Source organism: Hydra vulgaris, chromosome 04 (assembly GCF_038396675.1).
Source record: "Hydra vulgaris chromosome 04, alternate assembly HydraT2T_AEP".
NCBI lineage: Eukaryota > Metazoa > Cnidaria > Hydrozoa > Anthoathecata > Hydridae > Hydra > Hydra vulgaris.
The window spans coordinates 30,032,891-30,104,979 of NC_088923.1; the positions used below are offsets into that span (position 1 = coordinate 30,032,891).

At 27.6% G+C, this 72,089-nt stretch overlaps 5 protein-coding genes across 6 annotated transcripts in view; 2 read left to right on the forward strand and 3 right to left on the reverse strand.

Moving 5' to 3' along the window:
• Positions 1 to 17,147: 17,147 nt before the first annotated feature.
• Positions 17,148 to 51,234, reverse strand: LOC100200891 (translocating chain-associated membrane protein 1-like 1). The gene is made up of 10 exons (XM_065796024.1): positions 50,947 to 51,234; positions 36,819 to 36,882; positions 36,595 to 36,704; positions 33,622 to 33,738; positions 33,107 to 33,165; positions 32,866 to 33,021; positions 31,087 to 31,197; positions 18,734 to 18,805; positions 18,462 to 18,533; positions 17,148 to 17,346 (listed from the first exon to the last, which is right to left on the reverse strand). The coding sequence occupies exons 1-10, from the start codon at positions 51,067 to 51,069 to the stop codon at positions 17,154 to 17,156; spliced, it is 1,077 nt and encodes a 358-aa protein (XP_065652096.1). The 5' UTR covers positions 51,070 to 51,234; the 3' UTR covers positions 17,148 to 17,153.
• Positions 18,823 to 22,514, reverse strand: LOC136079741 (uncharacterized). The gene is made up of 3 exons (XM_065796025.1): positions 21,353 to 22,514; positions 20,906 to 21,261; positions 18,823 to 20,811 (listed from the first exon to the last, which is right to left on the reverse strand). The coding sequence occupies exons 1-3, from the start codon at positions 21,691 to 21,693 to the stop codon at positions 20,804 to 20,806; spliced, it is 705 nt and encodes a 234-aa protein (XP_065652097.1). The 5' UTR covers positions 21,694 to 22,514; the 3' UTR covers positions 18,823 to 20,803.
• On the reverse strand, positions 25,683 to 27,771 carry LOC136079740 (piggyBac transposable element-derived protein 4-like). Its single transcript, XM_065796023.1, has 2 exons — positions 26,053 to 27,771; positions 25,683 to 25,802 (listed from the first exon to the last, which is right to left on the reverse strand). Exons 1-2 carry the CDS (start codon positions 27,527 to 27,529, stop codon positions 25,717 to 25,719), a joined length of 1,563 nt encoding a protein of 520 aa, XP_065652095.1. The 5' UTR covers positions 27,530 to 27,771; the 3' UTR covers positions 25,683 to 25,716.
• A 7,201-nt stretch (positions 51,235 to 58,435) lies between the features above and the next one.
• On the forward strand, positions 58,436 to 59,441 carry LOC136079742 (uncharacterized). Its single transcript, XM_065796026.1, has 3 exons — positions 58,436 to 58,722; positions 58,976 to 59,111; positions 59,260 to 59,441. Exons 1-3 carry the CDS (start codon positions 58,576 to 58,578, stop codon positions 59,391 to 59,393), a joined length of 417 nt encoding a protein of 138 aa, XP_065652098.1. The 5' UTR covers positions 58,436 to 58,575; the 3' UTR covers positions 59,394 to 59,441.
• Positions 59,442 to 69,359: 9,918 nt separating this feature from the next.
• LOC136079743 (sterile alpha motif domain-containing protein 3-like) overlaps positions 69,360 to 72,089 on the forward strand; it is a 7,084-nt gene continuing 4,354 nt past the window's right edge. For both annotated transcript variants that reach the window (XM_065796027.1, XM_065796028.1), the window contains exons 1-2: positions 69,360 to 69,876; positions 69,960 to 72,089. The exon at positions 69,960 to 72,089 is cut by the window's right edge and continues 1,105 nt beyond it. In XM_065796027.1, coding sequence (XP_065652099.1) covers positions 69,979 to 70,581 — 603 coding nt within the window. In that variant the 5' untranslated portion in view covers positions 69,360 to 69,876; positions 69,960 to 69,978 and the 3' untranslated portion in view covers positions 70,582 to 72,089. The remainder of the gene's footprint in view (positions 69,877 to 69,959) is intronic.

Genomic DNA, 72,089 nt, shown 5'->3' on the forward strand with positions numbered 1-72,089 from the left:
AAATAGAAACTGTAAAATTTAACTTAACCTAAATTTCAATTTCATATCATGTTATAAAATTCTAAAAATCTTACAAAATATCTTACAGAAAAAAAAAAAATCTTCTCTTTTGTCTTAAATTTTTAGCCGTTTCCTTTTTTTTTTTTTTTTTTTTTTTGCCGTTTGATAATTTACGTGTTTGAAAGTTTGCTGTTGGATAAATTTACAATAAATTCATACTAAATATAAAAATTTGGGCCGGAGTAAGAAGAAGACATAAACTGTCTTATCACCTAGCCGGTAACATATTGTCTGTGTTTATATAAAAGCAAATATATGCATAATCCGTTTTAAAATACATATAAATTTTGCAAAATGTTAAAAATGTCTTTAAAAGAACGTAAAACTATAGTATATTTCTACTGATTTAAAATAAAGTAATATAAACATACATATATACTAATGCACACATTTTCTATATTAATGTTTAATAAAATATATTCATTTAATGATAATAACAACCTTATTTTAGTTGGTTTTTTTTTCCTATTTTGAATTAAATTTAGAATAATAAATATTTGAAGTCTGTTGTAATAAATTCTAATTGTAATAAAAGTCTTTTAGATTCTGTTTTAAATTTCTCCAAGGAATAGTGCTCTTTATGGTTTGCATTTGCCCCCTTTGTCCGTGTGTCTAGGTAAAATGTACCAAGTACCCCCTCATCCTCCTGAGCGGCCTGCCCTGTTTGAACGTTTTAATATTTGTGGTTTTTAAAAATGCTAGTCGTTCAATATAAATATTGAGTAAAACTTTTGTAATTATTTAATGCAGCGACGCATAAATTTCTAAAATTTTACTGAACTTTCCTACGTTTATAATTTTTTTTAAAAATGTATCCAAAGATAGCTCTTAGTAAAGGTAATAAATCAAACTTAAAAATTTTTTTTTTTTCGAACTTTCGAAGAAAAAGCCGTTCGTAACCTTGGAATATCCTGAGATAATCACCTTGGAATATCCTGTGACAAGGTAAACAGCTTATATATTTATAGTTTTTTATACAACAAAAAATATAATTATACAGACTCATTTATAAATTTATAGAGTGCAAAGTCACAAAGATCGCATTAAACTAAAACTACAAGAAATTGATTTAAACTTTTTACAGTCGCATTTGAAAGGCGTCAGAGCAAAATTGAGATCAATTGCAGATGGTGGTGTTTTTTCATATAAAAAATAATATATTTTTATTAAAAGATAAATGCTTTATTTAAAAAAATATAATAGTAGTTTGTTTTTTTATTTATAAATAAGTTATTGACGTTTTTATTTTGTCCGATAACTTCCGCATCACCCGTTAATCCCAAAACTAGAAGGTTGTTACATTGTTACAAGAAGACCATTATTTGGTTTTTAAACTAGATGGTTTATATCTATAATATTTTACAAATGAAAAAGAAAATTGATCTGGTACCCCAACATGCACATAGCAGAATTTGTATATAAATGGATCATAGAACACGGAATAAAATTAATGCAACTGGCTTGATTCTACCAATATTGATTTAATAATAATAAATAATTGAAACGTGTAAACGCAATATTTAAATATTTTTAGTATTTTTAATTTTAAAAAGTTCAATTTTCTCATAATCTGTAATCAGTTCACTGTCAGAAACATTCTTTTTAAGAAAACTTCTTTAGCTGCTTTCAGTGTTAGGATTAAAATTGCTGCAGTTCCTCTATTTGATATTCTATATCTCAATGGTGCTAATGCAACTTTTTTTATATTCAATGAATTTTTGAAAACTTCTTTACTATTTTAGTTTACTTTGTCTACTATTTACTTTTATCAATTGGTACTGATATCTCTACGTTTTTTTGATGATAAAAAGTGTTCTGTTTTATAGAATACTTTATCCTCAAGAAAATCCGATTTTCCTTCATTATTTAATGTGTTGATTTTCTAATTTGTTAGAAAATGCTTATTGGTTTTTATTACAATAATAAAAGCTCGGTTATGTTATTTGATAAGGATGTCTTAAAAATACATACGTGATACATTTACTTTTTTTAATGCAATCACGATCCAATACTAAGTTAATTTTCCTTAAGGTTGTTTTCAGCACTTTTCATCTTTTTTTTACGACTATAAGTTCTTTTCAGGAATCCATTTATGTTAACATTATTTTAGTCAGAACCCTATTTATGTAAATGGAGGTTTTAAACTGTTTACAGCAGTAGTTTTTTTGTAGCAACATTAAAAAAAAAACAATTTTAAAGATCCCTGATAAGCTCTGATTCTAACCGATAACGGTTCTCAATCAAAAAAGAATTAATTAATCTATGTTATTGTTTTCTTCTCACTATTTGAAAATAAAATTTTACCAGGGCTTTAACTATTATGAGATCACAAAAACTAAACTATAACTCCGTTTTTGAGCCTAACCCCTTTAGCTCAATGCTTGTTTGCAATTCTATTAAATTAATAAATTTGGAGGCGCTGATTCCACCTCTACATTAAATTGAGCTAAGAATATTTGAAAGATTTCCTTTTGCATGTATGAAATGTAGTCCTTTTGCATGTATGAGAAAGAGTTCAATACTATATGTATTGAGCTCTTTCAGTAATTTTGCAATTTCAGTAGAATATTAGAATAAGTTTTTATAGTCACTTTTATAGCCATTTAATAATGGGAAATGAATCAAATTATTTAACCGTAATTGGTTTTCATAAAGCTGAAGCTTTGTTACAAAGGATTTTATAATTTGATAACAATCAGTAATCAACTTATTTTCACATTGTAACTTCTGATTTAGTTCAATCAGTTTCGTTGTTAAATCTTTTAAATAACATAAATCTAGAAGCCATTGATCATCCGAAAGTTTACTTATATTATGATCGTTATCGTTCATGAGAGTTTTAATTTCTTCTCTTAATTTCCAAAATCGAAATTCTTGAAATTGGGGATGCTTCAATGAATTGTTTTTAATTGAATTATTTACCTTGACAACAACTGTCATCACAAGAGACATTTGCACAAAGATTCTCGAGGTTCAAAAAACAATGGTAAATGAACATTTTAAAATCATTTGAACTTTTTTTCCAAAACTTTTATATGATAGAAAATTAATGTAACAACAACAACGGTTTTTCCAACCATTAAAGAGGTTTGATTTGTTGCGATATCTACAAGATTTTTCAAATCTAATTGATGACTTTGCACGCAATTTATGACAGCATTCTTAAAACCCCTTCCGGTTGTAGCGCCTTTCAAACTCATAATGTTCGAGTAATTCTTTAGTAATATTCATTTGAGTGTCAACACCTCGAATAAAAATAGCAAGTTAAGCAGTATCATTAATATCTGACTTTTCATTCAAAGCCAGTGAGAAATATACAAAACTTTTTGTAATTGTGTTTAGCGCTGCACTAGTCTCACTCGAAATAATTTCTATTCCTCATTCTACAGCTTAACGTGACAGACTAATTTGAGTGAAAAGATTTAGTTTCTCTGAACAGATTTCTTCAACTGCGGCAATTAAACAGTCTTTGATATAGCTACCATCTGTAAAAAGTTTTTTTTATTTTTATTTTTAGCTATAATGTGAGATAATCAAAAGCTAGTACTGACAATGCTATTTGATTGTGTAGTTTACTTATGAAACATATTTTGATTGTGTAGTTTACTTATGAAACATATTTTGATTGTGTAGTTTACTTATGAAACATATTTTGATTGTGTAGTTTACTAATAAAACATATTTTGATTGTGTAGTTTACTAATGAAATATATTTTGCTGAGTCGTCAAACTGTTTTTCAAAGATTGTAGCTTAACATTTTGTTTACCAACAGTTTATCAATTTCGCTATGTTTGTTCATAATGTCTTAAAGGTTGTATAATTTTAAAATTGTAATTGTATGACAACAAATCACACAAACAACATTGTCTTTCACTTGAATAAAAAATAACAAACTTTCCCATTCACTTTCACCATTCACTTTCTATTTTCATTTTCAAGTTTTTATTTTCTTTTTTTTTTTAACATTTCTTCCATGACAAATAAATAAAATATCTAATGAAAATAAATATAATAGTTACACGATTAAAAAAACAGTAAATTTTATGTGCTTTCGTTTAGCAACACTTCAAACTCAATAAAAAAAACTTCACACACAAAAGAAAAAGTAAGTTTATGTGCTTTCGTTTAGCACCACTTCACTCTATCGTCTTTCCTTTTGTTCTATACCGTTCTCCTTTATCTCAAGTCTACACTCTTTTAGATGTTGTTTCTAATCAAACTGACCAAGTCCTCTCTCTTTATCTATCAGCCAATATTTTTGTTGTTACTGACTTTAATGCTCATCACACTGAATAGCTTGGCTCTAGTGTCAGTGATTCTGTAGGCGTTCTCTACTCGACCTATGTCTTGTTACTGATCCTAATCAGTGCTCAGTTTCTCCACATTCAACCTTAGGTGCTTCTGATCATTTTTGATTTCTCTAAAACTGTTATCTCATTCTTTTTCATCATCAGAAATCTCTTATCATTTTACCTCTTACAACTACCTTAATGCTGACTGGGACTCATTCCGTGACTTTCTTCGTGATAGCCCTTGCGCAGAAATCTTTCGTCTTTTTGCTAACAAATGTGCTTTTTACATAACTTCTTGGATCTGACTGGCATGGAATCTTTTATTCCCTCTCAACGATTCCAGGTCAAGCCTCACTCTTCTCTATGGTTTTCCTCCCATTGTGCTGCTGCAATTTCAAATCGTAGCTGTTACTTCCATGTCTATCAGCGAAACAACTCTCCAGAAAATAGACGTCTGTTTATTACAGCTAGAAACTATTGTAAAAAGGTTTTGTCTAACGCCAAAGTCCGCTATTCTCAGGTCATGAAATCACGTATTTCTTTGGCTCTCGTTACTCCTGGAGAATCTTTAGTAGTATCAATAATAATGGCAAATCTGTTATTTCACCTCTCTAGTATGGTTCAGACTTTGTCACCTCACCTAAAGCTGAATTGTTTGCTAAGAACTTCTCAGCAATATCATCTCTTGATTCCACTTGTTGCGTTCTACCTGATTTAGCCGTCAAACTGGTTAATTCATTACTTGACATTCGCATTACTCCAGTTTCCGTATCTAATGTGATTTCCTGCTTAGATTCTTCTACAGCTTGTGGTCCGGACAACATACCTGCTGTAGCCTTTCAGAAGTGTTCTCCAGAGCTGTTGTCTATAAATTCAAAACTATTTAACAAGTGCCTATCAGAGTATATTTTTCAAGCCTGCTGGAAAGCGGCATCTGTTTTTCTTATTTTCAAAAATTCTGGAGAGCAATCTGACTTGTTTTACTACCGACCCATTAGTCTTCATTCTATTATAAGCAATGCTTTTAAATCTTTGATTAACAATCACTTAATTTCTCATTTTGAATCTACTAACTTACTTTCTGATCATCAATATGGATTTCGATCTTCTCGTTCTACAGCTGATTTGCTAACAGTAATAAGCGATAGGTTTTATCGTGCATTAGATATAGGTGGAGAGGTTTAGGCCATTGCTCTTGACATTTCTAGAGCTTTTAATAAAGGTTAGGATGCTGGTTTTCTCCATAAGCCTTCTTTTTACGGTGTAACATCTTTATGATTATTGAAAGTTGTCCTCGATGGACAGCACTCTACATCATATCCCTTAACTTCAGGGGTTCCTCAAGGTTCAATCCTTTGCCCTGTACTCTTTTTAATTTACATTAACAATCCTCCAGATATTCTTACATCTAAGATGGCCTGGTTTGCTAATGATACTACCATTTCTTATTGTGTTGATGAGAAGCCAATACTCTCTGATTGCTTGGAGAGGGCATTTGAGCTTGAAAAGGATCCCACTTCTGCTACAGCATGGGGCTCAAAGTGATTGGTGAACTTTAGTTCAGATAAAAAGTATCGTTATCAAAAAATTCTTTTCAGTCAGTTGTTATCGCAATAATTTAGATCTTCCTATATTTATAAACGGTAATGTACTCGACGAATCATCTACCCTTCATCTTCTAGGATTAATTCTTACTTCCGATCTTTCTTGGAAACCTTTTATCAAATCCATTGCAAAATTAGCATCTGCTAAGGTTGCATCTATTTATCGAGCTCGACACTTTCTTACTCCGGATTCTATTCTCTAATTCTATAAATCTAAAATCTGGCCTTGTATGGAATACTGTTGCCATATCTGAGGTAGATCTTCTAATGATGCCTGTTCTCTTTTAGACAAGGTGCAAAAATGCATTGTAAACATAGTTGGACCTGCTCTTGCAGTCAACCTCCAACCATTATCGCATCTTCATAATGTTGCTTCTCTTTTATTGCAGGTTCAAGTATTAGGGATCAATATGTTAAAGAAAGCGCAAAACCCATATTAACAGGAGCTGATAGTTTGTACTATTGTCTAAAAATAAATAGACTTATGCAAGGAATTTTTTAGTCCTTATTATTATGGTCTAGGGCCAATTGTTAACACTGGTGTTAGGCCTAGCATTAGACTAGCTAAGGTCATTTAGTTTGTTAAGTTAGGAATTCTTTTCTTGTTAAAAAATAATTTTTACCTTACATTTTCATTGCAGATTAAAATATTATCTTTGTTGGAGAAGTAGGAGAAGACAAGAGCTTCTCCCAGGAAAAAAATCCAGTCTCTTTTGAGAAGAAAAAAGAAGACAGACAGACAAAATAGGGAAAATAGTCGTATCTATAAACTAACTGATACATGTAAAAATGTAAAAAAAAATTTGCAAAACTTACTTCAAAGACACATTGCAGATCCCTGACGGGACAAAAACAAATATTTTAGCAAGGAAAAAAATAGATGGTACACCTATCGAAGACCGCAAGAGTAAATTGGCTCCACAAAATAAAAGTGGTGAAGACACCAAATATTTTCAAAGATTTATTCGCTTATTTCCAATGTACCAATCCCACTATAACCGAAAGGACAACCAGTACAGAAATTATTTGCCTCCAACTTTACGAATGTCGACGATGTACGAGAAGTATGTTTGCAATTTCAATTTTTGTATTTCGACAGATATTCAATACAAAATTCAATTAACATTTTAACCATCCGCAATTAGATACATGTCAAAAATGTGATCTATTTAACAATAAAATAAAGTGTTTTTCAGAGAGTGAAGAATAGAACACTGTTAGGAGGGACCTTATTATTCATCTTTTGTGAGTTTTCTACCCCAATGGTAGAAAACTCTTTCTGATAATGATACTTTTTTCCTATTTAAAAAGATCCTTAAAATCTTTTTTTTTTTTCTTTTTTTTTTTGATTTAAGGAAATATAACACACTTCCTGTGTTTCTTGGCAAATGTAAATTGATACTTTTGTAAGCAGCAAAGGCGTTTGAAAAAATTTGAGTTGCTACACTAATATACTGTTTTATACATCAAATTAAACATTTTGGAGGTTAGAATTTCAAACACATAGTTAGCTTATGTTTTCTAAATAAACAATTCCTTAATTATTCCTTCACAATTAATGATAACTTCACAATAACCATAAATAAAATTTATAATTTTCTAAAATATATAAATATATAATTTATTAAAATCTATGTTTCAACTGTATATAGACCAAATGACAAAATTTATATAGAGACAGTGGAAAACTTCAATTCGCCCGTCAACAGTTTTTAAATGGGCGTACGCAGCCCATGGGCAGCGGGTTAAGCATGCCTGACTAAAACTATACTTAATCTTGTATAGTATCTTAAAATGTTTGTATTTCAAGGTACAAAACTAGATAAAGATTTATCGTTAAGTAGTTAATATAGATAAAGATTTACAGTTAAGAAATATTATGGGATACTTGCGGCTTTAGTGAAAATTAAGATCAAAAATAACTAAAAAATCAATATTAGTGTACTTTTGAAGCATGGTATTTAGACAAACCAAAATGTTTACTTTTCCTATTTTATGACTTTTAGATTTAAACTAGTCAATAAACAGTAAGGGGAAATACACAAATCAATATTTCTAGAAATCCAATATCTACAGAACCAATAGGGTACCGTTGGGGTTCTAAAAATAGATTTGATAAACTTTTGGCAAAGCTTTCTGTTATCAAAATGTGGACAAACAAAACAAAATGCTAAGAAACTTACCACCAATTCTAGAGAAAATGTGTACAAAGGTGCAATAAAACATTGTTATTAGAACTTATTCTCATCAGATTTTTCCAACCTTGAACGTTTGCCAGCTGGTGTAATTTAATAAAAATAGGAGTAACTGAAGATTCGATGACAAACTTGGAAAAAAGGATAAAAGAATAATAATAAAATAAAGTTTTCGAAATTATATATATTAGGTACGTGCGTATCCGATGAGTTACGGCACCGATTATGTAATCAAAATCTTCGATCATTTTATCAAAGCGTGCTTAGCGTTTGAGTTGATGTATTTTGGTGTTATTTTTTAGAATTTTATATCAGCATAGACTTTTTTTGAAAAGTAGAAGAGTTAAACTTCATTTTTGGATAGTTTTTTATTTGTAGTTAAAACCGCTTTCATTGAATTAACTTTTCTTAAAAACTTCGTTGTTGATCTGACATCAAATTTATATTAACGGAAGAATGTTAAGAACATTTTTGAAACTGCTGAGAAAAGTTTAAAAACTTATTTTCTACGTGCATGCCAAATTTTATTGAGAAAGATTATGTAGCAGACACCTAATTTTTTGTAGCAGAATATGTACCTAAGTTAAAATTCTGTAAATAAAGCAAAATATTGTGCTTCTAGCAACAAAGTTTCATAACAAAACTACCGTTAGCCGAATCTGACATTTTAAAACGTAGTTTTATTAGACGATCCTTGTATTCAAATTTTGTTACTTAAATTAATATAACTTTTTGTAGAGTTGTTATTTTGTTATGAAATTTTTATTAATGTAATGCTGATTTTAGCCTCTTTCCAGTAAATTATAATAATAAATAATAAAAATAGTTTAAAATTTTTACACACGTGCCTGTATATTAAAACAAAAAGTTTACATCTCGTAGATTTTCTTGTCAAAAATAATGAAAATAATGTTAACAAATCGTGCAAATAATATGTATAATCATCGTTACAAAGACATTTGTAAACTCTTTATTAGTTCTGGTAGAAATACAGAATGCAGCATTGTTCGTTTTAATACTGGAAATCGCCATGATTTTATTGTTGATTTTTTGTATCAGTAAGTACTTTATTATATGAACATTAAAAATATAATTTTTATCGTTTTATCGTATAGTTTAATTTACCTCAATTTTCTACTTTTATGACTTTCTTGGACCAGCAAATTATCAACTTTCATATTTCAGCTCAAGAAGTATGAGGGTTAAAACAAAGTCTTAATAGTTATCTTTATAAAAAGCATAAGCATGTTTTAAATTTTATATCAGTGTAGCATTTGTGATGTGGCTTCATTTCAGAAGTGTGGATCTATAGAGTTTATTAACTTTCAGGATTGTTTTCTTGTCTATAAAAAGATTTGCTTTTACAGCAACAAACAACTATTTATACTGCACTATTTTTAAGTGTGTGAAAGTTTACAAAAGAAGAGGCCATGCAATCAAAAAGAATTGTAAAAAGCACAAGTTCATTTTGAACGGTTCAATGAACATTTATTTAGATTCAAATTAAAATAAACAGTTCAATCAAAAGTTCGGATTATTTGATAGAGTAATGCTTTATTTATTGGTACTAACATCTTAATTAGTTTATGTTACTTCATAATTTGTAAACTTTTAACAATGCTTGTGTGCTTGACTATCTTTGTAAAATTTAAATTTTATTTTTACAAATTTAACTGTTTATTTTGCTATTTTTTTTCGCTAATTGCAATTCTTTGTCTATGTGTATATAAAAATCCTTTGTGTCACTCTTATACAAGTACTTACACAAGTACTTATACAAGTACTTATACAAGGAAAAGTAAATTTAAAAAGAATAAAAACCATTTTAAACAAATTTTTCAGAGTTGAAATTTAAGCTCTTATAGAAACTATGGATTTAAACTAATTCTTAAGCACTTTTGTAAATATGTATTTATTTTATGGTCGCAACTTTTAAAAGAAACTTATAAACTTATTAACTAAATATATTTGTAATATTTTTCTTTTAAAAATACCATTTTAACAGTCAATTTAGAGAGCTAGTTAATATTTTTCTGTCAAATTCTTTTTGTTTAAGCGTTTTTGTTTAACTTTTGGAAAACATACTTACCCTGAGCGTATTAAGATTTATTAAATTCATTCGTTTATTACACTTCACTTATTGCCAAAGAAAACTATCTACTGATAAAAATAAAACTTGGAAAAGTCCGGCTTAATGTCAATTTTAAACTAACTGATCAAAACGAAAACTTTCATTATAATCATCTCTTAAAAATTCACAAACACTAAACAAGAATTCAAAGTTTTATCGAGAGTTTGTATTGAAAACTGAATAACTTATATTGTTGTTGTTATATATTTTTGAGTTGTTTGTCCGCATTTCGATCTTGGAATAAAATTTTAGTATGAATAGTAACAGCAAGTGCTCGTTGCTTTATAACACTTAAGGGACTAAAGATTCATAAAAATCAATGTAAGATCTTTTTTCAAAATACAAATAACCAAATAAGCGTTGTAGTTAGAAAGGATTTAACTACACCGAATGAAAGCAAAGTGGAAATCGGTACGATATTAAACTGCAGTAAGATATTTGTGGAACACTATTCAACCAATACACCCTACTTACCCAAAATAAATATTTGTGAAACTATTATAGACCACAATAAGCATTTATGGGGCCATATGCCATTTAGCTCACTTCTCAATTATGTTAAATCTATATACAATGAGATAGCATTCTATCATAAAAATGTTTTTAAAGTGCCATCAGGAAAAGGTAAAATGTTTATAGAAGAATTGACGTTTTGGCTAAAACAATTTAATAATCAAACAAAATTAAATGGAATAATCATGAAATACTTCATGATAGTTCCTTCTCTAATGCTACAGAAGCCCTCATTGCGGTCCAAAACCAAAGAACATGCAGAATATTTAGTGAGACGAATTACGTTATGAAGGAATGGAAACTTTAGTGAATTGATGCGAAAAATTAGATATATCCAAAGCAAAATTATACCTCAAAAAAGAAGAGGATTTTTTCAAAACTAATGATGGAAGGTAAAGTTGCAGCTGCGCTAAAAGATTTAGATAGGGAGTCATCTGGAATTTTGCAATGCTCAGAAAATGTATTGAAAGAATTGTAAACACCCAAATGTATCTCCGGTACAAGATAGTTATTTCCTATATGGCTCGTTGCAAAACATTCCAGAGTGTCTTTTTGATCCTTTGCGGACCAAAGGATCCGCAGGTCCTTCTGGTATGGATGTAGACCTTTACCGCAGAGTATTATGCTTAAAGTGTTTTGGACCCTCTTGTAAGACGCTGCGAGAAGAAAAAACGATATTTAAAAAAAATGTTGCAACAAAATTGTACCATCCTGATATAGTTTAACCCTACATTGCTTGTCAATTAATTCCTTTGGAAAAAAATCCGGGGATTTGTCCCATAGGAATAGAGGAAGTGTTACGAAGGATTGTAGGTAAAACCATAAGCTAACACTGTCAAAAAGAAATGAAAGAGTCAGCTGGACCACTACAAGCATGCGCAGGACACGGTGCAGGAGCAAAAGCTACAATACATGCCATGCAAGAGATATTTTACCAAGAAGATACAGATGGGATTTGCTAATTGATGCTAGAAACACTTTTAACTCCGCTGCACTACATATTATTCAGATGTCCAATTTTAATCATGTATTTAATCAACACTTATCGTAAACCGGCAAAACTATTTACCTACGGTAGAGAAACTATTTTTCGAGAGAAGGAACGACACAAGGCGACCCCCTTGCTATGCCATGGTACTCTCTTAGCACTCTGACAATCATAAATGCACTGGAGCTAGTCTGAAGTAAAATAAGTATGGTTAGTCGATGATGCCACCGCAGCAGGAAAACTGCAGTCGTTAAAAAAGTGGTATAAATGTCTAGAGGAAGTTGGAGCTTTGCATGGGTATTATGTAAATAAGTCTAAGGGTTTACTAAAATCTTCAAAAAAGAAAGAAAATTATATATAAAATATCTTAAAAAAAAATCTTATAAAAATGAAATAATTTACAAAAATAAAAAAATATATTTGAAAAAACCAAAAAATATTCAAAAAAACTTTATTATGCTCAGTTATTAGAAAAAACCTTAGGAAACACTAAAAAAATATGGAATGTAATTGAGGATTTAATTGGAAAAAATAATTACAACAAAAGCACGCTGCCAAAAAATCTTTTAATTAATGGAAAGTTAGTTTATGAAAAATCAATTATAGCTGAAGAACTAAACAACTACTTTGTTAATATTGGCCCAAATTTGGCCTCTAAAATTCCTAATAATTCCATTCCATTCGATTCATGCCTAAAAACTTATGATAAATTTATGGATTAAACTGATTTAAAACTGAGTGAGTTGAGAACTGCTTTTAGCAGTCTCAAAAAAAACAAAAGTGAAGGTTTTGATAAAATTAGTGTCGATATTGTAAAATCAGTATTTGACGTCATTGAACCTGCTTTATTGAAATAAAGAAGGTTCAATGACGTCACATTTTCAATCTCTCATTAAAGTCAGGTATTGTTCCTGATAAGTTAAAAACTGCCCGTATTACACCAATTTTTAAATCTGGAGATAAGTCAAATATTTTAAATTACAGGTCTATATCAATATTACCATATTTCTCAAAATTGCTAGAGAGAATAATGTATCACAGACTTTATAATCATCTAACTGAGAATGATATGTTGTATTGCAAACAATTTGGCTTTAATTTAGGCGTTAGATAATTGATTTCCAATCAAATATCTAACGCCTTAGATAATGACTGTTTTACATTAGGAGTTTTCATTGATCTGTTCAAAGCTTTTGATACCGTAAATCACTATATTCTAATAACAAAACTCGAAAACTACGGAGTGAAAAATAAAAACTTACTTCGGTTCAAATATTATCTGACAAACAGAGAGCAATTTTTATACTATGATCAAACAAATACAATTCCATACTCCATAACTTGCGGGGTTCCTCAGGGATCAAATCTTAGGACCCCTTTTATTCTTGTTGTACATAAACGACTTATACTTATCAACAAATCTTTTAAACCTAATTTTGTTTGCTGATGATTCTAATCTTTTTTTTCTCACAGAGATGTTAAATCACTTTTTAAAATAGTTAACGAACAGCTATGTAAAGTTAGTGAGTGGTTTGAAAGTAATAAACTTTCACTAAATGCGGATAAAACAAAATATATACTTTTTCAAAAGTAAGTAAATCTGAAAATATTCCTCTCAAATTACCAGATCTTAAAATTAATAACAATTTTATTAAAAGAGAATCATTCTCTTTTAATAAAAGAGAATGATTCTCTTTTATTAAAAGAGAATGATTCAGAAAAATTTTTTAGGAGTAAAACTGGATGAAAATTTACAGTGGTATTCATTTATAAATAATATTGAAAAAAAAATCTCAAAAAATATTGCAATGATGTTTAGGGCTAAACCTTTTCTAAATATATATCATCCCTGAAAAAATTGTATTTTGCCTTTATCCATAGTTATTTGTCTTATTGTAATATTGTGTGGGGTAGTACTAACCATACAAAGCTATAGAAACTCTACAACAAACAAAAAATGCGTGCAGAATAGTATTTGGAGCCGACAGAAGTGTTCCTTGCGAACTACTTCTACGTGTGCTCGGTGTTTTAAACGTGTATAAACTTAATTTACACCAAGTTTTATTGTATAATGTGTATAAATGTGTATAAACTTAATTTACACCAAGTTTAAAACAAAAAATGGATTATCTCCAAAAATATTTCAATCTTATTTTAATAAAATTAACCATAAATACTCAACAAAGTTTTCAGATAACAATTTTATTGTTCCAAAATATAAATTAAAATTAACTTCCTATTCAATTAAATATTTTTATTTCTAATTATATTAGTTATTTTCGGTTTTCATTTCTATTTGTTATTTTATATATATATATATATATATATATATATTTTTACGTTACGGTAATGTAGAATTTATTGCTATTATTTTTTTTAAATGGGGTTCGGCGATAAGGCTGAATACGCCTTCTTCTTGCTCCAGCCAATAGTTTATATAAATGTATTTGCAATGTAGACATTTTTAAACGGCAAAATAAATAATTACATAAAAAAAAAAAAAAAAAAAAAGTCAAAATACTGGTTAGTTGTAAAATCTGACAATCAAGTTGAAAAAGCTAAACCTATATTTTGAAATTCTATAAATACCCAGGCAAAAAGACATTTAGGAGCCGCCCTTGGTTCGGAAGCATACAAAAAAGTGTATTGCAAGGATTTAGTAAGTAAATGGTCTAATGAACTTAACAATCTCTGCGAAATTGCTAATACACAACCACAAACCGCTTACGCAGCATTTGTTAATGGATATAGATCTAAATTCACATACTTCTTTAATAACTGAAGTCAAGGAACAACATACTGCCTCTAAGAAAATAACCAAGTTGCACGTAGAATCTATACTTAAACAGTTAGATTTCATTAAAGAAAAAGACGACTTCGGTAAAACGGTTTCAGAAATAAAAACGAAAACAAACATTGATAAATAAAAAAAAAAGAAGAGGTCAAAATAATACATACAAGGCTTCCAGAAAATCTGAAACAACTGGTTGAACAGGCCTGTGATAAAGGCGCCAGCAGCTAGTTAAACACTTTACCAATTAAAGAACAAAACCTCGACTTAATTAAGGAAGAGTTTAAGGACGCACTTAGATTGAGATATGCCACTTGCTAATTTACCAACTTACTGTGCTTGAGGAGACAAATTTAACGAGATGCATGCAATGTCTTGCAAAAAAGGTGACTTTGTTTGTAACAGACATGATAATATCAGAGATTTTTTAACTGTTTGCCGAGCTAAAGTTTTTACTGATGTTCAAGTGGAGCCTCATTTAATTCCGTTGACAAATGAAAAATTTTATTTCAAAACTGCCAATACAAGCGACGAAGCTAGATTGGATATAAAAGCTAAAGGATTTGGGAGGAAGGGAAAAACTGCACTTTTTGATGTTAGAGTAACGCACGTAAACTCCAAGTTCTCCAAAAAACAACCAACGAAACAGATATTCTGTAGACACGAGGAAGCAAAAAAAATAAACGTGAATATTTAGAACGAGTTCTTGAAGTTGAACATGGTACATTCACCCCATTGATTTTTGGTACCAATGGTGGATTCGGAGACGAATGTAATCGGTTCACGGCTCTACTTGCGAATAAACTGTCTATTACGAATGGTGAGAAGTATGGAACAAATATATATTGGTTAAGGACACGTCTTTCGATGGAGATTACGTGAGCATCCCTCCTTTGCTTAAAAGGCTCACGAACCCCATTTAGGCGCTACCACATTGACGACGTTGGTTTAGAGAGTGTACAAAGTGGACTTATCTAGTTTGTATCTTTAAAACGTTATTGTTTTTATAAATAGTTATTTTTATAATTTATATTACTAACATACATCGACTGATATAGGGATAGACGCAGTGAGCGTACATACATCGACTGATTACAAGATGCATGGTCTTAATGATTATTTTTTACTTAATGTCATATTTTTATTTACCTATTTTTAAAATTGCTCGTAATTGTCTGTTTTAAAAATATAATAATTGCAAACAACTTTTAAAAGAAAAATTATTAAAATATATTTTATAGGCTTATTAGAACATTTACAATGTTGATTAATTATTTACAGTTCACGTTGTAATTGATTTAGGGATAGGCGCATTGAGTGTACATACATCGACTGATTTAAGGATAGGCGAAGTGGAGCGCACAAACATCGACTGATTTAGGGATAGGTGCAGTGGAGCGCTCATACATCGATTAAGGGTTTTTGTTTGGCCATGCATTCTTTAAATAAAAGAAAAAAAAATCAACCAATCAAAAATCACTACCGTGGCTTTAAGAAAAAAATTAAAGCGACGGTACCGTTGCGCGAGCAACAGCTTTAAAACTACTTAATAAACAGGAGAATAAGGTAATGTCGAATAAGGTAATGTTGGACATTTTGTTTTTTCTAATGCTAGCTCCAAGTAAATTGCAACATAAGTAGAATAATTAGAATAATATAAATCGATTATTAAAGAAAATAATTTGAATTGAAGTTGACTACCATAATACTATCAAATAAATGTCGAAAAAACTCATTTTAAAAATGAGTCATGATATTATCCACCGGAAAAGAGGAAGGTAATTAATTTTTTTTCGATCTTTTTTCCAAGACGTTTAACCCTTTCGTGACGAGTGACCCGTATGGCGGTTCATAAAATTTGTTTCTAAATGACGAGTGACCCGCATGGCGGTGCATAAACAATTTTGAATATTTCAAATCATCTATAGCAATTGGGGAAAACTTTAAACTCATTTTTGAAATGTGAATAATATCTTAAGTTAATCCTTCAAACCGTTTGTTAACTGCATTTATGGATCGCTCAAAAATTAATTTAAAAAAATGACAAAAACAGATAAAAAGTATACTGTCATGAATGAGATCCTTGATATTTTTTCAGTGATAGTGGTGAAGATTTTTTTTGTTTGATCACCAAAATAAATGTATCATTTATTTAAATTAGAAAAGGGTATGTTTATGTATTTCTTCTTTATTTGTTAAAGGTTACATAGAGAAACTATATATTTTTGTTTATTTCAACATGATATATTTTGATCACGTTACTAAGATAATAAATTTTTTTTTTTAGTTTTTTAATTTCCTGAAAGCCAATTCTTTGACAAAAAAAACAAGGTCTTATTTTTAAAATTCTGACTAGTAATTTTTATTTTATACTCTTTTAATTGATCATGATCCTAGATCGTTATTTTACGCGCAGTCATATAGCTGTTTTTAAGTCAGTCGCGAAAGGGTTAAGTTAAAAAAGCAACTATTTTGTTAGTGGAACAACGTTATATTAAAAAAAATTCGACTATTTTCTATTGAGAGAATCGATTACATGAGATATTGGGCAGATATTAATTTATGAATATAATGACCTTTATTCTTTTTTATTTTTTAATGACGGAGATTTTTCTAGGCCATTTTCATGTTTTTTCTTCTTCTTTTCTTGCTTTCCATCCGATTTTGGTTTCTTTTGAGGAGTTCTTTCACGGTAGCGGCGTACTTGAAACGTTATAAAGTTCCAAGCCATCCAAGCTTGAATTAAAACTATTGCGGCTAACCATCCAACACTATTAACAAACAACATATATATACATACAAGCATACATACTTATATATATATATATATATATATATATATATATATATATATATATGAAGACCTCAGTGGAAAAACCGGCGTTGTCACATTTAAAAAGTATTGAGAAAGTATTTGTTGATCATTAATAAATGTCTTTATTTAAAGCAAAGAAAAAAAAATTTTGTATAAAAAATTATAAAATGTTTTGTTTTTGAATAAATTTTAAATAAAATAATTATATAAATTTAATACATAAATATAAATTTTTTTAAATTGCTTAGTTTCATTTGCTTTAAATAAAGACTTTTATTAACGATCAATAAATACTTTCTCAAGACTTTTTAAATGTGACAACGGCGGTTTTTCCACTGAGGTCTTCATATATATATATACATATATATATATACATATATATATATATATATATATATATACATATATATATATATATATACATATATATATATATATATACATATATATATATATATATATATACATATATATATATATATATATACATATATATATATATATAAATATATATATATATATATATATATATTTAAACAACTTTTAAATGTATTCTATACAATAGAGTGCTCAATGTTCTTAAAAGAACAGAGCAATTATATATTAGTAGAAAATCACTTAACAAAATTTTTTTTCATTTTACACTGTTTTTTATCAACAAAGATTCATCAGAAATTTCTGATGAATCTTTGTTGATGTAAAGTGTAAAATGAAAAAAAATTTTTGTCAAGTGATTCTCTACTAATATATATATAAATATATATATATATATATATATATATATATATATATATATATATATATATATATATATATATATATATATATATATATATATATATATATATATATATATATATATATATATATATATATATATATATACATATATATTTAATTTATTTATCTTCCTCTTTCACTGCAACATTGAAATAAAACTCAATATTGCAGTAAAAGAGAAGTATAAACAAATTAAAAATAAAATTCTCTGTCATATATTTAAAAAACTATTTTTAGACTGTTGAAATAAAATTTAAAACTAAAAAAAATAAAATAACAAAATAACTTTACCGTAAAGTTTGAGTGTTAAAATTCCCTTGGGCAATATCGACATTAGGCACGTTATACTTTGATAAGCCAAACCTGTAAATAAATTACTAAATTAGAAACCTGTATATTGTTAAATAAAAATAATTATAGATCTTGATAAAACTAGAATTATAAAAATAGAAAAAAAATTAAAAAGGTTATACAAACATAAGTTGTACAAGAGATAAAATAAAATATAAACAAGATTACTTATAAAATATTATAAAACATTAAATATTAAAAATAAGCCATACCCAATAATAAATACTGCCAGACTAATGGTGGCAATTCTAGCCAATACAAAACTCAACGCCCAAAAAACAAAACTATAAAAAAATAATAATTTATACATTACTTTTTTTATTACTATTTTATGCACTACTTTATTATATTTTGAATAGAATCGACGTAGAAAAATTAACTGTGCGATTCATCAAATATTTTCTCGCAGAATTTAGGCAAAAAAACTATTTTAATATTTGGTTGGGCCACCCTTTGCCAGAATATTTGCTTGCCGTCATCAAGACATCAATTCTACTAGAGATTGTGTTTCTTCTGGAGTTATTTTCTCCCTTGCTTCGAAGACGGCTGCTTTTAGATCATTTTGTCTTCTGTAAAATCTCCAATTTTCCGGTCAAGAATGTACTACCAATACTTAATGGGATTAGGGTTGAGAGACTGGTCAGGCCATTCCATTACATTAATATCATTCTTTCGAAAATAATCCTTTGTTGCTATGGCAATATGTTTCGGGTCACTGTTCTGTTGAAACACAAAATCATTTCAGAATTTACAAGCAAAGGGCTTTAAATTTTTCTTTGAAATGTCTATATATGATTTGGCTTTCATAGTTGATTCAATAAAAGTCAATATGCCAGCTCCTCGCCAAACCATCTCCACACTATAACATTTTTATGACTGTGTTTTACTGTTCCTCTCATGCAACTTAATTTGCATTCCTCCCCTTGTTTTTGCCACACTTTTTGCTGCCCATCCGATGAGATCAGGTACAATTTGGATTCATCATCGTCTTTTCTTTTTAGCAGTTTTGAGCAGTTTCAAATCTGTTTTGATTGACTTGTAAAATAATGTTTCAATCAATGGCAGTAGATGTTTTTCTATAAATCATCCCATTAAGTCATACACTGGTTAAGTTGGACCATTTGCGTACTGTTTTTTTGGGTCCCTTCGGGAAAAAACTTCGCTCAGCTAGGACTTTTATTTTGAATTGAATATAAGTGCATATAACAAAACTTTTAATACTTCAATAAAAGTTTCCAACTTTGAAAGCTCAAAAATAAAATACCTTTGTGTCAAATATAATTAAACATAATAAAAAATTTTCACTGATATCTTCGATTAGGTTAATCCTCAATAAAATTCTATTTATTAATGACGATTGTATTAAAAATTCAAAAACATCAATTAAAAATCAAAACTTAAAACATTCAAAAGTTAAATACCTTAGCGTCAAATATAGGTTAACAAACTAAACATTTTTACTGATATAGATTAAATTTTATTTATCAAAAATATTGAAGGTTGCTAAAAGAAAGTAACAAGTAGAATTATAACATAAAAATACTTAATACTATAAATTCGACAAAGAATCACGTCAAAAGAAAAAAACATATTCAGAGTGAGGATGAGAGTATCCCTAAATGAGGATAAACATGTTATATGTGGCTTTTAAACACCAGACACCAAAACATTCCTATGTCATTCTGTGTAGATAAGTCTCTAAATCTTGATAAGTTGCTAAGTCTGACAAAATATATATACCCCTTCAGAGTCCGAGTTAACGGGATTCTACTGTACATATAGGAGAGAATTAGCGAAAAATAGGGTCAAACCCGGACAAAAATGGTATAAAGCTGAAATTTTGCAGAGAGAAAGTAGGCTGTCTGGATGAGCGTAAAAAAAAGCCCCGTTGATTGCGCTACGGGAACATCCTTTTTGGGGCAATTTGGAGTACAAAAAAGGGGCATAATCTTTATATCGTTGGATCAAAAATTTTATGCTGATCAATATTTATATTCGAACAATTACTTGAAAAAAATTATTTTTTAAGTTATTTACGTTTGAAAAGTGTAAAATCGTTAAAATGTTATACTTTTTGTTTTCAAAACATAATAATATAACTTTTGTCTGTGCGCAATTTTAAATCGGAAAAAATTAGAAAATAATATATTCTTTTAAAATAACTTTAAGACTTGAATGCAAATTTCTTTAAAAATAGATGTCCGATATCTTACTTTTCTCAAAACAAATCATCAAATAAATTTCTCTCGTTTTTAATTTCATCACTTGAATCTTCTTCAATTTCAAAATCCTAAAAATGCAAAATATTTGTATTCCAAAAAAAACAAAAATATTTAAAGAAGATTATGAGTATATTCAAAAAATAAAATTTAACGTTTTATTACTGCAGTCTTGCCCATGACAGCCACCGCATGCAGACATGCATTTTAATCCATTTTTCCTGCAAGAACACATATTAGTTCCGCACATATTTCTTGACGAAGTTTTACAATCGCAGCGAATCACTTTTAATATATTGGGTGGAGCCACTTCTTTGTCTGTTGGTATTGGAAGAAGACAACCATTATCTAACTTCCATCCCCATTCTTTAGGATCCAAGTTGAAAGATTCATCTAGCATTTGCCATTCAACAACTTGTAGGTGGACTCTAAGACCATGAAAATAAGCAGCATGGTCTGTGGGTGGTAACTTTTCTGGCTTAATAATTCCTTCACAAACCATTTGTTTATATTTTAAATACCTAAGAAAAATGCTATGAAAATATGACACTTTCTAAATCTAAATGAGTGACTTAAATCCACAAAATTATAATTAAACTTTCAAATACCAACCGCATTTTCCTTAACGAAGATTCAGCATTTCCACCAAAAACTTCAATGAAAGCCCTTACTGCAGATTCTCTAACTTCTTTTTTGGTTGCCCAGTAATCCAAAATAATTTCAGATACTGATTGTATATTATTGGATTTTTGCAGTAATTTTAAAAAACTAGGTTTTCTTTTTCCCAGTATTGAAGATGTCAAGTCACATCCTGACCATGCGTGAACAAATAACAGATGTTCTTTAAAATCGATTACTCGAGATTGAGCATCTTTAATAATCCAGAGTTTTTTCTTTTTTTCTTGATAAAAAAAAATCTCATTTAATTCATCTTTCCAATGATACATTAGCATAACTGCTATATCAGTATCATCAGCAACAACAATGCATGGTGAAATTCCCTTTGCAACTTCCAACGATTTAAAGACAATTTTCGTGTCAGCATCCCCTTCGCAAATATATACTTCATATCCATCTCATTTAAGGTAATTTGACAAAAGCAAAATTAATTGTGTCTTGTTGTGAGAATTCGATAAAAAACGCTCTTGTGAGTACGGAACCTGATTATTTTCTCTTATAACAAGATTTTGGGAAGAATCTTTGCATTTTCTTCTGATGATTATCATTAGATTTAATTGAAATCATTAGATTTAATTGAAGATTTCTTATCATAACCATCAAATATAATATAAGTGGTGGCATAATTTTTTCTTATATAGCTGATGTAGGTCTCAACAATTTCTACAAACCTCATACCTTTGTTCCAAAGAACTCTGTGGAGTAAGGAACCTACATCAAGGACATATTTGCACAAACTGACATTTGTAATTGCTTTAATTTCGTTGTCAGGAAGAATCACTTTGCGCAAAGATGATTTGTTTGCTTTCAGCATTAGGTAATTTTTAAACAATGATTGTGGGAGATGAGTAAGCTCATAATCAAAATATAGTTCAACGTCATCCTCTCTTTCTGCAATTGCTGCAAGTCTATTAAAAAGGAGTTTTGGATCGACACAACAATCAGTTTGTTTGTCTAGTTTTACGCTATTGATCAAAACATCTAAAGAAAACAATGTATTCTTTTTAAACTTTGCTTCATTGAACTTAAGGCCGTTAAGAAATGTTCTCAGCCTCGTCACAATTGACAAGATCTTCACCATTGACTGACACAAGACCTGTAGATAATGAATATAGATTTTTATCGACAGTATTGAATAGATTTCTTACAGAAAACCAGTCATAAAACAACTCACAATGTTCATAATCACATACTAATCTTTTAATACCCATTTCTTTATTGCTTTCCGTAACTCCAATGTCAAATCCAGATAATTTATGCATTGCTTCATGAACACTTGCAGAATAACAATGCTCATTGTCCATAGGTTGCGTACATTTTCATCAAGAAGAACTTAAAGATGAATATCAAAAAAAACTTTTCATTAACAATATTAAATGCAGTGATCCGTTTATCTTATTAGATGGATGGTTACCTGAAGAGGACAGTATTAAATTATAGCTAATGTATTTGTATCCAGATATTTTTAACTATTTGATGTTTAACCCATCTGAATTAGGCAGCAATGACTTAAATGATTATAAAAATTCAAAAGCTTTTGGTTTTTTATAAAACAGGCTGGCTTCAAGAATTCTCATATCACTGTATAAGTGAGGAAAGTCCATTTTGCAATAAAAGGTGAATGCAGATATTCACATGTATTAATGACACAAGCCATAAACTGTGGTTGATTATAGAAAAAGAAAATACAAAAATCCGATCTTGTAACTGTACATGTATAGCAGGAATGAGCCAAACATGTAACCATGTTGCTGCAACAATGTTTAGAATTGAAACTGCTGTAAGAATGGGCTTAACAAATCCGGCTTGCACAATGGTTTCAAATCAATGGCTTCCAAATCGAAAAGACGTTTTACCTGTTAAAATTAAAAATCTAGATTTTAGCAGAGAAAATTTTTATCAACATTTAAAAAAAAAAAGACCATTTGTAGACAGTTTGTATAAGAAATTTAATCCAATTTCTAATTATTCTACTAAACTTAATCTTCAGGATGTTGCAAAAGCGTTAAAAGAAATAGCGCCTAATTCCATCATTTTTAATACTGTCCCAAAACCAGATATTGACTTTAGTTTAGAAGTAGTAAACCACATTAGTACTTGCCAATCAAATCTAATGAGTGTTAATGATATACTGGTAATGTCAAAAGATATATTATTACTTGAAAAAAATATAACACTTCATATGACACTTTAAAATATTGAAGAAATTGAGTAGATGACCAAAGGACAAAATAAACACAAATATTGGTATGAATATAGAAAAGGTGTTATAACAGCTTTAAAAAGTTATGATATTTGGACGAAAATGAACAAATTAAATAAAATTGATGCTGATATGTGGGAGTTAAATCAACGTATATCTGGCATGTCATTTGTTAATTCAAACATACCGGCAATAAAGTATTGCAGGGAAATGGAACAGAATGCTGTTAACAGATTTTATGAAAATCTAAAAATCAATCATAAAGGTGTAGCAATCCATGATTGTGGGTTATTTTTAGATAGAGATATTCCTTCATTGGTGGTAGTCCTGATCATATTGTTACTTGTTTGTGTTGTCCACCTGCATGTCTTGAAGTTAAATGCCCATTTTCTATAAATTACTTGTCCCCACCTGATCCAAGCATAACACTTCCATATTTGATTTAAAATGATGTTGGTATTTCTTTAAATAAAAATCATCCATATTATATGAAATGCCCTGTACAAATGGTTACAAGGCACCATCACTCATATTTTATGGTGTGGACACTTCATGGAAATTTTATTGAACATATAAAATTTGACAATAACAAATGGGAAGAAATCAAGTGTAAATTTATAGACTATTACTATAAATATTATTTGAGCATAATTTTTATTCAACACTAAGCTTTGTTGAATAATTAGAAATTGGATTAAACTTGTTATGCAAACTGCCTACAAGTGGTTATTGAACTTATAATCAGCCAAACTTTATGGCTTGTGTCATTAATACGTTGTAAATGTCTGAAAGCAAAAATGGTTAGGAAAACCATTGGCCATTGTTTAATACTGTCTTTTTCAGGTAACCAACCATCTAATAAGATAACTGATCACTGCATTTTAGATTGTTAGTTAAAATATTTTTTGATATTTATCATTTAGTTCTTAAACTGCTTCAGTAGCATTTAGTACAGGCTTAATAAAGATTTTTACTGTTACAATATATGGCAGTTTGTTTTTTATTTGAAAAGGAAAAATAAATATGGCACATGGTTTTAATATTATTAAAACTTGAAATATTAGTAAGTTTTATTTCTAGAAATAAGTTAACATTATTATTAGTGATTGGAAAACTTCGGTTTCGGCCGAAATTTTGCTTTTAACCGAAACCGAAATTTCGGTTTCGGTAGTTTTTTTCAAGTTTCGGTTCAAACCGAAATTTCGGTTTGAAGTTGAACCAAAATTTCGGTTCAACTTCAAACCAAAAACCGTAATTCAAAAAGCATTATTAAAATAATAATTAATTTTTTTCAAATTTAAATTCAAAAAATATTTTTTTAATTAATTACAAGTTAACATTTTACATTATATTCTTAATTATTAATTTACATCATTTCATTTATAACAACAAATCAACTCTTAATAAAACAAATATCAAAAGAGCATTGTTTAAACACGTTATTTTTTACTGTTTGAATTTCGGTAAAAGTTTTGCCGAAATTTCGGTTTCGGTTGAGAAATGCTGCAACCGAAATGAACCAAAACCGAAATTTCGGCAAAATTCCAACTTCGGTCGATCACTAATTAATATTAATTTATTTAAAATTAATTTTGTGCTGTTTTTCCATTCACGCTCGCAAACGTGATCACTATTTTTTTGTGATTTTCAACTTTTATAACCTTAGCAGACCATAAATGTGGACGGCGATCACCTTTTACTAATTGGCAAGTGAACATGAACTGCCACCACCTTTTGAGTTTGCATACATACACTTGTTGAACATCTTCCATACTTAAATAACTTATAAACATTTTAGATTATCAAATAAAACGGCGGTTTATCTAATAAAAACACGGAAACACGTAATAAAAGTTAACAAAACTTAAGATTTTAGCAACTAAACAAAATCCATTACTACCAGTGTTAACCCTTTAACCGTCACCTAATTTTAGCGCGCAATAGCCTCAGCGTCAGGTTAATTTGAAAAAAAAAAAAAAAAATTCTATAAAAATTGCATTTATAAGATAAAGTGAACAAAATAGTTAAAAAATTATAAAATTACATAAAATTAGATCCATATTAAATACTAAATAGACATTACTTTAATATAAAATTAATATTTTAATACAGTGTGATATTTTTCCAAGCAAGGTGCAACACATAGTGCAACATCACATTTTGCACAAAAGTAACGTGATTCTTTTCTTGTTTTGTTTTGTTTATTATAACAAACTACGCATCTTCTTGTAGCATTAACTTTTAGAGCAGTAGCAGGTATCATACTCGGGTAATGGTTAGACTCGGTAAGTCGGAATGGATTCCCTTCAAGTGTTGGACGTCCACCACGTCGATCAAAAGCAGACTCAACTTCATTTTTATATATTATAACAATTTGCTCTATTAGCTTTAGCCTAAAATAAAGAGCATCTAGTTTCCCATTTTTTTTTGCTGTGAATGATATGTGCATTAAAAGAAGCCATGTTGACTAAATGACTAAAAGCCTTTTTATACCATTTTTTAACACGCTTTCTCTCTGTTGGGTACGATGTCATCATTTGATCAGAACGATCTACACCAACCATTAGCTGATTGTACTCGTGTATAACAGTTGGTATTTTTGCTTGAATGCCACGTCTAACTACAATCTTCTCTGTGTCTGGTATACATGTACTCATCATAAATACATCTCTTTTGTCTTTCCAATTTAGGAGAGAAATTCCTAATGTATTTTCATACTCTACAACTCTTTCTCCTCGCTTTAATTTAACTTTCGTTACTGATAGAGGCAAACCTTTACGATCTCTCCGAATAGTACCAATTAGATCAGTAGAGCGCTGTTTGAGAATTTTGCAGATTTCTATTGAAGTGTACCAATTATCTATATAAATACAATGGCCTAAATCTAACAACCCATCCAGAAGAGAAAGTATGATTTCAGATGCATGATAATCTTCGTCACAATTGTCTATTCCTAATGTGTCTGCTCCTGTATAAATAATTACATTCCAGATATATCCAGTAGCTGCATCACACAAAACAAATGATTTTTGTCCAAAACGTGCTCTTTTTATTCGAATATACTGTTTCCAGCTTAGACGACCTTTCCGCAAGGGCAGAGATTCATCAATCGAAATATCACGGCTAAGATTTAGGAGAAGCTTGAAGTGTTCAATTAGACTAACTAGTACTGGTTGAATTTTTGCAGAGCGATTATAATTCTCCTCTAACTCTTGATTGTCAACAAAGTGGAGATACTTTTCAATTAGTAAAAGTTTATTTTGAGACATTAGGCGTCTAAATCCAGGTGTTGTGATTAGTAAGTTTTTAGAATAATACCAGTCATTTCTAGGTTTGTGTAACAAGCCACGGTATTTTAGTACAGCTAAGTACATTCGAATGTCACTAGGTGTTGTGTCTACCCATTTGGAAAGACGTGATGTCTTAGAGTGAAGTTTACCTATATTACTTTGATCTGCATATTTGTTTGTCATTTTGACTATCATATCTATAAGTTCATTAGTGAATAAGAGTTCAAAAATCTCCAGAGGGTCATCTGATGTTACAGACTCGTGGACACCTGGCTCACTATGAAATATTTGCCTACACATACTTGATACAGGTTTACATTTTGTCCAACATAAATTATCCATAACTTTTGTTTTTTTTGTAGTCATTCGCTGTCTTTTTTTAATTGGAACAACAAAAGAAACAGGCTGGGTAACAATACTTTGATTATTTTCAGCAATTGACTTTTCCATATCATCATCGCTGTCCTCTTCAGTGGAGATGTCTGTGCCATCTATAACATCATCAAAGTCACTACTACTACAGTCTGAAATTTCTTCGTCACTTTCAAGCATAAATCTAACAATATCTTCTGTTGAGTTCAGTTTCACATCACTAGCTTTTTTTTTTAAACTTGCCATTTTTTAACAGTGTTTACTAAAATTTAAATTAAATCAGTTATACTCAATGAAAAATATCCATTATGAGCTTAAAATTTCTGTAGAAGAATGTTCTAGAATATATGACTGGTCTGACGGCTTCTATTTTAGTATTGTAAGTGTCACACTGCTTCAAATAAATTTTGCGTATATATACGTCAACGCCGTTTTTCGAAAGTTTTGTCATGACGTATATATTCGTCATTAACGGTTAAAGGGTTAAGCCTGCTTTGAAAAGGCAGAGGAAGGGGAGGGATTCCTGAACCTAGACTTGCTGGGGGTAAAAAACGCATGCCAAACTTATTAGTCTTTTTTTTTTTCGGAAAATATACAAATGCAAGAATGTAATGTTCATAAAGGTTTGAAAAAAGATCAATGTAGTTGTAATCTTCCATTCAATCTTTACTGTTTTCCAAGTTCTTTAAAAAAAATTCTAGAGAAAGAGAAAAGTGAAAAGTTTTATTAAAAAGGGAAGGTAAAAATAAGAAAAAATTGAATCCATGTGACAGTGATCGTGTATGTTTGATGGATTTTGTGGATGGAACACCTACCATTGCTAACATTAAGCCAAGAAGGAGTTTAAATAAACTTTGTACAAAATAGAACTTTTTAGTTTTGAAAGGTATTACAGATTCCTGTGCTAACACATTATTCCTTGTATACTATTATTTAACAACTTTAAGGTTTTATATTTCTATCTCTTGAATTATTGACCAATACAGGTTTCAAGTTACAGAGTACAGCACAAACCCTCACAATATCATCAACATGACGCAACATTGTTAGAGCAAAAACATTCTTTAAAATTCTATAAGTTTTCATTCTATTAATGACTCGTTCAATGTGTATTCTTAAGTTAGCTTTTTTTTTAGTTTTTTTACATTCAGATGCAATCATTTGACTTTTGAGACGAGCACCTGGAGGAATTATCAAAGTACAAAATCTTAAGAAAAGTTCTTCCGAATTTGAAATCCACGATCTGCCATGACTTCATCGTCACGCTCTAACAAGTCATAAAAACCACTGTCTTTTGTTATAAAATTATCTGAACATCTTCCACCATAACAATCAGATAAAAAAGTGATAAAACCACTAGGCGAAATTCCAACAAGAAACTTATACATATTGTGTTGTTTATAATCAGACCAAGTTGATGCTTGTGCTAAAAGAGACTTGGGTTGTTCAATAAAAACTTCAGCACAATCAATAATCACACAACACTTGTAATATCCTGCATTATTAAATACTCTAGGCAAATTTTCCCTGATGGTTTCAAGTGGAAGCCATACAATAAGAGCACTACCTAACACACTGCTTATAAATTTAATCCATGTGGTAAATGTGTTAGAAGAAGTTGTAGGAGAAATTCCAAATCGTTCTGCAAGGTCTTCATTAAGGTACCAAGACAAAGTTGGTCAAGTGTTATAAAAAATTTGTCACGATAAGAAAGTTTTTTATATTTAGTTGACTGAAATCTGCACTTTAATTTGCTAGTATTCTGAACATGTTTTGGTCCTCGCCAGTAACTAAGCTTTTGAAGAAATGGTATAATAAGTAAGAAGACGGCATTAAATAAAGCTATTGTAGATATTCCTGTATATAAGTTCATTTTTTTGTCTTTTTTGACTCTGTTGCATGAAAAAATCAACAATTTCTTAGTTTGATTAACTTGTTTTTGGTTTAGTTGCTTCAAGGATATATTCAAGAAATTAACTTTTTTAACAAGAGAATCAATCAAAGACGTTTTAGAATTACATCCTTCACACACATTTAGCAATGACTGGCTAGCATATGAATGCTCACAGCTTGGCGGTGGTAAATAAATTGTATTATCATTATTATTACTTAACTCTTTGATATTATTTTCAGTTGTATTATTATTCGTGTCATTACATTATGTGCTAATACTTTTCAAAATTAAAAAGTTCGATTTTGGACAACGTTTATATAAACTCTTTCTTGGCTTAATGTTAGTAGAGTTATATCCCATATTTAAAGTAGGATCTGGATTAGCAATGGTAAGTGTTCCATCTACAAAATGCATCGAACAAACAGAATCACTGTCACATGGTTTCCATTCTTTCTTATGTTTACCTTCTCTTTTTAATAAAATTTTCCACTTTTCTCTTTCTCTAGAATTTCTTAAAGAACTTGGAAAACAGTAAATATTGAAAGGACGATTACAACCACATTGTTCTTTTTTCAAACCTTCATGAACATTACATTCTTGTTTTTTCCAATTAAAAAGTTTATAATGGCAATTCGAAAACCCTATCACTGCACAGTTACCTCTGTTACCCATCGTGTTGAATTCAAAAAATGAGATAAATACAAATAAATACTAATTCAAATACAGATATTTATATTTAAGTTTTTTCGACTTTTTACCCACACAATTAGAGTTCAGTCCCCGCTGCGCAAAATGGTAGAATTTAAGTTGGATAGGTGTATTAAATTTGCATTTTTGCGGTTTTTTTAAAAAACGATTAATTTGTAATTAAATTAATGGTTTTAACTTCCTGACAACACGGAAATGTTGGACGAAAAGTAATTAAAAGTGACGCATTTGTTGGCAAAAGAACCATTTTTTACCTTCCGTACTCCCAAATGCAACCATTTATAGAATTATAAAATTTACCAATTATAAAATACAAAGCATCTTGTCACTAATTTACATCTCCTAATATCTTTAACCTCTGGAAATACCGCGTTTCTTTTTTTTTTTTTTTTTTAAATATCTTTGCCTCCAACAAGGCTGCAAGCAACAACTAATTAGAGTTGGAAGTTACTGAAAGAGAAAATATGAAGATTGTAGAGCAAAATAACAATAGACTTAAAGGATTGCAAAATATATGAATCAGGAAAGCAAGATGAAGGAAGCGAACTCCAAAGTACTGATGTTCAAGGAAAAAAACTAGAGGAATAAGAGTTTTTGGAGCACTTAGGAACAGTCACAGAAGAAGGATGAGACTTAATTGAATGACGAGTGACATGAGAATGAATTTTAGTAAATGGCACAAGAGACACTAGCTCTTTAGAGCAGTGCCCATTATAGTATTTGTAGAAAAGAGAAAGAAAAGCAACATTACGACAATGTGATAATGGTTAGAAGTTGACTGCAAGAGCAGGTCCAACTATGTTTACAATGCATTTTTGCACCTTGTCTAAAAGAGAAAGGACATTGTTAAAAGATCCGCCCCAGAAATGGCAACAGTATTTCATACAAGGCTGGATTTGAGATTTATAGAGATAGAGAATAGAATCTGGAGTAAGAAAGTATCAAGCTCGATAAAAAGATGCAACCTTAGCAGATGCTAATTTTGCAAAGGACTTGATATATGGTTTCCAAAAAAGATTCAAAGTAAGAGTTAATCCTAAAAGATGAAGGGTAAATGACTCATCGAGTACATTACCATTCATAATTTGTCCAGGCAGCATAATGTCGAGGCCATCTATGGAGCTACAGGGGGAGGAGTGAATTTAAAAACTACATATATAGATATAAAATAACAATAATAACAAATTATAAACTCACTTACCCATGTTGAGAAATGTCAGTTTTACCAGCACAATGAATTATTCGAGTTATGTCAAAAAGTGCTTCAGGAACATAGTGAATAGCCAAAAGCAGAAAAGCAATTCGGGTTCCACTATAAAAATTAAAAATTAACTTACAGAATAGTAATATTTTTTAATACTTAAGTATCTTTATAAAGAAGAAGCATAACAGATATATCCAACACAGGGCTAAAATTCTAAACCAAAATACCAAAAGTTTTCTAAAAATAACTACAGGATTATAACTAATTACAGCAGCATCTTTTTAAAAAAAATCTCCTCATATCAACAAAATACTTCTGCAGCTCTAACTGCTATCCCTGTATCTTTAAACTTATATCTCAATTTTTAACTAAATTTTAAATTTATACTTAAAAAGAAATAACCAACAAAAATGAAATTTAAAGCATGTGCAACACTTATAGTGTTTTTTTCTCAAAAAATTTCAGGTGGTCTCCACAATTTAAACTTAGTGCTCTTAATTAATCAGGAAAGCCAAAAATGTTAAAAAAAACTGGAAAATGATGAGAAAAAAAAACACTGAAAAATGCTGTCAAAATTTGTCATAGCAAAACATAAAGTAAGTTATTTTTTTCAAAACCACTTTTTTAAATTTGAAATAAGATTAAAGTTTTTTTTTTCTTTCCCATTTAGAACAAAAGACTTTAAAACAAGATAGAATTGTTAAATATTAAAAGAGTGAGATAGAATTCTTATTTGTGTTGATACATCTGATTCTAACAATGCAATATAATATCTAACAAAGCAAAATAACATCACCAATACAATAATTAAGTTCAGTGACCTATTTATAAACGTATATATTAGGTCTCTTTAAACACCAGAATACCGGTTTGGAGGCCATATTAACCTGCCCAAACTCCAACATGCTGTTCTTCGTGCAGTATAAAATTAGGCAATAATTTTAAAATTTTATAAACAGAAGATTATATAAAAAGATTATACTTAAATAAAAAAAACTAGAGTGAGTTCTTTGACAAAAAATGTTATTAAAATTTATTTTATTATTTAAGAGAGCTTATGGTTGAGACCAGGGTGACTGCCTTATAAAAAGCTTTTAAAATGTCTAAAGTCCTTGTTATTTGCATCTAACTAACACATAATAACACCTTTCTGTTACTGTAGTTAACAAATCAGCAGTATAAGAATCAAAATCTGTATTGATTGATAGAATAAGTTATTAGACAAAAGATTTTCTAAATTAAAGACCTTGTAGTTGAAGTAAAAAGGTAACAATATTTGAAAATAATTGTTAGAGAATTTTCTTTTTAAATAGGAGAGATAAAAATGTGAGAGATGGAATATTAGACTTGCCATTGATAGTGGTACTATTAAAGACTTTTTATCTTTAAAGTCTAACTTCTGAAATAAAATAAAAGATTTAATATTCTGAAAAACTGGGTCATTTAGACAATTAAAAAATGGTCCTTTAGCGTTACACAATACCTTTTTTGCATTAATTTCTCCAACCGTAAAAGTACTTTATATAAATGTTTGTAGAAAAGATGAATGAAAAAGGTGAAAGATTACAAATATCAGCTGCACAAAAGGTAACCATTAGGCAACCATGCGTTAAGAGTAACCAAAGACTTGAATTGTAACCATCGAGAAGAAATAAGTTTTCATGCCAGCCTGAATACACATCTCAATTCAATTTCTAATAAAAAGTCAACCTTATTAGTTTACTGCTAATACTGATAACTAGGTTAGTAAGGTAACTAAAAAACAAACAAAAAAACCTCATTATGTAAGCTGCGGAAATAAATGCAAGGTAGAGACAGTAAATAGGAACTTTCTCTTTGACATCTTCTTTTTTCACTTTCATAAAGTATAATTCAGGAAAGCAGTGTAACCAGTATGCAATTTGGAGAATAAAGTAAAACTTGTTCATAAAGCTAAAAAATATTAAATATATTATTGATTAATAAAACTTATAACAAAAACAATAAATATAAAAAATTAAATATTTTTTAGAAAAACCTCATTTCTTGAGCAGGATAATTTTCCCAAAGTTTTGAAAAATTTTGCATAATCCCTAACTGTAAATAAATATATATATATATATATATATATATATATATATATATATATATATATATATAACATAAATAAATAACATGTATGTTTTGCACTGGCATTACAGTATTGGCAGTTAGCAGAAAAGCAATTTTTTTCAATTATAAAATAAAAAATCACATTAAATCACACTCAACTTTTGATAAGAAATAACTAAAAATAAATTGCCCAACAACTCGCTCTTTAAAAATGGCATCATTGCAATTACCTAACTAAATATTGCATTTGTAACTAAGCACCCCCAATAACGCTAGTGCTTAATATATATATATATATATATATATATACATACATACATACATACATACATACATACATACATACATACATACATACATACATACATACATATACAAATATGTGTATATACACACACACAAACACATATAAGTGTAAAATCAAATATGGTTTAATATTACCTTTTGAATTTGTTCAATTGCGAACCATATTGAAAGTAAGTAAAATGGCAAAATGTTTCCAGAGTCATTGAATTTGTTATACTTTGTTTTTGACATGTGAAACCTTTTATTAAATTTCTAAACAAATAGTTCAAAATAAAAAAAAATTGTTTTTTAACAATATTTATTATATTAATAATTTACAGATTATTTTACAAAGATTATTTTATAAAAATATTTTGTAGAGACTGCAGTTTGTAGCATAAAAATAACTTAGTTTATTGATTCAATTTTGTGAAAAGTGCTAAAAAAACACTTTAGAAAAGGATATAAAAAAAGTTCAAACATATTTTTATTTTAAATAAAAATATATTGCACATAAACCAGCTGAGGGCTCAGGCATTACTTTATGATAATATAAAAAAATTAGCAATAAGCTTAGCTTATTTAATAAAAATTAGGAAGGCTCACACTTAAGTTTGCTAAACTGTTTGTGTCTGGATATATATTGTGATTCCTGTGTATATAGATTGGCATTGTGTTATTCTATTTTGCACTCTTTAATTTTAAAATGGTTACTTTAATCCAGACAGTTTTTCAGCCAAAGAAGAAAAAAAGAGTATAATGCAAAAAACAAAACTACTTTATCCTGTATCAAATGCCCTTTGTTTGCTCATAATATACCTTTATTTAGTAACCTGATTTAGTATAACAGTATGAGTATTTAGTTGAAACTATTTTTAAAACCTATTGTTTCAATCTTTGCTCCTAGCATATAAAAACGCATTGTAAACACACTTGGACCTGCTCTTACAGCCAACCTCCAACTATTATCACATCGTTGTAATTCTCTTTCTCTTTTCTACAAATACTATTATGGGCAATGCTTTAAAGAGCTAGTGTCTCTTGTGCCCTCTACTAAAATTCATTCTCATGTTACTCATCTTTCAGTTAAGTCTCATCCTTTTTCTGTGACTGTTCCCAAGTGCTCCAAAAACTCTAATTCCTCAAGTTTTTTTCCTTGAACATCAGTTCTTTGGAATTCACTTCTTTCATCTTGCTTTCCTGATTCATATAATTTGCAATCTTTTAAGTCATCTGTCAATCGTTATCTTGCTCTACTAACTTAATCTTTTGTCTTCCAGTAACTTCTAACTCAAATCATTGTTGCTTGCAGCCTTGTTGGCAGCAAAGATATTTAAAAAAAAAAAAAAAATAGTTTGGGTAGATCATATCTTTTATGTCCATACTTTGAGGCTATGAACATAAAAAACTTGACTATATCAGAATTAATGGAGAGTTTACAAACTTCTTTATCAAAATGATTATGCATATTATTTGCATCTATGTTAATAGTAATTTCATTCTTTTCAACAAGAAAATACCAAAGATGTATACTTTTTTGTTCAAATATATGATTTGTTAAACTCTGTAACTTTCTTTTTCATTTATTCTGTTTTCCTTTTTGTGATTCTTATTTATATTCTTATATACCCTTAAAGGTTCTTGTGCACGTTTAGCAAGTGATGTTGTGGCTGCACTCTAAGACAATTATGATTGAATTACACATGATTTAAAGGTATATAGACATATAAGATATTTTTCTATTCTACTGAATCCGTGCTTTGCATTTATAAGTAATTATCTATAATAACTGGATGTGTTAGTATACTAGTGGTAGATCACTTGGCTCACAATCTCGAGGTTTAAATCGACCCTACACCTCTGGAAGTATTGCACCCAGCTTGTTTCTCTGCGCAGTGGCCTTTTTTAACAAGGTTCATATTTTTGAGTAGTGTTAGAAAATGAAGCAAAAAAAAAAAGTAGTCTCAGATAGAGTAGCTTTTTTAATTTTAAAAAAATAGGGGTTGACTTTTTAAGGCTCCATAAGAGCCTTAAAAAATTTAATGAGTGGACCAATCTTTTTGGCCGTAACTGTATATTGCCAATTAATGAGTGTTCCAAAGTTTGTGTTGAATAAACTGCAATTTTAAACAATTTTCAGTTTTTTTCGTCAGCTATTCCATCTTTATTTATTGATGACAAAAGATCTGTAACCATTTAAAAATACAATGTATAACTTCTGTAGCTGTAGGAAATTAATAAATTTAGACTTGCAAATATTTGGTTCTATTACAAAAAATATGCTAATTAACTGGCACTTTGATAAAATCAAAGATGCAACAATTTAACTGAATTTAAAATGTAACGAGAATAACTGTAAATAATATATAAAATAACTTTTTAACCATACAACTGTTATATTAACTTTTAACCAAGCAATTATTTTAGTAACTTTAAACCTTTAAAACTGCAATAATAACCTTTAACCATACAATTGTTATAATAAATTTTAATATCACAAGTATATGCTAAAACTGCTAGAAACCAAAAGTTAAAGCGGAATCGATAAATGTTTGATGACAAGTTTTCTTATTTTTAATATTTTTTTGTTTAAATGAGTTATATATTGATGAACCTTTGAATTTTAGACAAAACATGCACAAAAAATAGCAGTTAATTATTCTAAAATAAAAATATATAAGTTTTATTTTAGACTGCTTAACTTCGCAGCAAAACATTTTGACAATTTTAGTAAATAAAACAAACTTTTGAAAAAATTAAATTAAATTAATGTTCTGATAAATAATTTATTAACAACAACTAAAATTCAACTTTTATAAAAAAATATATAACCAAAAATTTAAATCAAGACAAAAAAAGTTCAGTTAAATTCCAATGTGACATAACACCTAATAAAGTTAAACTTAACAGTTCACTAAGTTAATAATATCAAAATTTACAAAAATTTTTTGTCAAAATAAATAACTTTACATATTTAGCATGCTTTTACAATATTCAGTGTTTAAAAATTTTTTTAAAAAATATCTTGAAATTTTATCATTGAAACTAATATTTTATTAAACATATTGAAACAATTTTTTAATTTTAATATTATTTAAATTTTTTAATAAGAATTTAGAAGTCACTTACATCAAGTATATATTCCTGAATAATTGCATGTAACACAATCCAGCAAAGAGTATAAAAAAATATAGTGCATAAATCTTTTACTCCTGAAGTGTACATGACATCTGAATCACCTAAATTTAAAAAAAATTTATTATATAAACAATTGCACAAACATCAATAAATTACAATAGGAATAACAGTAAAGAAAAAACTAAAATAAAAAAAACTAAACATTTTTTACTCACTATCAGCTTCCTTGGTGACATTATATTGAGCAGCAATAAATGTTTGAGCCAATGGTTGAGTAACCTTAAATATTACATTACAAGTAATATTTATCAATTATAGCCTAATACATAACACAAAACAGAAGGAAGTAACTGCAAGAAAAAAACTAATAATAATTAATTATCTAATTATGTTTTGAACATTTTTTGTTTAAAGTTTGAAAAAAATTTAAACATTGTATCTACATAACCTAAAATCTTGTAAAATTTAAATTTATTTATTATTAATTTGTTAAAAATCCATAGTGAATGAACAAATATTAAATTTTTAATACATACATGCATCACAGTGGACCAGAGAGACCGCCAGGTTTTATGTCGTGTCAATTGAATCAAACCGTTTTTATTCAAGAGTATTTTTAGTTTATATGTAGAAAAATAGGTTTTTGAAATTAAAATAAAGTGCTAAGGGCCAAAAATGGGCCAAAACAGGGTGTTAAGATAGTTCCACCTACCCATTTTTTCAATTGATTATGATTGAAAATATTATACTGATTAGAAATCATATAAAAACATAGGTCTGAAAGTTACTAAAAAGTGGTCTTTTTTACATTAGAAGTTAAAAATATTTGAATTAAAATATAAAAAACCAACTTCTTTTTAAAAATTCGTTTTTGCGCCTTTAAAAATTTAACAGAAATGAAGTAACTATTTACGGTGTCTGAAAAAACTGGTTTTTATTATCATCAATTGCTGAAAAATGTTTGAATAATTATTATACAGAAGAAATTTAGAAGCTGATATTTTTTAAATGATAAAAATAACACTTAATTATAAAAATATAAAATAAATGATAATTTTTATTTATAAACAAACGTTAACTAAAAATAACAAATTAGGCAACATTAAAAGTATAATTCTTTTGCATAGAAAATAAAATCCAGGGTGCGCGATTATATAAAGAAATTTATATAATCGCAAAAAAGATAGCTTAAAAAGGGTTTTATATGTGGATACTGTGCTTTTATATTACTTTTAAATATATATATATATATATATATATATATATATATATATATATATATATATATATATATATATATATATATATATATATATATATATATATAAAATAGATCTAATTTATTTTTTATTATCTTAAAAATACCTATAAATTTATATTTTATTATTTTTAGTATAATATCTTATATTGCAGATTATAAAAAATATAGCGTATCTAGTTCTTTTTTAACTTGTTTAAATGGAAAATATTGTTTTTCAACGAGATGCTGTATGCTGCTGTTGTTGGCAAATGTTTGGAGCCAGATCAAAGTCTTTAAGTAGTGTAAATTCAACTGTAGAAGAAATGATGAAGTTGTTTGTTTATTCAGGATATTCTCTGGATGTGTGCAGCTATCCTAATGTTATATGTTCTGGTTGTCAGAGAAATCTCTACCTACTAAAGGCTGGAAAACCTCATCGAGGTTTATGGGGAGAAAAGATTGCTAAAGTATGTAAATATTAAACAAAACAATAAATCTCTAAAATTGATATATATATATATATATATATATATATATATATATATATATATATATATATATATATATATATATGCATATATATATGCATATATATATGCATATATATATGCATATATATATATATATATATATATATATATATATATATATATATATATATATATATTATATTTATATATATATATATATATATATATGTATATTTATATCATTAATTAATAGCTTTTAAATTTGATTTAAGATTGAATGGAGGATGATGACAAGAATAGCTTCATTTTCAATAATTCATACCAAAGAAGTTCCTAATATATTAAACTCAAATGTGTCTTCCAAATTATGTAGTAGATGTTTTTCAACTGTTGCACAAGGATATTTACACAACTGCTCTTCTTTATCTGCAGTAGAGAACCTGATCTTATTAGCATTAAGTCTAGAAAATTTGCAAGCAGAGCAAGTTGCATCTGGTATAATAAAAGCAAAAATGAAGACTGACAAAATTGCAAATGGGGAACAATTTATTTTGTCTTCTGGCGGAAACCCATTGACGATTACAGTTGGATGTCCTGATAACAAAGCAAAGAGAAGGTACATATATATACTGTTGAGTACATATTTATCAAATGAGAAAATATTATTATTTTTTTCATTTATATCTAGGTCAGTAAAACAAGTATCTCTTCAGATGATTAAGGAACTTCAAATAGTGTTAGAACTTTCCCTGAATAAAACAGGGGTATTGATATCTACTCTTCGAAAAGGAATGGGAAGTAAGTCAGCAGTAGAAAACAACATTTTTGGAAAAATGAGTGACCTAGAAGAGTCTTTATCTCATTTTTATCAAGTAGAAAAGGTAGCACTAATATATTTTTTAGTATTAAAAATTAATTATATTGTTTAAAATTTTTTTTTTACTTATTGTTATTTTTCAGGTCAACTTCCTTGGTAGTACTGATGGTACTTCTATAAAAGACCTTGTTTTTGTTCAAAACACATCTAGTTTTATTCTAGATTTAATAAATCAACGTATTCTTGATCCCCAATCAGCTTTTGTTCGTATTTCTATGGATGGAGGAGGTGGTTTCATGAAGGTCATTGTAAATGTTTTTGATGTTAATGAAAATACTACTTCAAATTTATACTTAAATAGTGGTGTACAACGCTGTCAAATCCTCTCCATAGTTGAAGATGTGCAAGAATCAAACTTCAATTTAAGAATAATTTTAGAGAAACTCAATTTACAAGATGTTAAGTTTTCAGCAGCTTTTGATTTGAAATGTGCTAATGCAGTTTTTGGAACTTCAAGCCATGCAGGAAAAAAAGCTTGTCTTTGGTGTGAAGGAGACTCAAGTGAAGTTTGTGGTAAACTGCGAACACTTGGAAGCCTTGACTATTGGTATCAAAGATACACGGTAGAAAATAGTTCAAGGAAATCCAATATGAAACATTTTATGAATGTGATATATCCAAGAATTCTCTACCTCGATGAAGATCCAAAAACACTAATCCAACATTTAGTACCTCCACCTGAATTACATATCCTGATAGGAATAGTAACTACACTGGGATGTTTATTAATGGATCTTTGGCCAGGATTTGATAATTTTTTGAAAAATAATTGTGTACTACAGAGAGGATATCAAGGTAGAGGTTGGGATGGGAATAATTCAAACCAGATACTAAAGTGTGTTGATGAGTTGGAAAAAGTTGTTTTGTATGAATATCCTGATCTTGTGCCAATTGTTCAGTGTTTAAAAGATTTTAAGGTTGTAAAAGATTCTTGTTTCGGTAGAACACTTGAGCTTGAGTATCAGCAGGCCATTCTAAAATTTAAGAACTTCTTTTTATCTGCTCAAGAAATTGCTGACATACTTGGGAAAAAACTTACAATTAGTTGGAAAGTACATATACTCTTATGTAATGTGCAACCTTTTGTTGAATACCACAATTGTGGCTTATCTAAGTTTGCTGAACAATGCGGAGAATCAATTCATTCAAAATTCAAACCAACATGGAACAGGTTCAAGCGAAAAGTTGCAAACAAAGAATATGGCGAAAGACTCCTCTCTTATGTGATTGACTTTAACGGAAGAAGAGTTAGTTATGTTTAGTTGGTTTATGTTCCATATATCAGTATTATTTGTAAATATTAGTCGTTTTATTGTTTTAAATTTTATTCAATTTATCTAAATAAATTAAAGAAAAAAGATTGATAAATAAAAAATAAACTAAAAAAGTAAAAGAGTTTTATACTTTTTATTAGATCCTGGGGGCGCTGTATCTGACTAATGAAATATAATAATTTTAAAATAATTTTGAAAATATAAACTTCTCAACTAAATGCAGGGAGAAAAAAAAAATTACAATTGAAAAAAAAAAATCTTAAATGGGTTTGGGACCCCTCAATCTTCCCTTTTGCTCCATTTGGGACCCTTAGCACTTGGTTTAGATTTTAAAAACAACTTTTTCTATTATTATAAAATAAATACTCTTAAATAAAAAAAGTTTTGTTTAATTGACACGACATAAAACCTGGCGGTCTCTTTGGTCCACTGTGGCATACATACATACAAAAAAGATTATTGGACCGATGAGAAACAATACAAAAAAAAAAAAAAAACCTAAGAAAAGAAAATAACTTTTAACGCGAAAAAAATTAAAGCAAAATAAATTACACTTAGAACAAATATTTTTGAAACATCGCTCTTTTATAATTTTTTTATAAAATTAAGCAACATTTTTTATATAAAGTAACATCTTATGATTGCTTAATAAGGAAACAAATGTACTTTTATTTATCAAAGAGTATAATAAAATTTTTATTTATATACTCGTGTCTAATTTCCAGTGCTGGATTAAGGAGGGTCAGAGTTAGAGGGGGCTTTAGCCCCAGGCCCTGCCATGTTAGGGGCCCTGAAATATTTAAGAAGACTTTTTTAATAGTCATTTTTATGTTGTGACACATATAAAAGGCCTTCATAATAAAAATAGTCCTCACCCCGAAAAGTCCAACAAGATTCTAATAAAACTAACGTTGTTTTAGTTTTATTTTAGCTAAATTATTTTATAAATATATGTTAATTTTCAATTTTTATAAATAAATGTTAATTTTTTTTAACAACTATTTTGTGCTTCGTGTAGTTTGAAAAGTTTAACAATTCTTCTTAGGAAGATAAACAAATGAAATAATTAAATCATTGAGTTGCTGTAGAAACTAAATTAACTAGATAAAAATCAACTAAAAAGGTTAAAAATACTTTATGAAGAGGAAGTGGAACTGCTTCACAATATTGCTGATGATGATAAGTGAATGGGATTTTTAATTTTAATTAGTTTTAAAACAGAAAAAAGTAATTTTAAGTTTAAGTACAATTAATTAAACTTACAATTACTTACTTATAATTATGGCAACTAAAGCAAAATTAGTTAGAGTTAGTAAACCAATATCTAAGAACTTAAAAACTTTTCTTTCTTGGGGGAAAGAACCAGTTATCGCGTCCACGGAAGTAAATGGATTAGTTGTTAAAATATGGTGTAAGATTTGCACTAGGCACAAAACAGCTATATTAAAAGATACTTTAGTTAAAGGAGCATTGAATTATTTGTTTATTGAGGAAACTTGTTTGGTGACAAAACGTCAGGTAAAATTAAAATGATTTACTTTTTAATTTGTCAATCCAGGAAATAATTTTAGCATAATTTTTACTTATAAATATAGTTATTTTACTATGTTTCATTAAAAGTATTATGTATAAAATATTATATAATGCGCCGTGAATTTATCTTTTAAGTTATTAGATTGCAAAGTGAACCAACTATTTATTGAATTATTTAATTTTAATCGTGATTTTTCTTGATAATAATAAGGTTGATCGCCAACTTAAAGGACAATGTCATAGGTTGGCGGTACAAACTGAAAATAGGTACTTTGAAGATCCTGGAAGTAGTCGAGTCACCAATATCGATATAGAAAACTTGGTACCACATAACAACTGCAATGCGTTATCAATGATGTTAAGAACTGCCTATGTAATGGCTCTAAATCTGAGCATGCAACACAGCCATTTCGAGACACTGATAAAATGTCAAAGAATTAATGCTGTACTTTTTTTAGAAGAAAATGCAACAATAAAGCAGGTTATTGATTTTTTTATAATCTTTACCATCTTTTTTTTTCGAAATGATTTTTAATTTTTTTACAACATTTTATTTAACTTGCTTTCTTGTTGGTTTGTTTATTTTTTTATTTTTTTGGTGTCCGTTGAAGACAAACACAAGGTCAACATATTAATAAAAGAAATCGTTTATAAAAGTAACTAAAACAAATAAAGCTAAATAGGCATTGTCCATAAATTACACAACGCAAAACTTATTTAAAAAATATAAGTAGAGAATCATTTTGCTCTTTGGCGCAACGATTTTTGCGGGACTTTAAAGGTTGTTTATATACTTAATTTAATTAATGACACTGCAAAGGAAAAATTTAAATCTTTTGTCTTTTGTCTATAAGTTTAATTTTGCGTTACATAATTTATGGACAATCCTTTAGCGTAAATAAAAGAAATAGTTAAGAAAAGTAATTAAAACACACAACAAACTTTATATATGTATATATATGTATATATATATGCATATATATATGCAGGGCTTGTAATGAAGCGAGCGCAATCGCGCTCCGCTCGTAAAAGGCGCCCATAAACGGTATTTTCAAACGTTCTAGGCGCGATAAACAACGCTCGTTCAGCTTATAACGAGCGTATAAAATAACGCCCAATAGTTCAAGATTATTTTTTTATTTTCATAAAATATTTAAAAAAGATTTTTATTAAAGATATTCTGTTATCAAGAAACTAATATAAAATATAAAAAGCACAACGTCGTTCTCTTTTGCACTAACGTAATGAATGAGCAGTGTAAAGTCGTTATCGTCACTAATTTCAATAATGGAATGTGCACGTGGAAACACAATGTGAATACAAAAATGCGCAAATAAAATAAGAATAGAAAATTAGAAAACCATCATAAGAAAATTAAAACTGTGGAGTATTTTTAATCTTGTGAAAATATCAAGTAAAATTTATTTGATTTATTGTTTGTAATATTCCACACATCGTTTATAATAAAAATAAATATTAATAATAGAGTAAATTTTAAAATTAGTTTTTGTTCATAGTATAGATTTTTTATTAACTATTATTTATTTTAACTCAAATTTAAAACGATTCTGTTGTTTAGAATGTTCGCAATTAAGGACATTCGAAAAGAAAACTAAGTAATGATGTCAATATTTATTAAATGAAAAGTTATTATTCTTATTTATTATTATTTCAAATTATTCTTGTGTTATATTTTTAAGATAAAAAAACGTAATTTAAAAAAGAAATTTTAGAAAAAAATTAAATAATTAATTAGAATAAAAAATATCAAGAAATATAAAAACCATTAACCGTTAATTAAGTTTACAGAGTATCATTTTAAAATACATATATCAAAACAACGAAGCAAAACTAAGTCACTAAATTATACTTCGATACTAAATCAATAAGAAGTTGCGTTTTTGTTTGATATTATTTTTTTATAACATAAATAGTTAAAAATAAAATCGCGATTTGACAATATACAAGAAGTTTGGAAGAATAAAAATCTCTTTCGTTGAAGTAGTTTCATAACTGTGATACTAATTCAAACATTTTTTGACGAAAGAATTATGTAACAAATAAAAAAAGATATTAAAAAGAAAAAGCTTTTTATGAGTATCGCCTTAAGCAATTTTCATGATCGAGCTTGCCGACGTTATCTCGAGCGCACATAATCACGCCCGATGAAAACATATTCTAATTTTACGAGCGCGATATAACACGCTTGACGATTTTTTTCATCACAAGCCCTGTATATGCATATATATGTATATATATATGTGTGTGTGTGTATATATATATATATATATATATATATATATATATATATATATATATATATATATATATATATATATATATATATATATATATACATATTATATAGATCTATAGTTTGTTGTTTTTGGGAAGAGCGAAAGGAAAAAAGTGATTCTTACGCCAACACATACGTCACTTCTAATTACTTTTGACTTTCTTTCAACCATTTGCGTGTTGTCAGAAAGTAAAAACTATTAATTTAATTACAAATTAATTGTTAAAAAAACGCAAATTTAATTGACCAAAATGTTTTTTAAAACATTTTGAATGTTTTTAACAATATAAACAATGTTTTTTTTGTTTTTTTTTATTAAAATGTCTTTTTAATAAAAAAAAATAAAAATAAAAACATTGTTATTATTTTTTTTATTAAAATGTCTTTTAAAAAAGTAATAATAATAACATTTTATTAAAAAAAATAAAAATAAAAACATTTTATTAAAAAAAATAAAAATAAAAATATTGTTTATATTGTTAAAAACATTCTGAATGTTTTAAAAACATTTAGAATGTTTTTAAAAACATTCTGGTCAATTAAATTTGCGTTTTTGCGGTTTTTTTAAAAAACGATAATTTTGTAATTAAATTATTGGTTTTAACTTTCCGACAACACGCAAATGTTGGACAAAAGTCAAAAGTAATTAAAAGTTACATATATGTTGCCGTAAGAATCATTTTTTTCCTTCCATACTTCCTAAATGCAACAATCTATAAAACTATATATATATCAGGGCTTGTGATGAAGCCAGCACGAGCGCGCTCCGCTCGTAAAACGCGCCCGTAAACGGTATTTTCAAACCTTCTAGGCGCGATAAACAACACTCGTTCAGCTTATAACGAGCGTATAAAATAACGCTCGTCCAATAGTTCGGGATTATTTTTTTATTTTCATAAAATATTTAAAAAAGATTTTTTATTAAAGATATTCTATTATCAAAGCACTAATATAAAATATAAAAAGCACTACGTCGTGAATGAGCAGTTTGAAGTCGTTAATAGTCACTAATTTCAATTATGCACGTGGAAACACAATGTGAATACAAAAATGTGCAAATAAAATAAGAATAGAAAATTAGAAAACCACTATAAGAAAATTGAAACTGCGGAGTATTTTTAATCTTGTGAAAATATCAAGTAAGATTTATTTGATTTATTGTTTGTAATATTCCACACATCGTTTATAATCAAAATAAATATTAATAATACAGTAATTTTTAAAATTAGTTTTGTTTATAGTATAGGTTTTTTTATTAACTATTATTTATTTTAACTCAAATTTAAAACGATTCTGTTGTTTAGAATGCTCGCAATCGCATTCGAAAAGGAAACAAAGTAAGGACGTCAACATTTATTAAATGGAAAGTTATTATTCTAATTTATTATTATTTCAAATTCTTGTGTTATATTTTTAAGATAAAAAAACGTAATTTAAAAAAGAAATTTTAGAAAAAAATTAAAAAAATAATTTGAAAAAAAAATATCAAGAAATATAAAAACCATTAACCGTTAATTAAGTTTACAGCGTAACATTTTAAAATACATATATCAAAACAACGAATCAAAACTAAGTCACTAAATTATACTTCAATACAAAATCAATAAGAAGTTGCGTTTTTGTTTGATATTATTTTTTTATAACATAAATAGTTAAAAATAAAATTGCAATCTGACAATATACAAGAAGTTTGGAAGTATAAAAATCTACTTCGTTGAATTAGTTTCATGAGTGTGATACTAATTTAAACATTTTTTAACGAAAATTTTTTAATTTTCATGATCACGCTCGTCGACGTTATTTCGAGCGCACATAATCACGCTCGATAAAAACGTATTCTAATTTTACGAGCGCGATATAACACGCTGGACGATTTTCTTCATCACAACCCCTGATATATATATATATATATATATATATATATATATATATATATATATATATATATATATATGTATATATGTATACATTTGTGTCTTGTCGTGACCTCAGACGTAAAGCTTGTTCATCCGCGAGTTACTTTGTATGCATGTTTGTGTTTAGTAACCAGAAATTTCTTGTATGTTTATGTCTTAATTAGTTATATTAACTTTGATGATTATTAATAACTTCATTGAAAACGCAATTATTGTTAAAAGTCTTTATGTTTACAAAATAAATCATAAAAACTGTTTTAAAAGATTACATTAGAATAAAAACAGATACACTTACAAAATTTACAAAATTACAAATAACAATACAAAATTTACAAGATTACAAAATTTTTAAATAAAAAATAAGAATATACTAATAAAATCTATAATTTTAACAAACTTTCAAAATTTTGACAATTTAAAAAACTTATATTATAAAACATTTATTTTTGTAAACAAATAATAATAGCTTAAAAGATTTACGGTTTTGCAGATGTGGCTCCAAGAATGAGCCGTATTATTAATAATAATTTGTTTCATAATATATTGTTAAAACAATTTATGCTAGAAATCTCAAAACTTAACAAATCTTGAATAATACAATTTTTAAAACATTTCAACAGAATACTCTAGAACTCTAGATATTTTGAGAATATTCAAGTTTATGTATATTTCCATGTTTAAAATTTTTTTTTGTTTTACGGACATACATAAACTTTAATGTTCTCAAAACGACTCAAAAACCTGGCCAGTTTTTCACAACTAAATATTATTTCCAAGGTCAGTATTCAAGAGTGATCCCTCCCGCTTTCTGGCCAAGCCTGTGTATGTATATATTTATGTGTATGTTTGTTTCTGTGTGTGTGTGTGTGTGTTGTTTTTTCTGAAAAATTAAAGCATACATTTTTAGATTAAGAGATTGGGAAATTCGAGTTTGACTACAGTTAAAAACTTGCTGATGGCTACGATCTGGACGATTTGTTTTTTTGTAAGTTCGAATGTTAGCCATTGTTTTAATACTTGGGAAATTCGAGTTTGACTACAGTTAAAAACTTGAGCTACTTTCTTTTGGGAGCACCCTGACTTATTTTCAAAATATGCAGCAATCTTTGGAATATTTTCTTTAGTAGCTACCTTAGCAATTCGACCATTTCCAACTTTTATTTTCAGAGATCCATTCTCCAATTTTACGATTTTATCGTAAGCAGTTGATCTGGGTAAACCCTAGGGTGTCCCAAAAAACAACATTTTTGAAAAATATATGCAGAGACCCCCTTAATGTGTTCTATCTAATACAAAAACACTAGATTTAAAATTTTTTTGAATAAAAAATATTTTAAGGGGTCCCTGAAGACCCTTGAATATTTAATAGGTCCCTAATATATTCAAAAAAAAAGTTTTTTAAAAATATGTCAACCTGGTACTCATATGAAGCAAAATTATATAAAAATTTCAAAAATAATATTTAATTTGAAAAAATTTTAACTTATTAAAATTATCATAAAAATACATAAAAAATGCATTTTTTTTTTGTTGTTAAAAAACATAATTTTTCATGTAATAAAACCAAAAATAACAATTCTATATTTAAAATCTATATTATTTTTGAAATTTTTATATAATTTCGCTTCATTTGAGTACCAGGTTGACATATTTTTGAAAAAATTTTTTTTTGAAAATATTTAATACAAAAACACTAAATTAAAAATATTTTTTATTCAAAAAAAATTTTAATTTAGTGTTTTTGAATTAGATAAAACACATTAAGGGGGTCTCTGTATATATTTTTTTTAAATGTTGTTTTTTGGGACACCCTAGTAAACCCCATTCTATAAACTGCTTAGCAATAAACACTTTACCTTTTTCTCGATTTTTTTGGAAAAAAATTTCCATAATTTTTTTGAGGTCCTTTACTTTGACCATTTTATTTTCAATATTCAAATAATATTTTTAATTTAGTTAAATTAAATTTAAATTAATATATTATAAAATTATAGATTATAATATATACTATTATAACTTATAGATTATAAATTATAGATTATAAAATCCTCTTTCAAACAAGTGTAAAGGTTTTTTGCGTGCATGAAATAAATTACATAACAAATGCAATTAAAATTTGTCCAAAATTTTATTTATAGGGTGTTATTTGATGTCATAAAATTCTCTTTATTTTTTAAAGACATTAACTTTTTTAAATTACTGCAATAATATTAATTACCAAAAACAAAACAAGTTAAATGTTATTTAACAGCTTTTTTATTATTACTATAAGGGAATGTTTATTCTCTTTTCCTTTTTTTTAATACGAAAAAATTAAATTCAATATTGCATTTAAAAAAATGTTTGATATTAACAAATTTCTTTCTTTTCTCGACATTTGCATGAATTTGAATAAATTAAAATTCTATAAATTATAAAAAAATTACTTTAATTTATTTACTTTATTTATTAAAAAGTTTATTATTTTATTATTAAGATTATATCGCTGTATATCGTTTATTAAAAAATAATCGCTGCGATTTAACTTGCATTATAAAAAAAAAAGAGTTAAATATACGTTTTGTGCAAATATTTGATGCAGTCGTTTATTTAAAATTTAATTTTGAGTAATAAAAAAAATGTTTAGGAAGGAAAACCGAAAAAAAAATTGCGATATAAATGAGATTTTTAAGAGCAAATAAAATTTCAATAATAAAATATCCAAGCATTAACTTTAATTTTAATAAACTTTACTATATTTTTTAAATCAAAATCAAATTAAATAACTTTAAAATCTAAATAAAACTATTTTTTTTTTAATCAGAATAAAAATATATACTTTTATTAAATTAGTTTTAAATTAAATCATATATTTTTTATTAGAATTAAATTATGTTTTTATGATCTTTGCTTCAAGCTTAAAAAATCAACTATTACAATAAAATAAAACGAAATAAAAATAAACTTTTAATTTCATTTGAGTTCTTTTCATTAGTAAATAGCACTTATATCAAACATTCTCATTCAAACTTTTGTAACAAATAATTTTACATGAACTTAATTTAAAAGTTAATGTGACTTTTAAAAATTATTTACTTCTTTTACTACTTTTACTACCCCTAAAGAATAATTTAAAAGTTAAAAAATGATTAAAAAATGTTTAACCGAAATTTTAGCGAATTATGTAAGCTTACTGCTTACATAAATACGCTTAAGGCATACATAAATTGCTTTACGTGTAACACCTTAAAATAAGGCCTATATATATATATATATATATATATATATATATATATATATATATATATATATATATATATATATATATATATATATATATATATATTTTTATATATATATATATATATATATATATATATATATATATATATATATATATATATATATATATATATATATACTGTAGTTATTTTAGGTGCTCCCAGAAGTCCTTACAGTCTTATCACAGAGCGCCGTGGGAGAGCATTTAACAAGAAGTTCACGCCTTCTTCCGTACCAATGTCGCTTGTTGGGCTAGAGCTGGCATCGAACCTTGGACCTCTGGGTTCTGAGCCAAAACTCTAACCACTGTGCCATGGCTGCTCAAATATATATACATATATATATATATATATATATATATATATATATATATATATATATATAATATATATATATATATATATATATATATATATATATACACACATATATATATACACTTACATGCACATGCATATTTATACATACACATATATACACTTACACGCATGCACACATACAGATATATAAGCTATTTTTATGCACACTAATGCATCAACTGACAATAGACAAACTTTTAGGAAACTTAACATACATAAGCCAATGGCTTTGGTTGCATTAGTTAATAGCAGGTTTAAATTTTGTGTACATTTATACTTCTCTAAATATACAACTTTGCATAAAAATAAATAAATGATAATATATATTATTTATAATAATCCATAAAAACAAGTAAAATAAATATAAAATATTTATTGTATTGAACTCAGAACCATACACTTGCAACATAACTTAGAGTTTACAAATACTGGAATTCTTAACAGTCTATTTCAGAATGTTATCCATAAAAGGACTGGAGAGATTTATTGCATCAACATCATGAAGTCTACCTAACAATCAAATTATATTATTGCTTCACCCACAAACATTTTTTCAGACTATCAAAAAGGTTTATAAAACCTTAAAGCCGGCAACTGGAACAAGTATTTAGTCAGAAGAATATTATCTAAAAACTGAATAAACTACTCTTATGTTTTATCATTTTTTCAAGTTATATCTAGCACATTTTGTTTTAATTGTTCACTGAAAAAAAATTTTTTTTTCAGTTTTTCATTATTATACTATATTGTAGTATTAAACCTCTTTTATATGCACTGCGTGGATTTTTTGTTTAACACGTTTTTTTAATGAAAGAATCTGTTAAATATATATATATATATATATATATATATATATATATATATATATATATATATATATATATATATATATATATATATATATATATATATATATATATATATATATAAATATATAAATATATGTATATATAAATATATATATAAATATATATATATATATATAAATATATATATAAATATAAATATATATATATATATATATATATATATATATATATATATATATATATATATATATATATATATATATATTATAGCATTATAATAATATTAGATAACAATGTACAAATCCTACCTGAAACATTAATCCAACCATAACAACCATACAAACACAAGAAACAATATCCCCATGATTTTGAATTATAAATTCTTGACTCATAAAAGGAGGACTTTTTCCCTTCTTGCCGCGCAAAACCATTTTTTTTAACAAAAAAAACAAAGTATAAATCAAGATTTCAACGCACAAGAAGAAAGAATACCATCAACTATAGGAAGTTGTTTCCGAAAATAACAATTATGAAGTAGCAATCCATTATTATTTACAATTTCATGCGACTACTTCGTACCGTTTTTTAAATGAGATATTCCGAGAACACGTATACAAAAAAAAATATTTATAACTTCTTTACCAGATTCCTTTTAAATAAACTTTTCATTTTAAACATGAAAGTTTTAATTTACTTAGGAATAATTGCAAGGATAACTAAGTTAAAAAAGATAACAAATACTTTATAAAATTAAGATATGATTTAAAGATTTTTTTTTTTGTAAATTTATTTGCCTCCAATAAAAATAAGTTACAATAACAGAATAGCTTTATTACAAATATAATCGGCAGGACTTCCAGAAGATCATACTATCTTACCATGAAGCCCTTTAAAATATCAAATATAATAATAATAACAATAAAATCAAATTAACAAATAAAAATAAATCAACACAAACTATATATAACTGTGCATTTAAAATATAAATATACTGGATAAAGTATATGAAACAAAGGAACTAAAAACAAGAAAAAATATTTTCTGCTGAAAAGATACCTTCTTTTAATTTTCCTTTAAAAGAAGTCTATTTCAAAGACAAATCAAAATTTGGCAAAACTGTTTTATTTCTTAAATAAGGACCGCGATAAAAAAATAATTAGTTGTTCAAATTTAGTATGACAGAAAGGTTCTTGTAGATTTTTTCCATTGCGAAGATTGTATTTGTTTATGGGTTTTTACATCACAAAGGTTTATAAATAATCAGGAGATAAATGATTTTTACATGTAAACATGAAACATAAAATATTATAAACATTTAGTTCGTATACATTTAAGGCTTTCATTTCTCTCAGAAGTGGTTTTGAATTTGAAATACGATTTACAAAATTAATTAAGCGAGCTGCGTGTTTCTGATGCTGATAAAGAGATTTAAGTTTAGTTTTGTGCGCTTTTTTTGTAAAATATTTCTATATATTATCATACGAGTGTTATAATATTTCTATATGCGTTATAACATTCATACTAAACAAATTTTAATATAATATTTTTATAGATAATATAGATATATAATAATCTCAGTACACGTAATGGGACCTCAGAATGTAGTAGGACCTCAGAAGGTCAGGTTTAAAATTAACCAACGTAAAACACGAATTTATCTAATAAATATTGTAAGCCATGGATAATCTGAATAAAATATATTTATATAGATGTGTGCGCAGATAAATCCAATTTTCTCAAAAACGCATTTCAAATGATAAAAAATAGCATTTTATGGTGCTTCAACTAGCGTTTTAAGAAAACAATTCAAAAAACTGTATAAATAAACTTTATCGATTTCTTTTAAAAACTGAAAATAAAATATAACATTAACAAACTCGAAAAAACATATAAGCTATAATCCAAAATAAGCGAAAACAAAATGATACTTTTTATTCTGGAAAGAATCAGAGGAAAGAAGTCTTCAACTTTATCTTCATCAAGTTCGAACTGAAGACATTTTTTGGTTCCTTTTTCATAAGCTGTTTTTGATGTTGCTTGGATTTCCTTTCTTTATTTACTTGCTCCTTTTTAGCTTTGTCTTCATCTCCCCTCAGGAGATGAAGATTAAAAAAAGTATATATATATATAAATTTGTTATGAAACTTTACACTTGAATAAATAATAAACAGTGTTAAAGCCATATATAACATAAAAAGTATAAGACTAAGTAAGATGTAGCCATATAGTTGCATCTTATTTATATTTTATGTATAAGTTGAACTAATAGATTATTTAAATTTAGTAGAAAGTGGCTTACAGACTGGCAAAATTCTAAAAAAGCTGTCTCTAAATTTTCCCAATCTTTTAATCGAAAGGAAGATTTAAAAAGTTCTGATTTTGAAGACTCACAGAGTGCAGTTATTGAATCTGTATGTAATTTTGCTGCAGAAGTTGTTATGTATCCAAGTTTAACTAGTGCCTTAAAGCCAACTTTAAGGCACTAGTTAAACTTGGTACTTAAACCTTAAACACAGTACTACAAAAATATGTTTTGTCTTTTGAATTCAATTATTGAAAATCAGGAAGAGAGATTCATAGATATTAAAGGCAGTTTAAAGACAAATACATTTTATCAGGATAAAATGTATGTCTTTAAACAATAGTGATATTGAAAAAGAGCCGTTGGAAACAGTTCATTTTCAAAATGAAACTAAAAATTGGAGTTTAAAACACAACTGCACAAGGCAATGTACCAATGATTTATTGGCAATTTTAAATCGTCATGGGCACCAGGAAATACGAAAAGACGCAAAGACACTTTTGTGTATAAGAAGAGTTGTGAAAACAGCATCTTTAAAAATGGAGATTACATTTATTTTGGCATAAAACAAGGTATTGAAAATATATTGCAAGTTCAAGACTTCAACTCCACTAAAATTAATCTTATATGTAATGTCTTACTTTAACTCCACTAAAATTAATCTTAGACGGGTCAACCACTCTTTGAATCCAGTGCCTACCAAGTTTGGCCTATACTTTGTCAATTTGTATATTTTAAACCATTTGTTGTTGAATTGTATGGCAGTGAAATAAAGCCATGTGCTTCTGAATTATTAGCAGATTTTGCAGAAGAGTTAAAAACTTTCAAATAGCCAGAAGAAATATTTGGTAAGTTCTACAATATTTCTTTGTTAGCAATAATATGTGATGCTCCTGCTAGGGCACTCTTAAAAGGCACAGTTAAACATTCTGGATACTATGCATGTGAGAGATGCAATTGGCGTGGTTTTTATGTTAATGGTTGTATTGTTTATGATAAATGTCACAAAACAGTTACAAATAGAAAAAATGCTGATTTAAAAGCTGGATTATACTCTGAATAAGATAAAGATGGTTGGTGCCATCATCATACACGAACTCCACTGTTTGACATTGAAGATTTAGACATGATTCAGGATTTTGCTCTTGACTATATGCACTTAGTTAATTTAGGTGTTATGAGGCGTATGTTATACTACTACAAAGGTACATATGCCTGAATATTTAATGGTCGTTTATCAACACCTTATTTAAAAGAGATTTCTCGTTTACTCACTAATTTAAATGGGAAATTGCCATCAGATTTTGTGCGTCAAACAAGATCTTTTGAAGATGTCAATAGATAGAAAGCCACAGAACTAAGAACATTCTTAATACATGTTGGTATCATTGTTTTATTGTGGGTAACGATGTATAAACATTTTCTCAGCTTATCTTTAGCAATCCGCATGTTGTGTGAGGAAAATAATGATGTTAGGAGAACATATTTGAGCCGTGCAAAAAAACTCTTGGAGTATTTTGTGTCAAACACTCATGAACATTTTGGTGACACATTTTGTGTCTACAATGTTCACTGTCTTCTGCATATAACAAACGATGTTGAACATTTTAAAAGTAGTTTGGACGAGATTTCTTGCTTTCAGTTTGAGAATTTTTTGCAACAATTAAAAAGATTAGTACCAGGTAAACAAAACCTATTAGTAGAACATGCAAAACGCTTAAGTGAACATAAATCAAAATTAAGAACTAGAATTGGTGTTTCCCAGAATGCTTGTTTCATGACAAAATATTTTGTTGTTTTTGTTAAAAACATTTTACCAAATGATCAATTAGTTTGTGACATCCAGGGTTGATAAAAATCATGATTATTTTGAAAAAAATCAAAAAAATTGATTTTTTTGATTTAAATCAGATTTTTTTGATTTAAGTTAGATTTTTTTGATTTAAATCAGATTTTTATGATTTAAATTACATTTTGGAAAAACAAACTTTTAATCACATAATTTTTAAAAATATAATGAAATCACAACTAAATTAATTTAAAACATTGAAAAGTTAAAAAAAGAAAAATTTTAATGTTGATTATTTACAAATTTTCAAAGATTCCATCAATTAAGTTCATTGATTCTAATGCTTTTTGATTAAATAGTTTGAATAGGAAAACCAATTTGCCTGCTTTCTCAATTCCTAGTCTATTTCTAATGTTTGAATGCACAAGACCAAATGATTAAAATATTCTTTCAACTCCTGCAGATGAAGCAACAGCAGTAAGTAACTGTTCAACAACTTTCAGTAATTCCTGATTCATACAATCATTATGAGATTTCCACCAATCGCATGGCTTAATAGTTTGAACAATGTTATCATGGAACATCAACTTTTGAAATGCTTCTGCTTTAAGGTTAACCAAAAGTGAAATCTGGATTCTTTGAAGCTGCAAAGTCTATTCCAATCTCTGTTTCTTTATCAGTTAATTCTTTTTCCTCTGTATTTAGGATTAACAATATTAGCCAAGAAATGAGCTGGGTAATTGCAGGTTGTATTCTTTTGGATAAATTCATCTTGGCTAAGCTTAGGACTTAGTTCCCTATGAAGATTTTTCCATATCACTACACTGTCACCAATAGTACTACTGTCCTGCTGCATCGGGTCTAATGCAACAGCATATGGTTTAACCATTTGTAACAGTTCTTCTGCACTTCGCTTTACATCAAGGTTATTTACAATATTTATAATATTCTTATCAATTATTGTTGTGTTTTCTTCACAAATTGTAACAAAATCAGCCAGTATTTTAGATAGGATTCAAGACAATCAGCCAATGTGTTCCATCTGACTCTTGGGGCATTATAAGTCGTAACCCCTCTTTTTCTTTGTATGTAGCAGCACCAAAATGGTTGTTTCTAAAATGTTTAACAACTTGAACAATCTGCTCCTCTCTGTTTGGAATTGCCAAATCTTGGGTCAATAAATTGAGAATATGAGCTGAACATCCATATGTAATAACATTAACATCATATTGAGTTTCAAATTATTGTCTCATTTTTGACACAATTGCTGCGTTATCAGTTACTACACTGTGAACTTTACAGCCGAATTGTTTTTTGCATTTGTTGATAGAGTTAACAGCAACGTCAACCAAATAGTCAGAAGTATGTGAATGGCCGGAGGTATCAATTGTATCTGCAAGATAAATATCTGAATTCATTGTTGTTACTGTTGCACAAACTATTGGTTCATTATGAACATTGCTCTACCCATCAATACTCATTGTCACAGACTGATCATGTAGCAAACCTGAACAGCTAGTTAAACTGTTTTTGAACAGTATCTAGTAGTTTTCCACCAATATTGATTCTATTAGGAGGGTTATACCCTGGGCGTAAAAAATGGATCGTCTTGATAAACTCTGGATGGTCAACCATTCTGATAGGCGAGTTAGTAGCATAAATAATTCTTGCTATCTGCTCATCAATAACTTCTTTTTCAGATTTAGTGGTTTTAATCAGGTATAAATCCAATTTAGTTGTCACTGTCTTGCCACTGCTTGGTCTTGTCACTGCCTTTTTAATCAAACACAAAAAACTTGTTTTATCTACAGCAGATTGACTAGATTCAATTTTCTTAACAGAACATTGACTAGTTTGTGCTTCTTCAGTTGCCAGGTTGATATTTTCTAAGGTGTTTTGACAAATAATTTTTTCATCATCTTGAACATCTTTCAGAAAATTACATTTACCAACACTTTTGTGGTTTCTCATTTGAGCAACCAAACCTTGGATTTGTACACCACAGCTTTTGCATTTAGTTTATTACCCTTTTTCCTAAACTTTGCAGGTATTTCTTTAAACCATGTCAAAACTGGATCTCTTTTTCTACAGGCACTAGACAATTTTATTTCTAGTTGTATTATTTTTATTTCAACTAAAAAATAAAAAGCTATTATTAATGAACACTGTAATTTAAAAAAGTTTGAATATACTCTTATATAAAAGGAATATATTTATATTTATTATATAATTAGTAACAAAAACAGAAATTAATGTAATTAGTCAAAAAGTTAAAAAAAAACATGAAAAAAAAAATTTACTTATATGGATAAAAATCTTACAATAAATTTAAAAATTTAATGATTTATATGACTACTATATATTTTATAACGCATTATCTGACTATTATAACTAATACTAGTTTATGCAGTAGTTATATTTAGCTAGTGCAATTTACTTTAAGTTGATTAATAAATAAATAATCATTAAAAATAATTAAAATCAAAAAGTCTCATTTAAATCAGGATTTAAATGAGACTTAAACTTTAAACTGATTTAAATCAAAACTGGTGACATCTATAAAAAGAATCATTTAAACAGTTTCTTTGACAACTTTGTAGAATCTAAGATACTTAATATATATCAAAAACCATAATTGTAGTCCAGTAATGCAAACAATTAACATGCATGACTTACATAGAAAATGTGTGTGTATTTCATTTTAAAATAACAAAGTTGTAATATCTTTATTAAATGTGAATTTTTGAAATTGGGTATTTTGTGTTGTTATATATGTATTTATTGAAGTTTTATCCATTTTTTATCTACAAAGTTTATTTCTAGGATCATATATGTTTTATAAAAACAATTCAAAATATACAAGAGTTACAATTCTGCATTGATATATTGTACAGAATAAATAGTAAGTTTAATTGCTATTTAATTTATAATTATCTAAAATTGAAGGTTGTACAGTACCATTGCAATTAAAGAAGATGGTATTGACACTAAAATAGTAGTAACTACTCACTGGGTTAATGCAGACAAAGGTATAGTATACTATCCCGTTTGAGGAAAAAAAACTGTTGGTGTTTATTTATCTGAATGGGCTAGTCCAGAACTTGGCTGGCAAGAGTTTATATTGTTAGAATTTATTTTGGAGTGTGGAAGTTATGAAACATGTCAGGCAATGCTAAACTTTTTAACTGAAGATGAAAATGATGATTGCCCTGGTAAGTGTATCTATTGCTTTGTTTAAAAACTGTTTGCATTATTTTTTGTCATATGTTATACTGTTATACAAATTGTCAAAGTTAAATACTTTTCATAAACTTGCTTATGTAAATAAATTTCTTTGTTTAACAAGGTTATTTTTTCAAGGTTTGTTTCACAACTATAGGCTTAAGATAAGGAATTTATAAAAATTAAAAGGTAGTGGCCCCTGGACCTCGGAGAAATTAATATAGTTAAAAGAAAAAAGTGGAAATTGATCAAATGAGACCAATTCAATTTATGATACAATATGTATCTTAGCTTTAATATGTTGGGCATTCAATTTTTGTGTTCTGGCATTATTTTGTTTTTAATTGTATGTTTTTTGATTTTATAGTTTCAAATATGCTCAACCCAAAGGAACGAGTTCCTAGTCCAAATTTGCATGCTTTAAGTGCACATCATCTGGTTCTTCATCACCAATTCAATTGGATGTGCCACTTATATCTCCATGAAAAAAAGTTAAGTGGGCTGTGTAATACAGCCAAAATTAAATGAAGATTTCCAACAATCATCAATAAAGAATTTGTATTTAGAGTTTCAGATGCCATGCTAATGAAACTAGATTTGTAGCAGCAAAATCAGCTTAAAATTATGGAGCGATTGGACAACATGGAAACACAGCAAAAAAGTGTTGCTAATGATGTGGGTGCCATAATTACAATCCCACGCAGAGATATTAGGTGTTTTAATGAAGAGGAGGAAATTCTCAGAGCAAGTTCTAGTGCTATGAAAAACAAGGTAAAAACATTAAACTTTCCAGGAGTATATTCTATATATTATTAAAATAGGTGATGACCACAAATAACATACAACGTAGTTGTATGTTATTTGTGGTCAACTCTAATGAAATAGGAATCTATTATGCTCCTTCTGATGATTCAAGTAATGTTTCTTGTAACGTTAGAATATCGTGTTTGTGAAAATGTAAAGTTGCAATATAATTTTTTACGGTATTAGGTTTTAGAACTTATTAGATTTAACCATTTTTCAGATCACTCAAATCAAAGCCATTGGTGGTGCAACAGCACGCAAAACTGTCAAAAATGTTTTAAACCAGTTAATGGTGCCACAAGTCCAAAACTTAATTAGTAAAGATGGATTAAAAGGCAAGCTTAAGTGTATTAGAGGTTAGGCAAATTGTATTGTGCATTCCTAAGTTGAATAAAAAAAACAGTTAATTTTTTATTTACATAAAAAAATAAAAAATTGTTTATATAAAAATCATTTCTGTGTTCAGAAGACTAACAATTGCAATTTACTTTTTTGCTTGTTTAGAAGGCTTTGTATCCGAAAGAACCGGTTATGATGCCGCAACTATCGAAGCCCTTCTTGGCGATTTATTAAAGCGCGCGTTGCCGCAAGTAAAAATAGTTAACGATGTTGAAGTTCATGAAGTGGAAGCAACATAAAATTGTTGCTTTGTATATTTATCATTTTGAAAGTAAATAATTTTTACAAATTTTAGTTGTTTTCTGTTTAGCACACCTTTTTTATTAGCATTTGAAATTCTGATCAGAATTTTTAAAATGATATATATATATATATATATATATATATATATATATATATATATATATATATATACACACACACACACACACACACACACACACACACACACACACACACACACACACACACACACACACACACACACACTGTCAAAGATATAGTTTTATCTAGACACACATATATATCTAATTAGACTAATCTATCTAGTTAGACATATTTTGAAAAATATTTCAGACGTCCATGGATGTCTAGAGACGTCCAAAATGGACGGACGAATGCCGTTTCATTTAGTCGTCTATTGGACGCCTTATGGATGTCCAAAATAGACTTCCGTTCGTCTAATTTTAGACGTCCGAAACGGACGGACGAGTGTCGTTTCATTTATTCGTCTTATGGACGTCCGTTCGTCCAATTTTGGACGTCCATCGACGTCTTATGGACGTCTGCGTGCCCACTGGGAGTGGAATATCAAAACACATTTTTTTACTCGCACTTTACTTTAGTAAACAAACTTTATTTTTTTAAGCAAACAAAGAAAACAGACTAAAGTATGTTTTTAAAGAGTTTTGACAGTAGATCTATACAGATGTATACTGTAGGCAAAATACTCGTTTAATAACGTCAAGAAGAAATTGAATAAAAATAACTTTTCATTTTTTTTTTATTTAAGTTTTATTCACCAAGCATTCTAAGGTTCCTTAACCTAGCATTTTGAAGTGGTATATAAAGAGTAAAAACGGTATGTGAACAAAACATTTAAAAATAGACTCAGCAATCAAAATAATGATTTTATGAAGAAATTTAAGATTTTCTAACCAAAATTGGAAGCAGTACAACCTATAATTTAACCTAACATTCTGAGGTCCCTATTGAAAAAAGGTATATCCTAAATAGACTTATGAAATCTAAAGACATGAAAATGGTACCCAAAAAAACTGAACCTTTTTAGCATTTTAACAGGAGTATTTTGTCAACTCTTAAAAGTAAAAACTAAGTGGCTGCCCAATTATTTTGTCTTAACTTTAAAAAATATTTATCATTCTGAGATCCTTTTACCTGTATAAGATAATGTTATAATACAAAATATTTTATTCTTTATATACTATGTACTAAAATTAAGTATAGATAAACAATTAAAATACTAAAAATAGATTAATAAATTTTATGTCAAAGAGATTCATTCTTTTCGTGCAACCATCTCTTGATGTTTTGCTATGATGTTTTCCTATATATATATATATATATATATATATATATATATATATATATATATATATATATATATATATATATATATATATATATATATATATATATATATATATATATATATATATATATATATATATATATATATATATATATATATTTATATATATATATATATATATATATATATATATATATATATATATATATATATAGATATATATATATATAGATATATATATATATATCTATATATATATATATATATATATATATATATATATATATATATATATATATATATATATATATATATATTATATATATATATATATAATTATAGTTAAAAACGATAAAGAAAAAACTTTTTATTATGGAACTTTAAGTTTCATGCCTAACGGCAATCATCAGCCATATATTACAAAATTAAAAATTAAACGTTAAATTACAATTAGAATTACGGTGGCGTGAGTTCTAATGACTCCATGGAAACACAATTTTAACGTATATGTAAATTTAGTATAACGTGACGTAAACGTGACGTAAACCAACCAGGATCAATCTTCGGTATCAAAAGAGGAGATAAGGAACTTATTTTTGTGCCTGCACTTCGATATTATTTCGCTTCTTGTATTTAGTAGGTTTTCTCCTCTAAAAAAAAAAAGTTTTTTCTTTATCGTTTTTAACTATAATTATAAATCGCTCTGTTTAGAAATTTATATATAACCAAAATAAATTTCCTAAATATTGAGCACTTTTAAACGAACAAGAGTTTTGTATTATTATAATACAACACTAAATCAAACGATATATATATATATATATATATATATATATATATATATATATATATATATATATATATAAATATATATATATATATATATATATATATATATATATGTATACATATAATTATATATGTATGTATATATATATATATATATAGATATATATATATAGGGCCGGTGTCATGAAATAAATTAACCCCCATAATAAATTAACTCCCGTTGCGTAAAAAATTACCCGGGGAGTTAATCTATTTCGAAATAGATTAACTCCCCTTGAAATAAATTAACCCCTGTCGGCGAAACAAATTAACTCCCCATAATATATTAACTCCCTTGGAACAACTTATACGAATTACAATAAAAGTTTTAACTTGATGTTTTCAAAATGTGTTGTTTTTAAATCTGTTATTTAGTTATTGATATGGGTATAAATTACATTTCTACTATTATAATATCATATATTAATAGTGGCAATATATATATATATATATATATATATATATATATATATATATATATATATACATATATATATACATATATATATATATATATATATATATATACATATATATATATACATACATATATATATATATATATATATATATATATATATATATATATACATATAAATATATATATATACATATATATATATATATATATATATATATATATATATATATATATATATATATATATATATATATATATATATATATATATATATATATATATATATTTTTATATATAAATATATATATACATATATATATATATATATATATATATATATATAGAACCCTGAGATGTTGTCCGAAAGTTTTTTCGATATTTTGTTGACAAAAAGTAAAAATTAAAATGCAAGACCGGAATTTTTTTTTTTTAATAATGATAGACTGCCTGCCCCAACCAAACCCTCAGTCGATGTAGCAGCACTCCCTTGCGGGTCAGGCTATTTGTCAGTCGATGTAGCAGCACTCCCTTGCGAGTCAGGCTATTTGTCAGTCGATGTAGCAGCACTCCCTTGCGAGTCAGGCTATTTGTCAGTCGATGTAGCAGCACTCCCTTGCGAGTCAGGCTATAAGATAGTCGATGTAGCAACACTCCGCGCATGATTTACAGTAAAAAAAATAAAAATAAAAACATTTTATTAAAAAAATAAAAATAAAAACATTTTATTAAAAAAAATTAAAATAAAAACATTGTTTATATTGTTAAAAACATTCAAAATGTTATAAAAACATTCAGAATGTTTTTAAAAACATTCTGGTCAATTAAATTTGCGTTTTTGTGGTTTTTTTAAAAAACGATTAATTTGTAATTAAATTAATGGTTTTTACTTTCGTCCAACACGGAAATGTTGGACGAAAGTCAAAAGTAATTAAAAGTGACGTATGTGTTGGCGTAAGAATCACTTTTTTCCTTCCGCTCTTCCTAAAGCCAACAAACTATAGAACTATATATATATATATATATATATATATATATATATATATATATATATATATATATATATATATATATATATATATATATATATATATATATATATATATATATATATATATATAGGAGAAGTGGGGGCACAACAGCTCCCGTAACGTTTAGATTAATGGAGTATGAAAATAAAACGGCGTGCGTTTTTTTAACAGAGTATTTCGATAAACACATCATTAAGCTCTAAATAGCTGCAATTAAGAAAAAAATAAAACGGTTTTTGAAAATGTTATATCACAAAAATTAGACTTAGCAAAAAAAAACGGTTGTGCCCCTATAGAGAGGCACAACCGCACCCTAATATATATATATATATATATATATATATATATATATATATATATATATATATATATATATATATATATATATATATATATATATATATATATATATATATATATATATTAACTGCCGCTCACGGAAGCTAGGACAAAAAATATTTTTTCAAACGAACAATATTAAAAAGTAATTACGTTATAAAATTATTTACTTATATTAGTAAAATTTATGTTTATATAAAAATAAATCAAGTTAAATAAAATTTGTATCAAAAAAATTCTAAATTAAGTTATTTTAATGTAAATATATTAAAATAACTAACATTTAAAATAACATAAATTTTACTCACAAGTAAAAGTCTCATCATTTTAAATAAATAAACAGAGAACGCAGAAACATATTAAAGGTCACGTATGAACCTGTATTTTACATTATCAACTCAAATCTTTTAAGTTTGTCATTTAACAAGTATTACTATTGTTTACTGTGTTTTTGCAGATATTTTGTGTATTTTGTGTTAGTGTTTTAAAAATTTCAAGTGCAGAAGTTCAAAGGTAAAATTAATAATTATTTTTTTAGTGTAAATTCAAAATATTGAAAAAAATATGCCTAAAGGTAAGTTAATAAGTGTTGAAAAAAGGACAGCAATACTCACTTTGCTTCAAGAAGGCTATACAGTTAGAAAAATAGCTGAAAAATTAAATCTGAGTAAATCAACAGTTAGCTATACGATTCATTGATATTGAGAATCTGGAAGTTTGGAAGAAAGAAATCGTCCAGGTCCTTCTCGCATAACAACAAAAACTGATGACCGACGTATAAAAATCATCAGTAAGCGTAATCGAATGTTAACTGCTCCACAAATAACAGCTATTTTCAACTGTAATCGAGAAAAAAAAGTTTCTGTCTGTACAATCAAACGAATATTGCAAAAAGCTAATTTGCATGGTCGTGTTGCTATCCGAAATCCATATCTACGAAAAGTTAATCGAAAGAAGAGATTCCGTTGGGCACAGCTCCACAAAAATTGGACGATGGATGAATGGAAACAAGTACTCTGGACCGATGAGTCAAAATTTGAAGTTTTCGGAAATAAGCGAAGAGTTTGCGTTAGAAGATCTGCTGAAGAAAAAATACTAACTCAATGTCTGGTTCCAACAGTAAAACATGGTGAAGCCTCTGTGATAGTTTGGGGTTGTTTCTCTCTGGATAGAGTGGGATATTTGCATAAAATCGATGGTATATTGAGAGCAGAAAATTATAGAGATATCCTGGAAACGAGTGCAATCCCTTCGGGACTTCGATTAATCGGATATAATATTATTCTGATGCTTGATAATGACCCTAAACATACTGCATTATTATGTAGAAATTATTTAGAATCAAAAAAAGCTGAAAATGCATTACGTGTAATGACCTGGCCTCCCCAAAGCCCAGACCTCAACCCCATTGAGTTACTATGGGATGAACTGGATAGAAAAATTAGAACTGTATGTCCAACATCAAAATCTCATTTATGGAACATTATAGAACAGGAATGGAATAATATTCAAAAAGAAACAATCAGAAAATTAATTGAAAGAATGCCGAGAATAGTTAAAGCAGTTATTAAATTAAAGGGTGGTTTTTGTGACGAATAAAAAATTTAATTATTATAATGGTTTTTGTACATTTGTATTACATAAAACTGACTAATAATACATTTTATATTGAAAATGTATAAAAAATGTAATTTTTATTAATATAAATTAAAAATTCTATAACGTAATTATATATTAATTTTGCTTTTTCGAAAAAATATCCTGTCCTAACTTCCGTGGGCGGCAGTGTATATGCTGTGGTGGTTCGGAGTTCGACTCCCACACGTCCCTGGAAGTACCGCGCTCAACATAGTTTCTCCGCGCAGCAGTCTTGCTCGGCAAGGTTCGTGTTTCGGAGTTAAAAGAGTTGAGAGAGGGTTGTACCACGAATAACAACTAAAAAAAACAATAAAAAAAAAACGAAAAAACACAAAAAAATGAGCAGCCTCCTCGACTGTAGTGGCCCTCCTCGGGCCTTGGGGAGGTGAATAATCTAAATTATATATATATATATATATATATATCTATATATATATATATATATATATATATATATATATATATATATATATATATATATATATATATATATATATATATATATATATATATATATATATATATATAATATATAGTATATATATATATAATATATACATATATATATATATATATATTTCCAACTTTAATTAGTGGCTTGTTGGAAGCGAAGATGTTTAAAAAATATATATATATATATATCTATATATATCTATATATATCGATATATCTATATATATATATATCTATATATATCTATATATATATATATATATATATATATATATATATATATATATATATATATATAATATATATATATATATATATATATATATATAGTATATATATATCTATGTATATATATATATATATATATATATATATATATATATATATATATATATATATCTATGTATATATATATATTATATATATATATCTATATATATATATATATATATATATATATATATATATATATATATATATATATATATATATATATATAGGGAAGTGGGGTCATAACAGCCCCCGTAAGGTTTAGATTAATGAAATATGAAAATAAAAACGACCTGTGTTTTTTTATTAGTGTATTTCAACAAACAACAACAACAAAAAAAAGCTTTTAATATTAGCAAATTTAGAAAAAATTGCAACAGTTTTTGAAAATGTTATTAAACAAAAATCACAAAAATTGCTGGGGGTACACTTTTCGTGGTACAATTTCTGCAGGTGTATCATTTTTTGTTTCTACAGTCTTGTCAACTGTTTGAGCGTTTTTTCTTTTTTTAGTTTTTATAACCATCTTTTTTGCCAGTTCCGCTTTACATGGTAAACTGGTGAGTATTGCTGTTTTGCCCTTTTGGCATTGTTTGCGAGTTTGCTGAGTTTTCTCATTTGAAATACTTACAATTTCTGCAGGTGAAGCAATTGTGATAGAAGCCATAGTTGACGAAGACGAAGTTTCTGATTCAGAGGAAGATGTCAGGGATAATTCTTGCAGTGAAATAGTTTGTGTTTGAGACTTGGTAGTTAGATTTGGTATTGCTGAATCCATGATTAAGTGGACTTATTCCAGTCTTTCTAAAACAATTTACAGCCGTCAACATGTTAGCAGATTTCATATAAGCTATTCCAAATAGTTCTGGAATGCGATATTTGATCACAACTCTAGGATAATGTGTAAGCAGCCAAATACAAACTTCGCTCGAATAGTTGCTACTAAATGGTGCCATGAAGGAGACATCTAGTGGCTGCAGATGGTGTGAACAATGTGGTGGAAAACAAATAACAGTAACACAATTTTCACGTGCTTTCATTATGAACTCCATATTTTTTGTATGTGTTGCATGAACATCTTATAATAGCAGTACAGGCCTTTTTTTGGATGGCATTACAAAGGACAGAAAATGGTCAAACCACTTCAAAAATATATTTGTTTGCATCTAACAACTAGGGTGATATGATGCAATAGTACCCGGAGGAGTACTATTTTTCGATAATATTAACATTCTTGGGAGCTCTAACATGGGGGAAAATAATCAGGGGGGCACGTATATACCAGAGGCACTCATACACATTTTGATTGTTATGATTTTCCCTCGTTCAGCTGATGTTAGAGTTCCAACTTGTTTTTTACCCATCTTCGCAATTACTTTTGACACTTTTTTTGGTAGTGAAGAAATTCCTGTCTCGTTAACATTATATATATTATTTGGAGTTATGTTATTTTCATCTATGCTTTTAGTCAATAGTTCAAAAACTTTATTCACAACAGGTCGGTTAAATCCCATTGGTCTAGCTCCAGAAGTTCCCTCTTGCATACGCACAGAAAAACCAGGATTGCATTTTAAAATGCTTTCTGCCCACTGGTAGCCTGCCATTCCTGTTTTTTTGTTAAAGCTCTTGTTCTTTTCAGCTAGCTGAAATGCCAATTCTCTCAAATCTTGTAAAAATTGTAACTGGAAACAAGCAACTCTCTAGAAAAATTAGGTATTTAGCTATCTCTTACTCATGCTTAAGGTTAAAAACTGATTTAAAATTCCCAAGTTTTTTTACTGCACAACTACTTAGTTCTACACACCCTTGCTGAAGTCTTTTTATTTTATCTCGAAGTGTCGTTGTTGGGATACAAAACATTAACGATGCCTTCTTATACCCCATTTCCTTCTTTATTACTTATTCAATAGCTGCTTTCATTGAATTTTCTTCCCAGGATTGTCGATGAGTTAGACATTTGTATTTTCTAACCATATTAGGTAACTGTATGCACAAAATAATAATTTTTTCTCTATCAAAGAAAAAATATAATAACAATATATAAATACACAATATGTATCTATATATCTATATATATAAATATATATATATATATATATATATATATATATATATATATCTATATATATATAAATATATATATATATATATATATATATTAATAGAGTTTATATAGCTAACTAGTATATATTAATATATGTATATTTATACATATATATATATATATATATATATATATATATATATATATATATATATATAAATATATATATATATGATATATATATATACTTATATATATATATATACATATATAAAAGAGTTTATATAGCTAACTAGTATATATTAATATATACACACACACAAATATATATATATATATATATATATATATATATATATATATATATATATATATATATATATATATATATATATATATATATATATATATATATATATATATATATATATAGAGAGAGAGAGGAGAGAGAGGAGAGAGGAGAGAGAGGAGAGAGGAGATAGAGGAGAGAGAGAGAGAGAGAGAGAGAGAGAGAGAGAGAGAGAGAGAGAGAGAGAGAGAGAGAGTATAGTATAGTTACTATACTATACTATAGTATAGATATAAACACTATAACCTTAAACATTATCATTAGCAAAAGAGAATGGTTTTGAAGTATTAGTATCAAAACAATAGTAATAGTAGATCAAAACTTCTACTAATACTATTATTCTACTAATACTATTGTTTTGATCTCCTTTTTATATATAATATAACAGTTATAAAGTAACTTTATTCAACGCTTACTAAATATTTATATATTATATATTTTAATATATATAATACTAAATATATTTTAAAAAAATTTTAAAATAGAATACTTGCACAATTTTGTAGATATAATTATAAGTTTAAAAATTATTTAAAACACGTATTATAGGGGGTTAATTTATTTCAGTAGGGGTTAGAAATACTTAAGCCCCAGGTTAATCCATTTCGCTATATTTTAAAATAATTTAACTCCCGGGGTTAATTTATTTCGAAATAGATTAACCGGGGAGTTAAAATGTTTTAACCGGGAGTTAACTTTTTGGGGAGTTAATCTATTTCGCGTAACCGGCGCAAGTAGGAGTCAAGTAGGGAAGGGGGGGGGGGTGCCATTACAACTTTTTCCGACTTAAAAAAAAAAGTCCTCGTTTTTTAAAAATTGCCAACTGTCTTATCGTTTTTTAAAAACGTTTTTAAAAAAACGATAAGGCAGTCGTGGTCTTTTTTCGGTATAATATAAGTTATATACCTAATTTAGTTATACTTAAAAAAGAGGTTGTTAGGAAACCGTTAAAAACGATAAAACGTTTCATTTAGACATAATAAAAAACAATAAATAACGTTTTCAGAAAAACGCCCGTTCATCGCTTCATATGGACGTTCAAAATACCAATAAAAAACGTTTTTGTTGGACCCTTAAAAACGGCATAAGTTAAAATTGGCATAAGTGCGAACTGGCATAAGTGCCAGTTCGCACTTATGCCAGTTCGCACTTATGCCAATGTTTGCAAATTCTTTTGGCGCACTTATGCCAGTTCGCGCTTGTGCCAGTTCGCACTAAAGCATGGTTTCCAATAGTTGTAGAAATGTTGTGCAACAGTTGTGCGTTTATGTTGTACAACAATTGTTGCCGAGATTGGTTTGATTCTATTTCCGCAACCTTTGTTTTACAACATAAATTTTGTTGTACAACCGACGTTTAGTTGTGCAACTTACGCAAGAAAATGTTTCCATTATAAAGCATTATTGTTGTACAACAGTTGTACAACATTTCTACAATTATTGGAAACCAAGCTTTATGCCAGTCTTTGCAACTGCTTCGCACTTATGCAGATTCGCAGTTATCAAATTCGCACTTATTCAGCCTCCTCATATTTTGATATCCGCATGTTTGTTTATTTAAAAAAAGTAGGGTTTTTAAGCTTTTTTTAAAAATCTGGTTTGATTTCCTCAAGAAAGTTATTTTTTGTTATATACATATATTTATATAACTAATATAGCATACACATCAACATATATAGTCTATATTATAGAATCCCTTGTTACATTTATTAAATGGGAGAATATTTGAATTGGAGCGTTGAAGATGTTTGCTTATACTTAGAAGTAAATGGACTCCCAGAACTTAGAAATAAAATAATTGGTTAGAATTTTCATTTTTTTGTCAGTCAATTCTAATACTATGAATTTTTTAATAATTATTATTTCTTTTTTTCCTTAATTTAGTTTTTTGAATTCAAAAAATATGGCAGCAAAAAATAATGTTGTTTGCTTTACATGTTCTACATGTGGTGTTTGTAAATATTCAATGCAAAAGTATTTAGAACATATGCATATTATGCATGAACATACAGCTGGCTATGTTGTAGTTTATAATATTGATGGCTGTACTGCTTCTTACAAATCTGTCAAATGTTTACGTGAGCACATGCGAAATAAGCATAGTTCTACTTATTATAATTCTCAAGCAACTATAAATGAGTTTAATGTTTCCACTTTTGAAGTATTGGAAAGCCAAATTTCAGAAAATTTTATTGACGAAAGCAACTCTGATGACTTAGTAGTTGGTATAGCTAACAATAATTTAGATATATTTCAAGCTAATTTATCTATTTCCCCATTAGACAAGTTACTAAGCAGTTTGCAGAATCATTTTGCTATGTTTATTGTTGGAATAGCAGAGAAACACTCCATGCCATCTGTTGTCCAAGATGATGTGGCAAATGAAGTTCAATCTTTTTTAACATATTATAATAACAGTTTCTGTACAATATTAAAAGAGCAATTATGCAAAAACTTTGTATCTACTGACAATTTAGATGAACCATTGAACAGTCATTTGCTTTAAGATCAAGCTTTATCTGTTGTCAATTCTAGAAAGAAAATTATTGCTTTTAGTAAGTCTAAATTAGGCCTTATTTTACCAATTGAAATAAATTTGTGTTGTATAAATGATATTGAAAAAAACTCAGCTAATATTGAAAATGTCATTAATAATGAAACTTTCAGTAAAAACAAAATATAAAAAAAGAAACTTTTCAGTATGTTCCTATATTACCATTGCTTAAAAAGTTAATTGAAAAAGAAGAAGTATGAAGTTCTATTAAACGAAATTTAGAAAATGACCATTCTAATAAAACATATTTACTTTATTCATATTCAGATGGTTTTATTTGTAATAATCATAATGTTTTTAAAAATGACAAATATGCTTTAAGACTTCATTTTTATATTGATGAATTCGAGGTTTGCAATCCTATTGGTGCTCATTGCACAGTGCACAAAATTTGTGCATTTTACTTTTATCTTGGCAATATCGAAGAAAAATACATCTCAAGGCTTCAAAATATTTATATATGTATTCTTGTAAAAGAAAAATTAATTAAGAAACATAAAACATACAAAGAAATATTAAAACCGTTAATTCAAGATTTAATAACATTAAAAAATGACGTCAGTTATTGTTGATGGGCAGCCAATACAATTATTTGGAGGTTTGGCAACAATCTCAGCAGATAATATGTTGTCGCATGCAGTTGCTGGTTTTCGTTGGGTTTTTAATTCGGGTCTTTTTTGTCGTCAGTGTATGACTTCGTATTCAAACAAAAACAAAGTTTTTGTTTGAATACGAAGTCAGAGTTTGATACAACAATTCGCACTCATGAAATGTATCTATGCCACCTGGAAGCTATTTTAGGTCCTGGTAAGATTTCTTCAAGTATGTATGGTGTTGAAAGACATTGCCCTTTTTTAGATTTACCTTATTTTAACATTTCACAATCTTTTCCACCTGACATAATGCATGATATGATGGAAGGTACAATTCCACAATTAATCAGTTTATTGTTATTAAAACTTAAAGAAGAGAAGGTAATTTCTATACAGCAAATGAATAAAAAGTATCTTTCGTTTGTTGCCATTTATGATTGGCAATCATGTGTCAGAGTCTAATACGTACTGGTTGTTGTATCTACAGCTCCAAGAAATAGCTGATTACATTTTTGCTCTAAAAATTTCCAAGGCTGTATTGCCATATGTGCAATTTTTAGTAGAGCACTTTTTGCAGAATTTTGTTGAATATTTTCCAAATAATTTTACACCCACGTTTTATTTTATGCTTCATTACACTAGACTTATTAATGATTATGGGCCACTACGATATTTATGGTGTATGCGTTTTGAAGCAAAGCGTTTATATTTTAAAAAGTTGGCTTCTACAATTCGAAATTTTAAAAACATTGCTTACTCACTTGCAAAACGACATCAGTTGCGGCAATGTTGGGAGATAGCATCATTAGATTATTTTCATGAAAGCGAGAAAACTTATAATCTTTGTTCTATAACATTTGATAGTTT

Excerpts from the sequence above, each read along its gene's own strand:
- LOC136079741 (XM_065796025.1), bottom strand. The coding sequence starts at position 21,693 with ATGCTAATGTATCATTGGAAAGATGAATTAAATGAGATTTTTTTTTAT. Across the intron at positions 21,262-21,352 it reads TCTTCGTTAAGGAAAATGCG|GTATTTAAAATATAAACAAA; the intron begins GTTGGTATTTGA and ends CATTTTTCTTAG.
- LOC100200891 (XM_065796024.1), bottom strand. The coding sequence starts at position 51,069 with ATGGTTTTGCGCGGCAAGAAGGGAAAAAGTCCTCCTTTTATGAGTCAA. Across the intron at positions 36,705-36,818 it reads TGTCACCAAGGAAGCTGATA|GTGATTCAGATGTCATGTAC; the intron begins GTGAGTAAAAAA and ends TTTTAAATTTAG. Across the intron at positions 17,347-18,461 it reads TTTAACACTCAAACTTTACG|TGTTGGATGGTTAGCCGCAA; the intron begins GTAAAGTTATTT and ends GTTTGTTAATAG.
- LOC136079742 (XM_065796026.1), top strand. The coding sequence starts at position 58,576 with ATGGAGCGATTGGACAACATGGAAACACAGCAAAAAAGTGTTGCTAAT. Across the intron at positions 58,723-58,975 it reads CTAGTGCTATGAAAAACAAG|ATCACTCAAATCAAAGCCAT; the intron begins GTAAAAACATTA and ends ACCATTTTTCAG. Across the intron at positions 59,112-59,259 it reads CAAGCTTAAGTGTATTAGAG|AAGGCTTTGTATCCGAAAGA; the intron begins GTTAGGCAAATT and ends TTGCTTGTTTAG.
- LOC136079740 (XM_065796023.1), bottom strand. The coding sequence starts at position 27,529 with ATGGCAAGTTTAAAAAAAAAAGCTAGTGATGTGAAACTGAACTCAACA. Across the intron at positions 25,803-26,052 it reads TAATGCACATATCATTCACA|AATCACGTTACTTTTGTGCA; the intron begins GCAAAAAAAAAT and ends AAACAAGAAAAG.